The sequence below is a fragment of the Globicephala melas genome, chromosome 20 (assembly GCF_963455315.2).
Source record: "Globicephala melas chromosome 20, mGloMel1.2, whole genome shotgun sequence".
In the NCBI taxonomy this organism is placed as follows: domain Eukaryota; kingdom Metazoa; phylum Chordata; class Mammalia; order Artiodactyla; family Delphinidae; genus Globicephala; species Globicephala melas.
Genome location: NC_083333.1, coordinates 53,906,418 through 53,967,365, shown reverse-complemented (window position 1 = coordinate 53,967,365; position 60,948 = coordinate 53,906,418). Strand labels below are relative to the sequence as shown.

Here is a 60,948-nt window from a genome sequence, read left to right as displayed (position 1 = left end):
CCCATTCTGGGGCTTGTCTCTTTGTCTTGTTTATGGTTTCCTTTGCTGTGCAAAACCTTTTAAGTTTCATTAGGTCCCATTTGTTTATTTTTATTTCCACTTCTCTAGGAGGTGGGTCAAAAAGGATCTTGCTGTGATTTATGTCATAGAGTGTTCTGCCTATGTTTTCCTCTAAGAGTTTTATAGTGTCTGGCCTTACATTTAGGTCTTAAAAATATGGAACGCTTCACGAATTCGGGTGTCATCCTTGCGCAGGGGCCATGCTAATCTTCTCTGTATTGTTCCAATTTTAGTATATGTGCTGTCAAAGCAAGCACTGGGCTTTTCACTTTGCCATTTGTTCTTACTGCAAGGTGATGGGGCACTCCTATGAGTGCACCCTTCACAAAGGATTTAGAAACAGAAGACTGTAAGCCCTGATGATTGTTATCTTTCTCTGGTTTGCCCAGACCAAATCCCTTAACCTCTCTGAACCTTGGTGTCCCTTTCCGTAAAATGGGGATGTGATAACCTAATGAACTAAAGGTTGTAAAATGCTTGGTAGACTATGCTGAGTAAAGCACACCTATGGTTCTATTGTCATTTAACCTCAGAAGGTCACCAACACAGACAAGAAGAGAGGAAACACCTCCTTTAGGCAGGAGTCTACACAGCCTGGGGAGGCAGGTGAGGAGTGAAGTGTGTGTATGAAGCGTGGATGAAGACATGGGCTGCCTCGTCCTGTCTCTTCGTCACATTATGTTCCTAGAGGGAGAAGATGCCACTTTGCACTCTCATTGGTGTTGGGTGTTACCCAGCTGCTACATATGGCCTTTCCCCCTCCAAACCTTCTTTTACCGTCTTGAGATCTTTCTGTACACAGGCCGCTACATAAAAGGTCTCTGGAGTTCAAGGTGGGACTAAAAAGCAAGAACAACATTGTCAAATTATTGGGTGTTAAGATCACCGTCGTAATCCAGGTGTAAGCTGTAGTGATTTAGCTCAGGATACTTGCTGAGCTGGGTTCCCCCTGCCCATTTCCATCTCCCAAGGGGAAGAACGTTAGAAGGTTGGAAGGAAAACAAGAAAGCAGATGGTGAGTGTACCTGAGAAGGGACCACCCCCCCTCCCCAGAGTCAGCTTCAAGGGGGGTGAGATGAATGTCCCCAGGTGAGTGTGAGTATCCAGGAGTAGGGGAGCCCTGCCCTGGGCCTGGGACCCAGCATGCAGGTGTTCCTTATACCCCTGTGGCGTGAGAGCAGTAGGTAGAGATTATTATGCCAGAGGCTGAGAGTAGAGAGAGTCCAAAGCAGCCACACACAGTTTCCTAGGCTCACAGGAGCATGGGAGAATTCTAAATTGCCCTGTGTGTCCAAGAAGGATTGAGAGAGACAGCCACCTGGTAGACCCTGATGGTGTCTGTGTCACAATGAAGCAGATGGTCAGGAAACCACACCTGGGGATCAGGTGGAGGCCAGCACAATAGTGACAAGTGCCACCCAGGCGTCTGATGCCCCCCCACCTCTAATGCCCACTCAGCATATGATGCTTAGAACTCAGACACAGTCCTAGGAAGTGCTAGGAAGGAAAAGTAGAAAACACGGGATTGACTGGGACAGCCTGGAATTGGCTTGACTAGGAATTCAGTCAGAAGTGAGTGAGGCGGGGGATGGAGACTTTTATAGAGATGAAGTCAAATTACAGAAAATAACAAAGTAGGGATGTGTTTCTGGCATCTATGAGATATATCACATCCTCTGTGGACAGTTGTTTGTGTGCCTGGATTCCTGCTAGACTGTAAACTCCTTCATGGTATGTTTTGTGTCTCGTGCATCCCTGCTCTCCCCAAGCCCAGGGTCTGCACATAATAGGTCCAACTGATAAGTTTGCTCTGAAATGAGACGAGGTGGAGGTAAGTTTGCCTGGCACACCTGGGCTGTGTTGTGTCTTTTCCATTTGCTCACCTGTTGTCACAGCTCAGGAAGTGTGTGTGCATTCTTTCATTTGCTCACTCATTCATTCACTCAGAAAATATTTATCGAGTTCTTGAACTGTGAAGCTTTACAGAGTGAGTTAGGAGGGGAAAGGAGATTTAAAATGTATTTGCATGGTTTGTTTTTAATTTTCTAGAGTCCTTTCCTACGTACTGTCTCACTTTTGCTTCACAGCCATAGTAGAGGTAAAGGGGAGAGGAGTGTGTTAACTGCACTGTACAGGTGAAGAAAAAAGAGAGACAAGTTGAGATTTGACCAAAACAGCACAGAAACTTGTGGTAGAGATGGAGTGGGGATGGGGTGGGGGAAACATCTGTCCCCCCTTTGCTTCATTGTTCTTAGGTAAAAAGACATCAGAATGTATATTCGGCCAATGGAAAGAGTTCCGAACGGCCAAAGCCAGAACAATCCGAACAATTAAAATAAAGTAGTATTGGATTATATCCATGACTCTATAGTGATAGAAATAAAGGATTGAATAAATAAATGGGAAGAATAGCTAACTTTCCCTGCAGAATTCCAGATAATTGATGTAGATATTCTGTCCTCAAGGACAGGGAGCAGACTCCCTGCTCCTTAGTGTGGCTGTGCATGGTGACTTCCTTCCCAAGAGCACAGTGTGGAAAGATAGGAAAAAGGGTAACTTGACAGTGGAGAAAGCTGACAGGCACTGCCTCAGCCAGGTGACCCAGGCCAGCATAAGCAGTTGTAGGTCGTGTGGATAGTAGGCACCCCTGGTATGATGTGATGAGAACAGCACTTCACCTCCGTCGATCTCCCTCTCAAAACCCATAACCCCTGGGCTTCCCTGGTGGCGCAGTGGTTGAGAGTCCGCCTGCCAATGCAGGGGACACGGGCTCGTGCCCCGGTCCGGGAAGATCCCACATGCCGCGGAGCGGCTAGGCCCGTGAGCCATGGCCACTGAGCCTGCACGTCCGGAGCCTGTGCTCCGCAACGGGAGAGGCCACAACAGTGAGAGGCCCGCATACCGCAAAAAATTAAAAAATTAAAAAAGTTAAAAAAATTAAAAGTTTATGGGAAATGAAATGAATTTTTTGTTGTTGTTAAAAATAAATGACTTTAATCTCAATCTCCCAATTCATCACACCACCACCACCCTCGCCACTTTCCCCCCGTGGTGTCCATACATTTGTTCTCTACATCTGTGTCTCTATTGTTGCCCTGCAAACCGGTTCATCTGTACCATTTTTCTAGGTTCCACATATATGCGTTAATATACGATATTTGTTTTTCTCTTTCTGACTTACTTCACTCTGTATGACAGTCTCTAGATCCATCCACGTCTCTACAGAAAAAAAAGAAAGAAAAAAAAAGGAACGAAATTGGGTCATTTGTAGAAATGAATTTTTTTAAAAGATTAATTGGGACTTCCCTGGCAGTCCAGTGGTTAAGACCCCATGCTTCCACCACGGGGGGCATGGGTTCGATCCACATGTTGCACGGTATGGCCAAAAAAAAAAAAGATGAATTGCACAATGAAAAAAAGTGCTGTAAACTTATTGCTGGCATTGTTAGGGTGGTGGTGGGAGGCAGCTGCTGTATAAGCCTTTATCCTACTTTCCCATGAGTCAAGAGGGATTCAGTCAGCTTTGGTTGAAGTAACACAGAAAAGCGCTCTTGTGTTCCTATCACAAACATGTGGTCCCTTCCATGCCTGGCTGATTCTGGATAAACACATTTTCCACACCATCATCTCCAGAATCTTTGCTCTCCAAGGTCAATAAGGCTATGAACATCTCTTTGGTTGTTCCTGGAGCCTGAATATATACTTCATGAACCAGCTTATTTTCAGAATCCAGGAAAGAGTGGGAAACTGGGAGTCAGAGTACCTTTGAGTATCACCTGATTGCCATGCTCCTTGACTTGATCTTTCTCATTCCTTACTTCTTTATCCATAAACTGACGATAATGATGGCCCCTGGGGTAGTACAAGGTGAAAGGGTAGAAGGTATATGAAAGCTTTCTGTGACCTAGAAAGGGCTGCGACGTTTTATTTTGGAACGTCTTTGGCTTTGGGAGACTAGGGCTTCCTGTGTGTCATCCCTTTTTAAGCAGCGCTCCGGCTTATTCACTCCGTTCATCTCCACAGACATTTGTCAAGTATCATTACTATGTCAGGCACGTGAAGCAGTGCCTTACCTGGGTAATGGCATCCCTGGAAAAGTAAGAAGTGGAGAAACTCAGGTTTGTCAGAACCTTCATGGCTTTGAAGAGCTTCACATGGCTGGATGGATAAGCTGCTTGTATGGGGATTATAACCCACAAGAGGCATTCATTAGTCATGATGACTTTGGCTGTTGGGCATTGAAAACCCAAATCAAAATGTCCTGGACAAGCTGTTGGCTCACCTAACTAGGATGTCCAGAGTTAGGTGGGCTTCAGGGTTCAATGATACATTGGCTTAACCACAGCACCAAGGATACAATGTTTCCTTTTTCTGTTATCTATAGTGATGGTGTTATCCTATAACTAGCACCTTTTAGGGTATGGGATGGCTGCCAGCAGCTAGTGGAGCTCTTAGCTTCCTTGTTCATGATGAGGCAGGGTGGGGAGGGCACTTACAAAACTAAAGCCACAACTCATGACCTTGACCATCCTATATTAATTAGCTGCCCCTACCTCCAGTCTCTTGCTCCAGTCTCTCTGCATTCTCTCTTACACAATTTGAACTATTATTTATTTTTTACTTTGCTTATTATTTATTTGTATGTTTACTCATTTATAGTCAGCTCCCTTTCTGGAATATGAGCTTCATGAGGTCATGGATTTCATCTTGTTCACCATTGGTCCCTAAACCACCTTCTAAGCAGATTGGGGTCCGTCCTCAACACACAGGAGAGAGGCTGAGTGTGCAAAAGGGATCTTCTTTCCCTGCCATCCTTTCTAAGCCCACGATGCTTGCTGCCTGGGTCGTGACTACTGGAAGGAGGTACTGCCAATCAGAATATTACTGGAATATGAGGATCACAGGTGCCACTTGGAAGAGATCTTTCTAATTTTTTCTTTTTTTTTTTTGGCCGTGCCACACAGCATGTGGGATCTTAGTTCCCTGACCAGGGATCAAACCCATGCCCCCTGTAGTGGAAGCACGGAGTCTTAAATACTGGACCACCAGGGAAGTCCCAGAAGAGGTCTTTCTAAACAAAGGCAATCTGAGTTGGTCTAGTCTGGGTGGAAAAACAGAATTGCGGACAAGAGAAACCTAGGTAAAGTTGGGAAGACAAGACTGATGGACAAATTATCCTTGAAGTGAGAAGGAAAAGCAGTAGTGGGCAGCAAGACTGCTGGTCAAATGGGTGAAAAGCAAAATATCACAAGATGACCAGTTCAGGACCAAGTCCAAACAGAGGGCGGGCATGACAGACAGAGCTCCTGTCCCACAAACCTCTGTTTACGTTCCTGAGCACATTAACTACACTTTTGCATACACCTTGGCGATGTTCCAAGGGCCCTGTGAAAGATACATAATAGCTCTTTGCAGTTTAAGAGCATTTCGTAACTTGCAAAACATATTCCCGGACATTATCTCATTTCATTGTCATAGCCATTCTGTGGGGTTGGCTTTATTACTCCTATTTTGCAAGTGAAGAAACCAAGCCTCAGAGTGACTTTCCAAAAGCCATGCAGTTCAGAAGAGGAAAAGCTGGGTGCAGACATTTTCCTTCAGACCTTGAGTTCATGCTGCCTCAGTGTAGTTGAAGAAAAATGGGCTAATGATTTCCTGAGATGAAAATACATACTTAGGCCTAGGTTTTTTATTTTGCACTATTTGTCTTTCTGTTTAGAGTTGAGTTGCTGTGTACTTTTGTATACATATGTAATTTTCCATAATGAAAAATTTAAAACATTGAAAGGATAGGGCTGAGTGGCTTGGGCAGCCCTCAGCAGAGAGAATCAAGGGAAGGTCAGGCCCTAAGAAAGTCAGGTGCTGAAGGGTTTGGGCTTCAGTGATTTAAGATTTCACTTATTAAAAAAAAAAAAAAAAGAACATTTGGGAGTAAGAAATAAGAAAAAATCATATGTGTGCTCAAGCAGCTAAAAAAAAAGGCACAGAGGAATGAGTTGCTCCCTCCGGGTTTTATATTCTCTTGCCAGATCCTTTAATTATGCTTCTATTCTTTTTTCCCAAATTTAATTTTCCCCCAGACTTAAATAAAGAGCAGCTGATGCTTCATAGAAGACTTGGTGAAGCAGACTTTCAGAAGGTATTTTTGCCCAGGTGCAGGTCCTGGCTTGATGTCCGTTTCACCGTGTGATCTTGGGTTATTATTTCCCTCCTAAGAGGTTCACTTTCTTCAACTGTAGCATAGGAGTTACGTTATTTGCCACCAAATGGCCTCCCAGGAAAACTGAAAAAGAAAGCGGGGTGATAGCCATGAAGGCTCTTGGAAAATTTCCAAAGTAGAATGTCTTAAGCTGGGAGACGTTATTATTAGAACTTTCCTTGAACTCACCCGGGTTTGTGGGTTACTAGAGTCCAGGGCACTGGCAGCCTCTGCTGCCCTGGAATTAAATCTGAAAGGACCTTAGTGATTGACCTGCCTGGAATGGAACCTCAGAGCTTTGGAAGCTGGATGCCTCCTAGTTGATTTGGTTGGTTGGACACAGCTTTCACCCCATAAGGTGTTATGAATTTGCACTGATGCTTCAGGAAGCAGTGTCCTGAGAAAGAGATGTGGTCTGTCCTTGATTATCCATGCTAAGGGGCAGATCAAAATCTCAAAGGGCAGATCTTCTCGAGGAATGGGATCATTTTAGTTCAACATTGCAATACTACTATTTTTTTTTATTTTTGCGGTACGCGGGCCTCTCACTGTTGTGGCCTCTCCCGTTGCGGAGCACAGGCCCCGGACGCGCAGGCCCAGCCGCTTTGCGGCACGTGGGATCCTCCCGGACTAGGGCACGAACCCGCGTCCCCTGCCTTGGCAGGCAGACTCTCAACCACTGCGCCACCAGGGAAGCCCCACCCTTTTTTTTTTTTTTAACCTCCTTAAATTTGTTTGCTCAGGCTTAGCTTTGCAAAACAGAAGAGAGAGGTGATCCAGATAGATACTGGGTGGGGGGAGGAAGGTCATCTGGGATTAAGCCTGGCTCAAGACTTGTCTCTCTTTGCTTTCACTTTCAAAGACATCAGTACACGTGCTGATGGCTCATCTGACAGCCTGGTCTCCCAGCTTCTTGTCTTCTCAGTGTTATGGATGTTCTTTCAACAAATGCTCCCTTCAGTGCCACTGACCATCAAGTCTTCATTTAATCATTCATTCATTTGCTTATTCAATGTATGTTCCAAGTAGCTCCTATGAGTTGAGAACTTCTTAAGGATCAGGTGTACAAAGATTAGAAACCTTCCTTTACCTTGAGGTCTGTTGTGGGAGACAGGTGAGCACCATATGGTGGGATGAATAACTATCATAGGGGAATGCCTTTGGTGACTGTGAAGGAGGAGCACTTTCTAAGCCCAGTGGAATCAGAAAAGACTTTCAGGAGGAGGTAACACTTGAACTTGAAGCCTAAGTAGGAATTTATCATGTGGATGGATGAAGGTGAAGGTGGGGGGAGGGAGGGCATTCTAAGAAGAGGGCACAGCATGTGCAAAGCCATGAAGGCATGATATAGCAGTGGCATAGTTGAGGAGCAGTAAGTATTCTGAATGGCTGGAGGGTACCTGTGGAATGGCAGGAGGGATGAGTAAGTAGGTAACTAGGTGCCAGACCCAGCACTAACTAGGCTTATCCTGAAGGACATGGGGAACTCCTTTGGGGAATTGAGTCAGATTCTCATTTTAGAAAGAATGCTCTGGCAGAAATGTGGAGATTAGAATAGAGACGTGTGAGATTGAAGGAGTGGGGTGGGTGGCAGAGAGACCTGTTGGGAGCATTCACCATGAACCAGCTGAAAGTGGATAAGGGCCTCCACTCAGCCAGTGCTGGTGGGGGAGGGGAGGGTTGGAGAGAGAGATCTGAGCGGAGGGTATGAGACTCGGGAACTGACAGAATTTGGGGGACAGATGTGAGGGAGGGAAAGTCTAGAGTGGCTCCCAGATTCCTGGTGACACCGAGCAGGGCCCTGTGGGGCTCCTGGGCACAAAGCCTTCCTGTGTCCCCATTTCTTTGATTACCTTCATTCAGCCTCCATGACCTTCCCTGTGTTCCGATGGGCAGATTCAAGCAGTTGTTCATTAGGGAAGGGAGGGGATGTGAGACCAGGGAGACACAAACAGTCAAGAGAAGCAATAGTGCAGCCTTGGGGCAAGGTACTGGTTCCCCATCAACAGATACACACAACAATATCTTTGAGCTGTTTGGCAGATAGGGAAAGCCTTTACAGGTGGGAGAAGTTAACGATTAACGATGGTATGCTGCCCACAAACATGTAGACCCCAGGCCAGCTGGAACCTGAAGGTTGATGATGCGGACTGCTACTTAACTCACCACCAACCCATCAGAAGAATGTCCACGAGTTGATCACACCCTCTTTGAACCATTACTATAAACCTTCTCACTATCCTCTCCAAGTTGGGACACATAGGTTTTTGAGGCAGGAGCCTGCTGTGTCCCCCCTTTGCTTGGCAAAATAATAAAGCTATCCTTTCCTACTTCACCCAAAACTCTGTCTCCGAGATTTGATTCAGCACTGGTGTACAGAGAAGCTGAGCTTTCAGTGTCACTGGCTTAGGTGACTGTAGATGATCAGACTGCTGGCACATAGGACACACAGGAGGAGAATCAGCTTTGGGAGAAAGATGATTTATTTAGCTTTGAAAAGATTGAGGTGAGTATGGGACATCTATGTGGAAATAGCCAGTATGCAAATAGGTTTGAGGATTTGGAACACAAGAGTGTTTGAGGCTAGAGACCCTCACCGTGGGCATCAGTGAGATCACCGAGGCTGAGTAGGGGAAGAGAGGAAGCAAGAGGGCCAAGGAGGACCCCAGGAAGCCAACATTTTAGGTCAAGTAGAGCAGGACAATCCAGGAAAGAAGACTGAGAAAGAGAGTACAAAAATGCAGGGGGGGGAACCACGAGACAGCATGCCAGGGAGGACGGGGCAGATTTCAGAAGGGAGAGTGGACAGTGTTGTCACGTTCCTAGGGAGGGCAAGTCTGATGAAGGTGAAAAACGAGGGGCATGGTTGGTAGAGCATGGGCCCCGTAGCTGATGGGCTTGAGGAAGAGCCTTAGCTAGGAGGAGGGCCACCCTTCACTCACATGGGATGAGAGGAGCTGGGGAGCAGAGCCATCTGCCTCACCCTAGTTCCTAGCCAAGATCCTAGCCAAGAGCTGTTTCACATTCTCCAGAGCACCTCTGATGAGGAAGAGCAGTTGGAAATGGAATTCGGCACCTAGTGATCGTCAGGTCCTGTGTTGGACATTTCATGCAAATAATCTCACCATAGCCCGGTGAGGTGACAGCATAATCTTCCCTTTCAAACTGAGGACATCAAGGCTGAGTCAAGTCACTTATCCATCTTTCCTCTGCCCAGGTCAGAGCCCCCAAAACAGATCTCTGAAGAGCCAGCCTTTCATCTCTCACTGGCTCAAGTTCCTAAAGCTGATAAAGAATAAAGATAGGCTTGGGCCAGATACAGAGTAGATTTCTACCACTGAGGCCTCCACGTGGACAAGTTAAATCAATGGGCAGAAGAGCGGTGGAGACCCTGCACAAAGCAGCTTTCTTTTTCAGGAGCAAAGATAAGCCAGGGAAGGGTGGAGGTGGGGGTATTTGTAGGGGAGGAAGGTCAGCTCCCTCCATGACTTAGCTGCAAATCTCCCTCCCAAACAATTAGATAGTTCAAGGCTGCTTGGGAGGGAATACACAGGACCACTTTTTATCTCTAAGATTGGTGCTTGTTTTAAAATGAATAATGTTACGTGTTTCACTATCCTCTGAGGTTGGTCTTATTACTAAAATCTCCATTTAAAGATAAACCAAAACTCAGGGATTTGCCCATGTCCTTTCTGATATTTAGGAGCCAGAACTCAATTCATTATGCAGAGCCCAGCGTTGGGATCTCTCTAACCCTGAGATGTGGATGATCCCACAAGGAATCCCATCACTAATAACAACCCCACACATGCACCCGGGGACCTTACAGTGGCTTCCAAGGCCCTATGTATCGGTCATTCCGTTCCCCTATTAAAGAAAAAATTATCCATGACACTTGTTAAAGATGGGAAGTCAGACATCATTCAGGGGCTACTGCAGTGGGGTTTTGGAGTAAGGAAACTCAACTCAATACGACAAGTACGGAGTTATAGCCCAAACACCAGGGCCGGCGGGGGAGAGGGGGTGGCCAGAGGATGGAAAATTACTAAGATACCAATGGTTGGGGGATGAGGAATTTCATTAGCTATCAAGGGTGGGGGATTTTCTACTGAACTGACCCAGCAGGATTCTTGCTAAAACTGGACTAAATGAGCCAAGGACAGAGCCCAAGGTCAGGGACTATTCAGAAAGAGGACTCAGGAGGCTGACTCAAGTTTGGTCAAAGGAGATGGTCTTTATCAGCCTCTCTGACCTCATCTCCAGAGCTGCTCTTCCCTTGCTCAAAATGCTCCTCACAGGCCTCCTTCGGTGCCTGGCACACTCCATCCTCAGGCCTTCCCAGGAATGCCTTTCCCAGCAGGAATCATGGCCCCCGCAGGTCTTTACTCAATCTCCCCTTCCCAGAGAAGCCTTCTCGGGCCCGTCTGTGAGCGCAAGTCCACCCCTGCCCTTGCACTCCCCCTGCCTCTTTCCTATTGATTTTGCTCCATAGCACTTAACACCATCTAACACGCTAGTGTTTTACTTATACATTTTATTTATAGTCTGTTTCCCCCCCAGGAGAATGTCAGTCCCATGAGGCAGGAACTCATGTCTGTTTTGTTCACTGTTGTATCCCCAGCACCTGGAACAGCATCTGGCACGTAGGAGGGGCTCATTCTTTGCTGAATGAATTGGATGCCTGGATGATGGTCTCCATAATGGCTCAAATCTTGATTATCTATGTCAACAGCAAAGGATAACGGTCCCCAGTGTTGGAAGACCCATCCAACCAACTCATAATGTACTAAACCATGCGTTATTTCAAATTTTATACAGTAACCCAGGAGTTAGCTCAGATGAACCACGGAATATTCGCCTCCCATAAGAATTCTATGGTGTTATGTGCTTAGGAGAGGTTGAAAAAAGGAAAAGGGAGCCCAGAAATATTGGAAAAAAGAAACTCGTCTAGGATTCAGAGTTTGCAGCAGAAAAATCCACATGCGTATGGGATCATCTTCCTCGCTCTCCAAAAGAACAGATGAGTCAGTCTCCCTCTCTCTCTCTCTCTCCCCTCTCCAGAGAGATCATGTATAACAGGCCCTTAGTTGGCACTCAATCCATATAAGCTGTTACTACTATGTTATCATTATCTTCCCTCCAGACACCCTGTGTGGCGTTTCCCAAGTGCACCCCATGCTGTTCCTGAAACTTGCCCTGCTTTCAGCTGCCAGGAGCCCCTGCACTTGCTGTTCCTATGCCTGGAATGTTGTCTTCCCCCACCCTGTCTCTACCCACTGCCCCTTCACTTCTCGTCTCCCTAGTAATTCTTCACACACCCTTCAAGTCTCAGCTGAAATTGCCTCTATAGGGAGGACTTGGGACTCCCCTGGGTAGAGTTAATCACTCCTCCAGTAATAGCAGCCAATATAAACACTGTGATTAGGTTGCATTATAATTGCTAGTTTGTTCCCTTGACCTCCCTAGGAGAATGTGGGAGCCTGGAGGGCACAGACTTACCTTATTTGGTACTGTCTCCCCAGCCACTGACACATGTCCGATACACCCCAGGACTGGCGTGAACAATGGGGGGCTACAGGCAGCCCAGGCACTGTCAACACCAAGAGAAACATCTCCCTGGTCGGGTGTTTCTCATTCCTCACCCATTGCCTGGGAGGCTGGGGAAAGCCTGCTTCAAAGGCACCCTGACACACTTGAACTTACGAGCTTCTGGGGTGCAGGGTGGCTCGCTCCCTCTCAGGGATCACACATCTGAGGGCAGAGTTCACACAGGGTTCCTCTAAAGCATAAGCTGCTTTCAGTGCTCTTCCAAAGCAAGAACTGATTTTCAGACAGGGAATTCGAACCCGGCCCAGCAGATGCAAACCTATTGAACCAAGCAAGATACCCCTGTTGAAAAGCTAGTTAAACCAGCATCACTTTCTACTTGCCTGTTCACACTGTCGTGTTCACTGGCTACATTCATCTGGAAAGTGCCAGAAACAGGTCAGCAAAACCTCACCAAGGCCTCGGAACCAGATGAGGGAGTGGAGCCAGGGGATCATCTGGCCTGAGTGACAGGCAGGGGTTTTGTCTTTTTATAGCATCCCCAGTGGTGGATCAGTCCCTAGCATAGCCTTGACACCCATTAAACATTTGATGAATGAATGTGCAACTTCACTGGGAAAGAAACAAGATGGAGGAGATATTGTACCACTGTAGTTAGAAGTAATTCTTTAACAAGCCAACAAAGGTGCACCTGGTAGGTGAGCCTACCAAGTGGCACGCTCAGGTAACAACAGTGACCAAATTGCTGTCCAAGAGTGTGGGCCCAGTTAACTAGAGGCTTTTGTGTTGACTAAGTGGAGGAAGCATCCTCTCTGTGCACAGAAGTAGAACTACCCAGCCTTCCTTGCCCATCCTTTGTCCACATAGCGCTCAGCGTCTGTTTCAAGAAATATTGAATATTGAAAGAACATTTGTTACAGAGGGCACACAATCATTAGAAAGCCAGGGGTGACCACATGCCTCCGTTTAGCTTTGGCCACACTTCCATATATTTTTAAGAGCTAAAAACTGCGCAAGACTTTTTAAGAGTGCCACTAACTGTTCCTTCAGGTTGCTTCTGCATGTAAATCTCTGCAGGGGGGCTACAATCATTTTAAAAGCTCAGCCATATGGGAAGGAAGCTAACATTTGTCTAGTGCCAGTCACATGACAGAAGACATGAACTAGACACTTTGGGGGTATCATTTCATCCTAGGGCTGCACCACGAGGGACGTGCTGGACCCCTTCTGCAGGTAGGAATGGAGGCTCCAAGGTCACGAGGGACTTGCCTAAGTTCACCGGCCAATCTGTCCCAGGCTGGCTGATTCCACGCCGACTCAACACACAGCTCACAGATGAGATCAGAAAACACTCGTGATTTTAAGAGAACCAAATCTTTTTGATGGATAAAGTTTCCTGACCCTTTCGGTGGCTGACACATTCATTTGGGTGTACTAAGTTTGGCCTGGCACAGAACAGCAAGGGGACCTGTGACCTCTCCCAGGAGATAAGGTAAGGCTGAAAGCATGTTTCCCAAGCCCGCCTGAAGCCTAGCCAGTGTTTTGACTTAGTCTGAGGGACAGTGAACTGTGTAGGAGAATGAGAATGTGCTGTTGTGTTGAACAGGCCCCTGAAGGGAATAAACTCTCTTTGCAAATGGCTACACTGCACAGTGGTACTGTTTCTTGAAAAAAATCACCCATCACTGGGATGTAGGAAGATGCACAGAATGTACGAACAGGTTGGCACTGTCTGTTCCAACCAGCAAAAGCAGCAGAAAGACATGAATGCAGTAATTCTAACCTTGTTAAACTAAAGACATTCCTTGTGTCCTCTTGGGCCACTTTATTTTGCTTCCCAAGGAGGGAGGTGAATTGGCTTCCTCGAGGTCAGTTTCATTTGGATATTTTCTTCTTCCACTCTCCATTTAATTGGCACATGAGAGGAGCAGACATAACCTGAAGATGCCAAGTAAAAATCTGGAGGTTTGGAATGAGTTTTATGTTTAAAAGGTCTTCCTTTGGGTAAACCCATTAATAAAACTTTGACCCAGGGATTACACGCCTGAGAATGAAAACACTAAGACTCCAGGCTTTCTGGGTTTTATCAGGCGCTAACACTTACCCTGGACAAGGAAATTCATTCATCTGTGCTTGTCTCCTAATCTGTAAAATGGAGATAATAAAATTATCTACCCTTAAGGTTTTCTGTAAAGAGTGAGATAATCCATGTAACTAGCACAGTACCAGTCCCCCAAACATAGGAAGCACTCAATTGTTTCTTATTATTAACTTAAAAATTGTTTCTTATTATTACCTTAAAGACCCAGTCACAAACATGGACAAAGCTTTATGCAAAGTTGTTCATGCAGCACTGTTTACAATAATGAAACATCTGAATCTAAAAACCCCAAATTAGGTGAATGACTAAGCAAAACTGGCTGCATGTCTGGTCTGGAAAGACGATGGAGCCATTAAAAATTCTGGCTATGAAAACTATATAATAGGGACTTCCCTGGTGGTGCAGTGGTTAAGAATCCACCTGCCAATGCAGGGGACACGGGTTCAATCCCTGATCCAGGAAGACCCCACAGGCTGTGGAGCAACTAACCCTGTGCTCCACAACTCTGAGCCTGCATGCCACAACTACTGAAGCCCGTGAGCCTAGAGCCCATGCTCCGCAACAAAAGAAGCTACCCCAATGAGAAGCCTGTGCACCGCAACGAACAGTAGCCCCCGCTCGCCGCAACTAGAGAAAGCCTTGTGTGCAGCAATGAAGACCCAATGCAGCCAAAAATAAAAAAAATTTAGAAAACTAAATAATAATTTTTAAAGTGTTTATAATGTAATAAGTGGGAAAAAGCAGTGTAATAATTGCAAATGCGGCATACTTACAACTGTATAAAACAAAAACCAAATCCCATAAATAGGGGGGAAAGAAGAATGGCAGGAAATACATGAACATGCATTAGGATGAGTGAACTCTATGTAATTTTTAGTTTTCTGAGATTAAAAATATACAAAATAATATGTAGAATTATGCTAAAGTTGTTGCTTTCTCAGTGCAGTCTGCACCGAGGTTCAAAGGTTGCAGAACTGAGTGCTATTTCAGTTTATTATTATGTTCAGAGAAGAGGACCAGAGGGATGCAGGGTAGGCAAAATCGTTTTTCAGACTTTTAAATGATGGATAGTTGGTCCTCTGGACTCTTCAGTAAACAAGCTTGGATTTTTCCTTATTTAGGACACACTGTCTAATGTTTCCACGCCAATTTCTCATCAACTCTGCTGTGGTTGCTACAAATGTTCTAGCTGGCCCTTGGTCAGGGAAGCCAGTGAGGCCAAGGAACTGAAAGTCAGGCTTCAGCCAGTCAGTGAGAGCCACCTTGACTTGCATGGACCAGATCAACAGGATGAAAATCAAGTCCACCCTAAAAACACTTTATTTTCAGTCTCTCTCTTCCGTGACACCATCCTCCAGCCCACCTCTCCCTCTCTTCTTTCATTCCCAAGCCCTCTTTCCACTCCTACTGTGAGCCCAGAGCTCTGCTGGGGACAGAGGTGGACGAGACTCAGCTCCTGCCATGAGAGAGGGCAATCCCCAGCCACAGAGGGAGCAGACAAGCAAATGCATCCCAGTGCAACATGACAGGGGCCACGAAGGAGCGTCAGTGCTGCAGCGTCAAAGAGGCCTGGGCCTGGCTGGCATCGGTGGAGGTTTGGACCCAGCAAATGTTTCAGGGCAGGGAAAGGGCTGGGGTAAAGGCATTCCAGGCCGAGGAACAGCAGGTACGAAAGCACGGTTACAAAAACACCATGAGGGCAAGGTGTTGTCGTGGGACTGGTCTGTGGGGTTCAGCAGGGAAGAGGTTCAGGACAAGTTAGCATGTGAAGAGGCCACCAGAAAGAGACTGGCTTGAGTCATATAGACTCATAGTCAATGGCAGTTTTGAAGCAGGGGAGAGACATGCTCAGATTCTTTCAGGAAGATAATGCTGGTAAGTGTGGAAGATGAGCCTGTCTGATAGGTGTGACCAGGGCAGGGGTACAAATGAGGTGGCTACAGTAGTCTGAAGACAGCTAACTAGGGCTTTTTAGGGCCCTGCAGTGGGAAGGGGGTGAGAAACCAGATCAGGGAGCTGGGCCTAAAGTGGAGGTGACAGTTCTGGCTGACTGGTTGGATGTGGGGGGTGAGAGAAATCAAGGATATAGATGGCGATGGCCATGCCATTAACCAGGATAGGACGCTTCAGATAAATGGGTTTGGTGGGGGAATAAAGAAAGATAATGCACTCAGTTTGGGACAGGGTGAGTAAAATGTTCCGGAGGTGGGGAAGGGGGGCATCTGGGAAGTTGATTAGAGAGGTCTGGCCTTCAGAAAAGTTTTAGGCTGGAGATACTGATAAGGAAGATGATAGCACAGAAGTGAGGGCAGATGCTCTAGAGAGAGATGAGGTTACCCTGGTGGACTAGAGGACAGAATTCTTGGGAATAATAGCGCTTCAAGACACTCAATCTTCAAAATTATGCTCGATGGAGGTTTCCCCGAGGGTTTTTTTAGGCTCTAGACTGCGTGACTATTTGTTTTCTTTTCCATGCGCATGCCTGATGAATTTTCAGTTCAATTTTTTTGATTCATTTGTTTTTGCTGACTTTGACGAATTTTCAGTTCAAATTTTTCGATTCACTTGTTTTTGCTGTGGTGTAAAGTGAATAGGAGGCTTCAGAGCTGGAGAGACCTGGGTTCCTGTCTCAGCTACCTAAGCATGAAGCAGTCAGAGCAGCTCTGACTCTGTTTCCCACACTGTAGAAGAGGGAGAATGAAATCTAACAAACACAGAGTTGTTACGTTTGCAATATGTGTGTCTGCTTGGTAACAAAAAAGCGTGTAACCTCAGTCCTACGGCATATTATATAAACTAAACCAAAAGTCTTCTCTGGGATGAAAATACATCATTTATAAAATTTATAATCTTTAGGCCCAGACTAGTATATTTTAAACTGAAAATGTGGTTTGATTTTAACGTTTGCACTGGTTCTGGCAATTCAATTATTAAAAAGTGGACTAGAAAATTCTAGATGTCAGGGTACATTTGTTTTTCTTCCCATCCTGACTTTTCAAAAAAAAAGGCTACTATACGTATTACATATGTTAGATGAGCTCAGGCTTTCAAAAATGCATTATCATTTTCACAGTCATCTAATTTAGAGACAGTGGAACAAATCCAAGTAACAATTTTATTTTAGTCTACAGCACAATTTTTTAACATACATTTTAGTGGTTTTGACAGTGGTACTTTTGAGCAGACTTTAAATGGATCCACAAAAGTTAATACATTTAAAATAAAATATACACAATAAAACGAGAGGCATCCAGATGCTCAGAATCATGCAGAAGGGGTGGTCTGGTCGGTGTTATCACTGGATACCTTGCCTATTTAAGAATTCACCAGCAAGAGGCCATTCTTCTGTTCTTCATTTCCACATAATTTAACAAAGTCAAAGAGTTCTAAACATACACACACAATATAAACCCTCATTTAAAAGCTACGTCAGTACAAAATTTCAATGAATTGAATTCAATGTATTGTCAAACCAACAATTCAATGATCAAACCCATCACTAGAAAACAGGCAGTAACAGCACCTGATCTAAAGGCAAGGTTATCTCATTTATTAAAACACCAACAGGAGATTAACCAACAAAGCAACTAATATGTTAATATAAGACACTGAAGGAAAACCAAAAACAATATATTAAATACCACTCCACTGAGCCAGGATATAACCCATGGACGACAGACACATGAGTTTATCTGTCAATCAGTGCTTTAAATACTTTTCCATGAAAAAGAGGAAAGTGTATCAGAAGATGCAAAGAAAAGGTAGAAATGTGAATTTATGCATCTAGTTCCATAATTTAAAATGACTATCAAACTGATAATACAAAGCTAAGTGACAATGACTTAACCATTGGGCACCAAACAGGCATGACCACTATTCGCTGTAATCCATAACGCTCTTCAGGAGTTTTCAGTGGATGGCCAACCCAACAATACTCCCTTAGTACAGACTAGATACTCATCCGCTGTTGAAAAAGACCCTGAAGAAGACATGGCAAAGGCATAGAGAAAAAGTTGAACCTTTTGAAAAAGTTAATGATATCAAAATACTTTTCCATTGCTGGGAAACCAAACTAGGTCAAGTATACAGCCCAAAGCAACATGGAATTCAGAGTCAGAGGCTGGCAGAAGAGTTTTGGAAAACTTGTAGTTTTTAAAAATTGGCAATTTCTCCATGCTTAATAAAACTATCAGAAGAGGTATAATGTTTGTTCATTTGTGGAATGTTGACAGCTTGCTGCAAAAATTCACATGAATGAGGAACTGCAGAAATGCGCTTCAATGAAGTATTTTTTAAAAATTTACAAAAAACTGAAGTTTCTATTTAAAAAATAACCATGTTATGCCAAGATGAAACATGGTAAAAAGTAGTGTAAATTCTGTCCACGATTCTTCACACAGCTAATGGGAAAGTGATAGAAACCATTTTCTCTTAAAAAGGAAGTTTTGTTATTGCACTGACTTTTACAGCCTGACCTAGTAATTTAGAAAAATTATGTAGTAAAATCTGTAAAATTAAAATACAAAATTCTGGTTTGTAAACATCAGTTGGCCAAGTCTATCCAGAGTACTTAGTGATAGCGGAATGGAATGAATAATTAATTCACTACCTTATTTATCTGCTGTGAGGGGGAAAATTCCAGAACACAGCTTTTATACTTTCACAGTAATTATATTCAAAAGTTATAAAGTCAGTACAGCTGTCTCCTTCTTCTTTTTTTTTTTTTCCCTCTGTGCAGTTTTCAGCTCTTACCCCGCTCCTAAGTGCCATAATTGAAATAATACTGGTTTGGAGACCTAGTAAAGATTGGTCATAAATGTCGCATAAAGTCTGTAGGACTTCGGTAAAGATATTTCCAAATGGCATAGTAATGCACTGCAGCTGCCGTGGCCACGAACAGGTGCCAGATGGCATGGGCAAATGGAATGATGCCATCGCTCTTGAAGAACACAACGCCCAGGCAATAAATTAAGCCCCCACAGGCAAGTTCCTGAAGTCCATCGGTGTTACTCTGTCAACAGAGGAAAAAAATTAAAGGGTTTGGATGTTATTCTGATATGACAAGCTAAAGAGATCACTGCAATTTCCCCTAAGTCTCCTGATTTTCTAGACAATGAAGTAGCTCTGAACAGATAGAATCCTCATCTGTAAACACGAATTACACTTAAATTGACCTGGGTTACCCTCTGAATCGGCCGTCTTGATTTGACCAAGCAGTCAGGTTACAGGTCCCATGGGAAAAAGAAGCACCTTCTGCTCGTTTATACCATGTTTAAGCAGACTGCAATCGCATCTAAAATGAACAACAGCTCATTTTAATAAAGCACAATCCTTGGCTTTCATCTTCCTCTTTAGGAGCTTTCTTCCCTACACCCATGCCACTCCATTTATAATCCACATCTCAGCCTGGTTTTCACTCCCTTTGTCCTCCTCAAACACTGTTCTACACTAATCGCTTTTCCCAGACTCTTCACCTGCTTCTGTGAGCTTATGGCTTCCTTATGGCTGACACGAGAAAATCATAGCAAGGAGTGACCTCTGAGATCTGAGACCATATAGCACAATATATTTCCTAACATTCTAGATGTTGCCAGGCCTTTTTGTCTTTGTGCCTGGGAGTTTCTTAGCTTAGGAGGAAATTAACAGTCAGGTGTGCTTTAGCACAAAAAGGAATATTTACAGGCTACTCTTGGTTTCAAAGACCTTGACCCATCTACAAGATTAGACTGGGCTGTATGAATGAGAGGGGAAGAGAACAGAGGCAGAGCTTAAGAAGCTGACAGAGAAACAAGTCAGGATTTCTGGGGACCAGGAATAGAAAGGTCTCAGTTCTGCAAGGTGAGTGGAAACCTAAGCCAAATCGTGGCAAGGCCTGGGAAGGGGACAGGTGTGTGGGTGTCCCAGAGGCCTGGGCACTGATGGCTGTAACCCTGTTAGCCTTGGAGCAGGTCCTGGTGGCCAAGTCCAACAAGGAACATGGGGAAGCTCCAGTGCATCCACCTACTTGAATGGCCCCATTGGCCTCGGCCAGAGCAGTGGCAGCAACAGACACGAGCTAAGAACCAAGCGTGAGGATCCAGGGCCAGGGGTGAGGATTAGCCCTATTTTCAAAGTTCACATAAGCACCGTGGTTTTCGTAAGATCAAAAGATGAGGAAGGAGCCAATCCAAACTGACTGATACTGGACTTCTTAACCTTGGTAAGATGGCACATCAGTCAGATTTTGTTTTATTTAAAAAGTAAAACATAGCAAAACAAAACACCAGCTACATTTATTAGTTCCTAGAGGTTATAAAGCAATTAGTATCCATTAATTATACAAAATTCTCTGTGTATGTGTTATTAGAGGCATTTTCCTAGAGAGGATTGAGGTTTTCATGGGATTCTCACAGGGGCATCTGACTCCCTAGTGAAGACTCACTCATCCAACACAACCTCCTTAATTTAGAGATGAAGAGGCTAAGGCCAGAGAAAGAAGTAGCCTGAACAAAGTAACACAGCTGGTTGCTGCCCCGAAAGACACCACTCCTTCTTCTTCCACTAAAACAATAAACAAGAGACCAAACCAAGCACACAGGTTGGTTTTGACATACATTCTGTTAATAGGTAGTTCCTCAAGATACCACATCTGCTTATCAACTTTCAAAGAACCAGAACATAGTTAATCCTAAAACAAACAAAACCAGGTATGTTCTCTTCATTATCAATGTCATTACTATGTTTCTATGTACCAGGACTTGTTTGAAGCACTCATTTAATCTTCACAACCCTAACTTAGGTACTATTTTTATCCAAACTTTACAGACGAGAAAGCTAGAATACATAGAGATTAAATAATCTACCAAGGTCACGTAACTTTTAAGTGTCAGAATCAGGATTTGAACCAAGAACTAAAGTGTTTTATTTCCTGAACTTATATTCCTTTTTTGGGGGGAGGGGGAGTTTTAAAAATTGATGATTAATTTACATAGTGTAATGCATAGATATTAAGTGAACAATAAGGTTTGCCCTTCCACTAAGGCAACCACTGTTCTTATTGCTATTACCACAGACTAAGCCTCTCTTCTAGAACCTCACATAAATGGAATTAAACTGTATGTACATTTTTGTGTCTGGCTTCCTTTTTGCTCAATATAATGTTTTTGAGATTCATGCATGTGCTACTGTATATCAGTTATTCATTCCTTTCTATTACTTAGCATTCCATTGAATTATTTAACATAATTTGTTTATCCTTTCCATTTTGGGGCTATAATGAATAAAATTAACATTTATATTGTTTTACAAGTCCTTTTGTAGATACATGTTTTCACTTTTGTTGTCATAAATTTATGCTTAATTTTATAATAAACTGCTAAACAAATTTCCAAAGTGGTTATACCATTTTATACTCTCTCCAACAATGAATTAGGGTTCTAGTTATTTCACATCCTTGTTGGATTTTGGTGGCATCAGTCTTTTTAATTTAACTTTAACTATTCTATAGGGTGTGTAGTGGTGGCATGTTGAGGTTTTAATTTTCATTTCCCTGATTTCTCTGATGACTAGTTACACTGAGCAGTTTTTCAAGGGCTTACTGGATACTTGTATCTCTTTCTCTTTGTAAAGTGTCTGTTCAAGTGTTTTACCCATTTTTATAGGATTGGCTTTTTATTATTGACTTAGAGTGCTACAATATTTGATATACACCCTTTGTCAGATACTTATAGAGAAAGCAAATATTTTCTCCCAGTCTGAGGCCTGGCTATTTATTTTCAAGTTCATTGATCTTTTCTTCTGCAGTCTCCCATCTGTTGTTAAACCCCTCCAAATAAAATTTTTTCTTAACGTATAGTTTTCAGATCTAGAATTTCCATTTGGCCCTTCTTGCTTTTCTAGTAGTATCTGTTTGTATAATGGATGCTGAGTTGTTAAAGAGTATAGATTTTGTTGCCTTCCTCGAAGGAATGTGGAGTTTGTTCCAATAGGCAGTTTATTTACCAAAGGATCAATTTTATCCTTTCGAGGTTTCTGGGCTTTGTTATGGCAGTGCCAGAGCTGCCCTCACTCCAGGGCCAGAGTTGCTCTTATCCTGAGGTGTGGTCTTGCTAGGGTCAATGGAATAGCTAAGTTGTTCAGCATGGTATCCCCGCTCTGGCTGGCTGGAACTCTCGTATCTCCCAGTACTAGGCTCCTTCTGGAATCTCCATTGATCTCACAGCCTTCCAACAGCTATCCTCAGCCAGGGCACAAATGCAGCTTAGTATTCAGGCAAGGACTCAAGGAAACCCCTTGTAGATTTCTGGAGACTCTTCTCTGTGAAGTTCCCTCCTCTCCAGTACCCTGCCCCAAAACTGCAGCTGGCTCGGGAGGTGAAATGCTGATTTGTTTCCTCCACCCAGACTGCTGCTCTTGGACTCCATTTTCTTTCGCAGTTTGGAAAGCATTCCAGGGAGAAAACTGCAGTGCGTATGAAGTTCATCTTTTGGTTTCTCTCCCCGCAAGGATCATAGTGCTATATGTCTGTGTCCAACGCCAAAAAATAGTTGTTTCACATACTTTTCCCACTTTTATAAGTTCTTTATGGTAGAAGGGTAATTCCGATACCCATTATTCTGACCAGAACACCAAAGGTTTGAGTCTTCATCACTTGTACCGTTCCTTTGTTCCTTCAGATGGCCTGTGTGGTTCTTTTTGATCTGGTCTCTGTCTAGCTCACCAGTTTTATCACGAGACTTGTGCTACCTGCATAATTACACCCCCTCATGCATACATGCATATTCAGATGCTCGTGCTCTCCGCATCTCTGGGGCTTCCTTCATGCTGTATCCTTTTCCTGTACCACCTGCATCACTCCTTCCATCTCTTGGCTCCTATTTGTCTTTCTGAATCAGCTTAAATAGCATTTCCTCTGGTAAATCTATCATGTGCTCCCATAGCAGGCTGTACTTTCCCCAATCAAAGACACTGTAAAACTTTACGGTAATTTCTTATTTTATATGAATTGTATTTTTCTGCTTGATTCTAAGTTCTATCTGGGCAAGTGTGGGGATTTTCCTGTTTGATTAACATAAACATTAGTCACTTGCTATTGTTCTTGAAAATGTCAATGAAAGATATAGGCTAGTAAAAATACTGGATAAACTTGCTCTTATGGATACTCAGAGGGAATTTACTTGAATTTACACTCTATTGATTAGTGACCCATCAACACAGACCTTGCTCTGGGTGTCTTCAATCGCCCTCTACCTATATGGCCTTCAAGGAAGATCTCATTTCTGACTTTCACCTCCCTCCCCTCACTATTCCCTGTTGCCTTTACCAGCTAAAGTGTATGTATTTTTGCTACGAGGTAATTATCAAAGCTATTATAAATCTCATATCTCAAAGAACATATCTTGATACATTCTCATAAGACATACCCTCTAAAAAAACATAAGCAAACCTATAAATCCTAAACCTTTTACAGGTGTTTTTGTGACCAGGGCAAGAACTATACATGGCAAAATTACATTCTTATAACTTGCCTATGAGCTCAGGAGGAAATTATAGGTACAATTCTGACCCTTGTAGCCTGAGAAGAGAGTTCAAACTAAACACACAGTGGCTGGTGCCCCAAAATGCAGAGTGTAGGACTGGGAAAACATAAGCTAAAGGCACAAGTGACCAGTAGATGGGATCGTGAGGTTGTTATGTTATTGTTTTAAATTGACGGATAAACTGATGTCTCAACAGTAATCAGTCTGAATGGGAGTACAAAACACATAAGTGCAAATGCCTACTACAGGTAATGAATGCTACACTTTCACCCATCAAAGTCCCCAAAAGAAAATTTCAAGCAAAGTTTAAAAAAAAAGCACTTTCCTGAGAAAGAAATAATAGGACTTAAAACCAAGTGAAAGGAAAAGTAAGAGTGAAGAAATTTGACAAATATCCAATAAAATGTTGAGCCAAATGACCTTTTGAGGTCCTTCCAATTCTTAAGTTTTAAGAAGTCATGGGACTTCCCTGATGGCACAGTGGTTAAGAATCTGCCTGCCAATGCAGGGGACATGGGTTCGAGCCATGGTCTGGGAAGATCCCACATGCTGTGGAGCAACTAAGCCTGTGCGCCACAACTACTGAGCCTGCGTGCCACAACTACTGAAGCCCGCACGCCTAGAGCCAGTGCTCTGCAACAAGAGAAGCCACCACAATGAGGAGCCCACACACTGCAATGAAGAGTAGCCCCCGCTCGCCGCAACTAGAGAAAGCCCGCTTGCAGCAACGAAGACCAACGCAGCCAGAAATAAATTAATTAAGAAAAAAAAATTTCTGCTCTAAAAAAAAGAAGTCACTAATTTATATTTTCTTCATTGTAAGAAACCTCAAAATTTACCCTCACCATGGATTTAGGGTTAAGACACTAAGTAATCCAAGTAGAAATTTCCACCTTCAAATAATCTCACAATTCTTTGGGAAAAGGGTGGGAGTGGAGGTGGGGTGAACAGAAGGGTTATCCCAAAGAACAAATGCAGCAGATTATCATATGGAAGGAGTCACACTTAGATGTATAGCTTTTCCAAACTACAGACAGTAGGTAGTACAAGTTGTGGCACTTTGTAATTTATATATTTTTTCTTTTGAATCTCTAGTTATTGGACATGTCATAACTTCAGAAAGAAAAGCTTCAGATCGTATCTATAGACATATTAAGAGTCACAGTGATTTAAAAGAAAATACGGTGAAATAACTTAAATTATGAAGTAACTTCTTACCATTGATGTCACCACCAAGGCTGGAGAAAACCCCATTGTGAGATAGAAAAAGAGCTCAACCACCTTATACCTGCAGAATAGAAATGTGTTAATTTAATTTAAGTTAATTTAATATATCTATTCCTACAACACTCAGACTATTTCCTTACCAGTTTTTCCCTTTTCCTTTTGAAAAACAAATGTAAACTCTTGACTATTCAAATGAAATGTATTTTCCCTGTAGGAGACCATTAGGGCTCTAACTGAAATACTGTAGTTGAGTAACAATGAAATAGCATTTCTTTCAGGACTGATAAGGCATCAAATTCCACATACTACATGCAAAACGTTCTCTGCCAAAAGCTGTCATTGAATCCAATTCACATGCATTTTCCACTTCTAATCCCAGAGTGTTTGCCTTCATCACCATTCCAATCCATGGTTATAAGACACTGAAATTATGAAGCTGCACAGGGAATAGCTTGGAGCAGTTTATCAGTGGCAAAGAGATGGGAGCCCTAAGGAACTAAGGGCATGTGTTTTTTGTTGTTATTGTTTTTTTTTTTTTAACTTTTTTTTTGGTATTTTTTTATTTTTTGAGGGCATGTGTTTTTGATTGTCTCTTAATTTTGTATCTGTACAAACTCCAGTTTGTAAGGCTCATCACCTTAGGTGCAGAAGTCTGAAAATGCTAAAAAACATACTGTACTGAAATTCAACTTATATTTATGCCTAATCAAACTAGACTCTAAGTTCCTCGAAGGCAGGGACCAAGTTCTGTTTATGTTTGGGTCTGCAGGGCCTAGAACAGTATAGTGGCACCATTTAGGTTCTCTGTAACACCTGCCAAACCAAATGGCCAAGTGTGACTCGCATCTCATTCTTAGTGTTTTATACTCAAAGTCCACCATGAAGTAATCATATCAGGGAACTGGGGATGAATGTGGGTTTGGTTTATATTAGAAAGCCTTGAATAGGAGAAAAGATAGTTGTCTTACTTTACTTCCTAATTTATCCAAGGATATAAATTAGGGGTTTGAGCCTGAGAAGCAAACTGTTCCTTTGGATATATATATAACGCATAATACCACTCAGAATTGCTAATTATGGTCAAAAATGCATTTAAGTGAATTTCAAAGTCAGAGAGAAGTTAGTTAAAACTACCACTTTCTTCTGAAAAGAGAAAACAATTTATTACTTTGTGACAAACACAAGTTATGTTTAATTCTGAGGGCCATTCTGCCAAAAACAATAGATAAATAATTTAATAAACTGTATCCAATGACAATTATTTCATGGTTGTGAGTTTCTCAAGTTCAGGCATGTGAAATAATGAAAAGAGCCATGGAACAGGAACTAGGACACATGGGTCCTAATTCCAGACGAGTCACTATTTGATGCATGTACTAAACATTCTCATTTTTTTTTTTTTTTTTTTGTGGTACGTGGGCCTCTCACTATTGTGGACTGTCCCGTTGCGTAGCGCAGGCTCAGCGGCCATGGCTCATGGGGCCAGCCGCTCCGCGGCATGTGGGATCTTCCCGGACCGGGGCACGAACCCGTGTCCCCTGCATCGGCAGGCGGACTCTCAACCACTGCGCCACCAGGGAAGCCCAACATTCTCATTTTTTAAACATGAAGCACAAATAGGTGACCTTGAAGGTGTCCTCTAGAACTAAGCTGCTAAATTTCAATACGTTTTCTTTTTATATTGCTTCACACTTAAGACTAGGAGATATGAATAACGGGTTAAAAAAGGTGTGTCCCATGGTGAGGATACTAAGGGTTTAGATGCCCTTCCAAATGTCCCCTTTCTCAGGGAGTCCTAGGTTGGAACATCCTCTGGGTTTCTAACTAGGTGCTCTGTGGGGGCTTAATAGCTATTATCTTCAACCATCAAAGAAACTTAGAAAAGCAGTTATTTTTCTCATGTGGTAACTGTAAGTCATAGAGGATAAGGCTAGTTTGCTAAGACTAGCCTGCCTGAGGATGTGAAATGAGGTCTGACTGACTCCAAAACTGTCGTTTTAGATGAGGGACAAGTGCACCTTGTCCTTCAACTATATCACATATCACACAGGCACCATTCATTTCTGTCTGCAGTAATCTGTAGACCAATGATGAATATCAAATGGTTCTAAAGATTTGTTAAAACAATATGTATTCTATTTATGTATTTCTACTATTTTGAACTGCAAATATAAATTATACTGTAATGTAGATAAAATTTAGGAAGTTAATTTTAAAGCTATCAAATGTAAATTATTTTCTCTTACTTTTCATGGTAGAGAAATACATAAATGGTTCCTCCAGCTGCCATGAGCCAGATAAACCAACGCATATGAGATGCCAGGGGTCCAAGTTCACGGAGATTTAACCTAAAAATGTAAACAAGACAAAAAAGAACAGAAGTGATAAATGAAGGGAATTCATACAACCTGTGTTTTCCTCTGCTCTTGAAAACTGGGAGAGAAGGTACCAGGACAAGACCAGAAAGAAAAAGCAGTCAACATGCGGTTGGAAGTATTTGGGCAACTGGGATAAAATTAATAACTCAAGGATAAAATTGTCATTCAAGCTTTAAGACTAAGAATTAGTTCCAATGTGGTTTAAAAATAGAACCAGCTAAAAGGAGACACGTAGAAGTAAGTCCCAGCACATCTGTGATGCCCGACTTTCCTTATTAGGCAGACTGCTGTAAAGGCTACTTGCCTTATTGTTCCTGACTACGTATTTGGGAGCAGATTGTTTACAAAGCTTACTGAGAATGCAACAAAACCCTGAACCAGGTCACATACACACAGTGGATACCTAATACACAGACCAAGTGTCTCCATTATCAATTTCTCCACCAAGAGAGAACATGAGAAGGTCTAGCCTAATACATGTTATGGAAGATACTCTGTGGGCTAGAATTTAACCATGGACTCTTGTGAGGCCTGAATTTAAAATGCTGCAAATTCATCTGTACTAAATTCAGATTAAGAATAGATATGAAAATAAAATGTTCTGAATGGCTATTACTACAAGATTAATATTTCCAAACGGAAAAGGTTCCACCTGCATATCGAAGACTACATGCGAACAAACTGCCTACTGTAATATTTGATTCCTCAGTCTACATTTAAAATTTTTATTTACTTATTTTAAATTGAGGTATACTTCACAAAAGCCTTTAAGTATTCTCATTCCAGTATGATTCAGACCTATAATTTAGTAACAGTTACTGGGGAGAGACAGCACTTACTTTTTACTCCAACAGATAATTAGGTTTCTTTTGAATGATGGATGCTGCATTAGTCAGAATCTAGAGGCCTGCTGTTTCTAATGATATATAGTCGATGGCATAATATGAATTTCTGAGCGGTTAAAACTGGACCATATCTTGATAGAGGAAAATCAATGTTTCTTTAATTATGGGTTACAGAGCAGCAAAAGACTCTATCTGATCTATACCAAAAAGGCAGGAAGAACAAGGACACTGAACTGAATAGTAGGTATTTTAAATAGCTAACTAATTAGGCTACTTCTCTTATTCATATAGCTAAAGAAATGAGAAATGCACTCCATACATAGTAGCTACTGTGCTGTGAAGACCAACAGTATAAATTTCAAAAGTGACCTTGTTTTCTTTGTACGTATTTACAGTATTTCTACTTAAACAATTAGGTGTCCAGGTATTCTGAGCAGCAGCAGAAGCATATAGAAAGAATATGGAAGGCAAAGGTAATATATTTCAAAGGTGAGCGTGCTGCCTACATACAACTTAGCAGCACTTCTCTCAAACAATCCAGTGCCACATATGTATTCTGAATGGCAGTAACATTCTCCCCTTAAAATCTGCAATCTGACCCAAGTAAATCAAAATGGGAAAGAAAAAAAAGCATGTATGTGTGTTGGGATGGGGGAACCGGGGAGCAGGGATAGGAAGAAGGAAGGGAAGGAGGACCGAGAATTCTCTCATAAAAACACTATCTTCAAAAATATAAAGACTGTATCTTACCATGGGGCGTAAGATGCAGCAATGAAGAAATAGATAACCATCCTATCACACATGTGAAAGCAATGCTCCACTGTCCTGTGGGGGGGGGGGAACAAGTTAGAGTTTTCAGAAAATTTTACAACTGAAAGTAGGGGTTATCACTCCACTATGTCACAACTGCCACTCTTGTTCTTGGTTCTCATGGCATTTGTAACTTGGCCTTCAAAGTTGCACAGCTATTTTTAATATGGAGCCACAAGTAAAAGCTCTGTATTATTTTTAAGATTGCATATACCATAGCTCCTCTCCATGTAAGAACCCCACAATAATCAGGAACTCAAAATCTGTCTTTTCTGATATTTTCTATTTTTTTTAGATCCTATCTAATAGGAAAATGAAATTCCTTGAGGGTAGACCACCTCTCAACCCCTATCATAGTGCAGGGCACAAAATCATGAAGGCTCAGTAAATACTCCCCAAAGCCACATTCTTTTTAGAATGTCTTAGAAGCAGCTTTTACTCCAAATCTTAGTGTAGACAGTAAGCTGCAATAAAGCAAATTTAGAAACTAATTTAGGAACAGCAATAACACAAACCAGAAAAAAAAAAAAATCGCTCATTTGCTGTCAAGAGGGTAGCCACCTGGGCTGCTGCTCCTTTTTTTGTTTTAACAAACTTATTTATTTTTGGCTGCATTGGGCTTTTGTTGCTGCATGCAGACTTTCTCTAGTTGCAGTGAGCGGGGGCTACTCTTCGTTGCGGTGCACAGGTTTCTCACTGCAGTGGCTTTTCGTTGTGGAGCACGGGCTCTAGGTGCACAAGCCTTAGTAGCTGTGGCTCACGGGCTCTAGAGCCCAGGCTCAGTAGTTGTGGCACACGGGCTTAGTTGCTCCGTGGCATGTGGGATCTTCCCGGACCAGGGATCGAACCCATGTCCCCTGCATTGGCAGGCGGATTCTTATCCACTGTGCCAATGGGGAAGCCCCGCGACCTGGGCTTCTAACCAAGTTTTTCCTTCTAAAACTGAAGAGTCAGGAAATGTACAAAGATTTGGCTCATTGAGGTCTATTCACAAAACGGATTAGACAGAATCCACCCTTTATTGAGGTTATTTATTTATTTATAAATTTTTGGCCACACCGTACAGCGTGCGGGATCTTAGCTCCCTGACCAGGGATCAAACCTGCGCCCCCTGCAGTGGAAGCGCAGACTGCTAGGGAAGTTCCTGAGGTAATTTAAAAGTACAAATGCATTGCATTGTCTTGAATCCATTTTCAGTCCAAGGGGTAGTAGCTGTGGTTTGGTGGCGCACAAGTATTAGATTTTGCCTCATCACACACTCTGTGTCGACCAAAGCAGGCTGAGGATGTTTTAGTCACTGTTAGTGCTAGTCACATGTTAGTGAAGAAGTGAAAATAATTTAGGTGTAAAAAAGCAAACACTAGATTAATGTTTCTCAAACTTGACTGCCTTGCAGAATCGCCTGGGGAGCTTATAAAATACAGGCGCAAACTCCAGTCCAGAAGATCCTGATTTAAAAGGGCTAGAAGATGTGGTAGAAGATGCAGGGAAGAGAAGAATAACTCCTTGGATGACTGTGATTCCAAGCCAGGTCTGGGGTCTTTCTAATTCTGCTTTCTAGACTGTTATGCACTGTTGCAGCAGGTAAAGTCAAACGTGCAGTTTCATTCAAGACCCACCACCCATCTCTGACCCTCACTCTCCCCAAGGGTGAAGCAGTAGTAATATCATCTGTATCACAGAGTGCGTGTGAACATTAAATGAGACGATGTAGCCATGCATTTAGCACAGCACCTAGCACACAGTAGGTACTCAATAAATGCTTGTTCCCTTCCCTCTTTTACTTAAATTAAGGCTATACTTAGGATATTTTAAAGAATTAATGCAGAGCAAAAATCCACATGTGGCTTATGATTCTAGCAGTGCTATTTCAAGGTTCAAGAGAGACTGATTTCTATTACATCGTCTCAGGCCCTGGCAGGGAGGCCCTGAATAACGAAGCAGGCACCTACAACTCTTTGATTCAGATATCTAGACAGCAAAGCCAAGTCAGCCAAGGGAACCACAAGCACTGGATCGTGCCAAGAAGATAATGAAGTGCTCCTGCCTCTGGGCTCTGCAACAGTGCACCCTGAAGAGCCAGGACAAGTACTTCTGAGGCTTGCTTTTGAGTGTGTACCAGAGCTCCCTCGTGATTCAATGCTGTGGTTTTATGTTAAACCCTGGGAACTGTCAGCTTATAGGCAAAGGTAGCAAACTGCCAACTAGAAGCAATATTGTAAAGGGTGCAGTGGAAATAAACCTCGGGACTGGGAGTCAGATATCCTGGGATGATGATCAGATTCTGCTGGAATCACTGAGTCTCAGTTTCCCCAGGAGAAAATTATGGGGTTTGGATCAGAGGTTCCCTAAGGATCCTTCTAGCTCTAAAAGTCTGATTTTACATATGAGGAAACCAGTAATCATCATATGAATCCCAAATCCTGCTCTTAAATAAAGCATATCTTTTTAATATTAGATTGTTTGAATAACGAGATTTTTTTGAACATTCTATCTATAAAACCAAAAGTTACCTTGTTTTTTAATTTTATTTATTTATTTTTTGTCTGTGTTGGGTCTTCATTGCTGCGCACAGGCTTTTCTCTAGTTGCAGTGAGCGGGGGCTACTCTTCGTTGTGGTGCGTGGGCTTCTCATTGCGGTGGCTTCTCTTGTTGCGCAGCACGGGCTCTAGGCGCGTGGGCTTCAGTAGTTGTGGCTCACGGGCTCTAGAGCACAGGCTTAGTAGTTGTGGTGCACGGGCTTAGTTGCTCTGCGGCATGTGGGATCTTCCTGGACCAGGGCTCGAACCTGTGTCCCCTGCATTGGCAGGCAGGATTCTTAACCACTGCACCACCAGGGCAGCCCCCAAAAGTTATCTTCTAATATTACATTAAATCACTCTAAGTCTGTTCTGAGTCCTCCTTTTTGAGAAGAAACTTTGTCCTTTTGGGTTGTGCAGAATCCGTTTCATAAGCAACTAGATGGTGCGCTGCTACCTTTGTATCACCCAAATTAACCCTTCACTCAAAGGATGAATGCTTTTAAGTCCTCACTGGGAGACTAGGGATCACAATATTGTTTGGAAAGTGCTTGACAGCTAACTGTAGCAACATATGTGAATTTTGTTTGAGTAGATGCACGGGACCTAATTCTGAAAGCTGAACTTTGCAAAACAGTAAACCCGAGCTGTGATATACCTGTAGTACAGCTGTACTGATTTGTAATTTTCCAATCATTCTCACATGCATCATCTCATTCACCTATCACAACAGCCCGCCAGTCGGGCATTACCATTCTCATTTTAGTGATGAAGAAACTGAGGCTACACAAGACTAAGTGGCAGGGCTTGGACTCAAGGCCCAACTGGTGACTGCAAGTCCAGAGTACTGGTCATCACCCTGCAGCTTAGGATGAGCCATGCTCATCCTTAGTGTGCTGACACACTGGAAAACAGGTGTCAGGACTGTACATTGTAAGTCCTGGGGAAGCAATGTGGTTTTGTTCGGTTTCCGAGTAAAGACCTGCTTTCTTAAGACACAGATAGGGGTGCTCAAATTCTGTCCAATCCATAGGAAATTTCCTGAGTGTTGGGACAGCATTAGACTCTACCAGGCAGGAAAATGTGCACTCTTTGCCTCACCTGACCAAAGCATGCCAGCGTGAGAGGCTAACCCGAGCCAACTATTGTGAGTGACCTGTTGAAACAGCGTACCATCCACTGTACCTTAAGTGGCTCTTTTTCCATGATACGATGTGAAATACTGTGGAAACAATGAAGAGGGCACAGAGGCCCATTCCATAAATCCATGCTGTTATCTTTTCCCAGCAGTCATCAGACAGCCGGTGGAGGAGGGCACTGCCCACAATGGCTGGAACAATGAGGAACTGAGAGAAAGGGAAAGAAAAGTAAATATTCAGCAAAACACTGAATTGAGAACTTTATTAAATATACATAGGTTTACCAGGGGCAATTTTAGGAAGATCATTTTAAAACAAACATTTGCCTTTCCTGGATAATCATAACGAGAGCCAGATGAAGTTGTCCGTTTATGGCACTGAAAACAAGTACTGCTGTTTAGAGCCCAGGACTTGTGTCCACCAATGGGTACACAGTCAAGCAGTAAGAATGAAACATTACTCAATTGTTGCAAAACAAATGTCCTCTATCCTAATTTCGTTAGTTAAGAACATGTTTCATCCTATTCTCTAATGTGATTTAAGGTAGGCACTTAAAATATTCAAATGGCAAGCATGTACCCAGATTTCCCTGGGAGGTCTTGATCTTTAAATATTCTTTCCTGTTTCCGCCATGTGCTACTGAAATCCCAATATTTCAGCAAAGGGTAACTAAATGAATCAAGTCAGTAACTATTATGTACATACCACACTCAAATAAATCATTTGTTCAAATCATATGTCCTGATTTCTAGTTTGGATGTCTACATTCCACCAATTTCCGAGCTACTGCAGAGTGAAAGGGTTATTTCATTTTTAATAGCACCTTTCATGTAGGCAAGAGTAATACACTCCTACTTATTCAAATAATTTGAAGAGACTAGAATCTTAGAGAACTTTGCTTTCTGCACCACATTTTACACTACATATTGACACAAATTTCAATGTCTAGTCATATCAGTGTGACTAGTAAACATTTAATAATAACAGAAATCATCTGAAGAAATAAATTACTTTATTAGATAGTGGAATAAACATACCTGGCAAAGAACGCAAACTTTAGCAATCTTATCTTTTTTTATCTCCAACACCTTCTATTTCCCTCTTGAAACAGAATATTAAATCTCCCAGATGAGATCAGCACTGAATTTCAAATGCTGAAGTATTCAATGGCCCAGAACAGAAAGAAAATTAAGGACAACAAAGTTTTTCATAAAACAATTTAATTTTGAGATTATGTCCTTTCTACTCTTTTCATGTTGAAGTATCTTCTCTTTAATGAAATGATGACATTAGATGGAAGTTTCTTGTTTTGTCAGTTTTAGAAATTTTACTGCTCTCTGAAATCCAAAAATCAGGGATACAGTTTAGTAAGTTTAATAAGATGACATTTTCTGTTCTGAAAAATTAATGTGGATGTTTTGTCGGTTTTTCCTTAACTTTGGTTTCTACAAGTGTTCCTTGTGACAATCCAGAAGAGAGAAACTAAGGGATTATTCAGGTCTATCTCAAGCAAATATTCTTCTTAAAGGTGAGCTGTGCATCTCAACAGCCAAACCATTATATTTAAATGCTCAACATTATGCTAAGTAATAAGCATTTCATTGGTTGCTTTATTTATTTATTTTTATTTTAAATTTATTATTTATTTATTTATTTTGGCTGCGCTGGGTCTTCACTGCAGCGCGAAGACTTTAGTTGTGGTATATGGGATCTTAGTTCCCCGACCAGGGATTGAACCTGGGCTCCCTGCATTGGGAGTGTGGAGTCTTAACCAATGGACCACCAGGGAAGTCCCTCATTGGTTGCTTTTATTGGTCAGTATTATAAAAACTATCAGAGCACTATTTTTATAACTTTTATCAGTGTTTTGCAGTTGGTAAAGGCATATCCATAAAATGGTGGATGTACATTGGAACAATAAGTGAAGGAACAGGACATATAAACTGTTATTCAAACTTTTATATTCTTTATATCCTAATGCTGACCTAGATTTAAATACACACACCCCTACATTTTCTTAGGGGCCTGTGGACAATTAACTTCAGAAGTAACTTTATTCTCTGTTAAATTCATCAGACATTTAGTTAAGAATAAAAGATGGAAACAAACCAAATGCCCATCAACAGATGAATGGATATATATATTATACACACACACACACACACACACACACACACACAATGGACTATTACTCAGCCTAAAAAAGCATGAAATATTGACAATTTGCAGCAACGTGGATAGACCTAGAGATTATCATACTAAGTGAAGTAAGTCAGAGAAAGACAAATACATGATATCACTTATACGTGAAATCTAAAAAATAATATAAATGAATCTATATACAAAACAGAAACAGACACAGATATAGAAACTTATGGTTCCCAAAGGGGAAAGGGAGTGGGGGATAAATGAGCAGTATGGGATTAACAAATACACACTACTATATATAAAATAGATAAGCAGCAAGCACTCACTGTATAGCACAGGGAACTATATTCAATATTTTGTAATAACCTATAATGGAAAACAAGCTGAAAAATATGTGTGTGTGTGTGTGTGTAAATATATATATAAAAAACTGAATCACTTTGCTGTACACCTAAAACTGACATAATATTGTAAATATTATATTTATACTTCAATTAAAAAGAAAGAATAAGAGATGGATATCCAGGCAAGTATAGTTGACAATCAAATTAGGCTGTTTTTTCTTTAAAACCAAGTTTGGACTCTAAACATTTTGACCCTCTGGTGTTGTGAAGCTCACTTCACAAAGCGTTCACTAATGCAAAGACAGGGGTCAGCTCAAGGCTAGAGAATTCCACTAAATCCTTCCTGCCCTGAGAATCCAAACCATGGGTCCAGGGAGACTGTCCACTAGTGAGGTTACTCCAAATTTCATTATTGAAGCCCTTTTATGGAATCCAGGGCAGGCATGTCAGGTACAAACTTTCTTCTAAAGAAAAAACATTTAGTAAGATTTCAGCATATTAATTATTTAAATAAAAATCTTTTGAGCACCTAAAGAAAAAGGACAGTGATGAGAATAACGTTTCAGTATTACCAAGTAGTATTTGAATTCCACTATTACAATACATAAAACTGATACTTTATAAAGTTTGATTTCTGCTAAGTAATGACTAAACAGCATTGTTCTATTAGATTACAAAGAAATCCACCAAAAACTAGCTTATTTCAGGTTTATTTGGTATCATGACCTCTTTATAGAAATACTGACTATTCTTTGAAGAAGGGTTCAAGAAATGAAAAGGCACAACTTGAATTCAAGCAAGTTTTATTCTAATAACATATGTATATAACCTACACATTGTACTAACACTGTCTAAAATAATTAATTAGCCTGTTCTAACACTTCACTAAAGGAATAAATTGGTCTCCTTCTCTATTTCTTGTCTTCAGACTATATACCAGCCACCACTTTCCCCTCAAAAGTCTCACTAAATACAACTTTCAAAGGGAATAATGAAATCATAGATAAAAGGAAATTTATATGACACAAGAAAATGCCAATAAAATGAACTTAATAGGAAAACTATGAAAATACACACATATTTACAAACACCACAGACAAAAAGAAGAAATGCATCCAAGTGTTAGCAATTTATTTCTAGGTAGTTCTGTTTTTCTCATATATTCTTCAGTATTTTCTATGTTTCTTATAATGAATATGTTTTGTTTTTATAAGGAAGAAAAAAATTAGGAATTTAGGGATTAAATCAGCTTTTTCTTCTACTATCAAAAAAATTAAGAATTTAGGGATTAAATCGAACTTTTCTTCTACAATATGGACTAACATCTGCTCTGAAAAGCAAGGACCACAGTGGAGATGGAGAGGATGTGGCTACCTGTTTTAGGGGATCACTCAGGGAAAAAAACCACCTTTTTCAACAAATGGTGAATTCTTCTTGCCAATAAACACTCTGATTGTCTTGAAAAGGTGATTCATTTCATTCCAGGGGCGACAGTCTTCATAGTTTTCTTTGTCTTTTTTTTTTATAACTAAGGTACTTACTATTATTATTCTTTCAAAGACAATCTTGTCTGAGAAAGCAAGTCCAGGATAGACAGAGCTGACTGTAGTCGGAGCACTCAAAGTGTCTGACATGCTCACAGTTTCTGGTGACATGACCTAGCACTGACACTTTGGCAGGTAAGGTCACAGAGGTGGGTACACCCGACTAACGGGGCTGAGGTTAACAGAGATGATTGCCCCTTCCTCCCACCAAAGCCCTTTGGGAAGGATGGAAAAGGCAGAAAACTCATACTCACTGCATGTGTGTAACAGTTAGCAGCATGTTCATAACAAGTTGGTTTGTAGCGGCCATTGGCTGGGGCCCGGTGGTTCATGAACCTGTAGAGACAAAGACATCACGTGAGAAAAGCTCAGAGCGTGTAAAGAACAATGGTGAAGCTTGTCAGTGGTTGTTTGGTCTATTCTAACTGAAGAGGTGACTGCTGGAAATACCTAGTTACGGGATCAAAACCAAAGCCACTAAACAGGTGTAAACTGAGCCAACAGCCATAATCCTAAAGCGAATGCCCTAGTTTACTGGATTAAGTATTCTTTCAGTTCATTTAGAAGAAAAACTTTCTACCTACCAAAAACAAACAAAAACCATATCCACAACTGGTACCCCCACAGTAAAAAAAATTAAAAATAAAAAAATGGTACAACCAAATCTTAAATCTTAACAGAAAAAAAAAAAAAAAACAAGGTCATTTTTCTAAAGTTAACAAATACCAGAAACCACCATTTAATGCAAATTCAGTGTATTTGAAAGGTTTCTATTTCTTCTCTCAAAATGTATAAAGCTTATATATGTAGATCTTTAAAGCCTCCATCCCATGATTGGCAGGCCTGTTGAACTAGTTTCCGTCTATTGCATTACTTGTTCTGGCACCAGACAGCTTAAATAAATGATACCTGGCTGCCTCCTGGCACCTGAAACAAGAGGTACGTTTTCACCTGCATTCTTCCTGAATTAAAAGTTTCCTTCAAAATCTAAATATGTGACTAGCACCAGATACACTGGCTATAAAATTCATAAACACATGTGTATGTATCTAAATATCAAAATCTGTTACACATATAGACATACACCCATATTCCATATCCCCTCTGGGCTAATTTTGTGGCAACCAGCAAAGCAGTGAAAAGCACAAATACCATCGGACATGAAGAGATAAACAGCCTTCTTCTATTTCAGTGTGTGGGTGAGGATCCCCCCAGCCCCAATTCATACCCATGCCATGTTTCATGAGGGATTCTGGTTTAGTCTGTGTGTTCTTTAGAAGGAGGGAGATGTAAACTCAGGAAGATAAAAAGGCAGCTGCCTGAAAGAAGCAGATGCAGAGAAATAATGGAGGTAAGACAGCCATGATGGCATTCAGGTCTCAGCATTCAAGCAGCATTCCTGTGCTTGGGGCATGCAAGATGTCAACAGGCTTTGCACAATAAAGTAGCTTTTTGCTTGAGCTAGGTTAAGGGGGTAGGGGGAGGAGATTCTGTCACTAGTCAGTAGTCACACCTTATTAATTAACATGATGAAAAAATGGTACCAGGCTAAACCAAATGGCACAACCAGGTTGCCAAAAACTGACTAAAACACATGGTCAAGCGATTCCAAACAGTGCTCACTTTAAGAAAAGACTAGCCAACACTTTCTCCCTGAATTAAGAAGGGCCGGTTATCCCTAGAGCAAATAAAGTGGCAGTCCCTGCTAACCCAACATAGAGAGTTCAAGTGGCAGATCCACTAGGAAATGGATTTGGGACCTTTAAGATACCTTACTTGGACCACCAATGGGTAGCTATCTAACTAGCATGCAAAATATACACATATGGAATGGAATTCACCAGATGGCTTGGAAACTGTTTAAGAGAAATGTGCAGTTAACAGCTTCAGAATTATTCCAAGCTATTCTCACACATAGATAAATAAATCTTTTCTCCCCTGACAATCCTTTAAATAATTTTACTAAATTTCCTAAGGAACGAGAGTGTTGCTATACGGCAGTTATTAGTAAAAAGGAAAATAATTACACTCTTGGGAAGGATGATTTAAAAGTGTCCCTAGCATTCAAGGATCTACCAAATCATTAGCCTGAGACATAACGACAGGGCTATAAGTAGCATATCCTATTAGGAATTGTAAAGGGTAAAGAGCAAGGCTCCGGGATGGTTGAAGGTAGATTAAACTGTGAGCACTCTGTGCAGGGTACAGTAGGTAGGGTTTGACTACCCACCACAGGCTGCAAACTAAAATAGCAATTTATATCTCTGGCAGCCCAATCTAAAAATAGTCAGGCTATTACACAGTGACAGGGATAGACTTTCAAATTTTCTCCTAAAAGCAGAGAAACTCGGTGGCCATGTTTGTGACAGCTTAGTTCCTGCCCACCTGGAATCACTCAGGTTAAAAATAAACTCAGAAGTTGCAGAGAAAAATATCCCACCCATGTGACTTAAGGTAGTTTCTCCTTAAGGGCAGGGCCAAGATTCCTGCAATACAGAAAGGGAAGAGCAAGTATTCCAGGCACAGATCACTGCCTGGGGCCCCATGGGACAGCACATGGTTCTGCTGGGAAATTTACAATGCATTTTTCCATTTCTCTCTGATCTGCCAGGGTACAATCAAGCCTCCAACAAGGCCTCCTGCAGAAATCACTATGAAGAAATTAGTCGCCCAAGACCTAAATGGAAAAGCAGATGTAAAATGCAAATAAACTCCCACACACTGAGCCTATTCTCTTCCCCCCAAAAAGAATGAGGAAGGTTATCAAGAGTTATGGGAAATAGCACCCACTTATGGAAGACACCTCTACTTAAAGCAAAGCCACCCTAATGGTTATCCAGTGCTAGAAGACAGCATCCAGCCAGCTTCAGAGGGTTTGAGGGAAGGCGATTAAAGTTTTTAGTTGACGAGCTTTTGTTCATTCATCCCCTCACTTTCTCTTTCAACACTCTCTCCACTTCCCCTGGCCCAGTGTCCTCATGCTCTCCCGGTGATAGAATTTCAAAACTATGGAGAGAGGGACCTGGGGACACTCCTTAGCACACTTTTAATTTAGCCCAAAGCAGTGGCCTTCGGAAGGTAAATCTGCAACCCACCAGCAGATCTCAGAGGCCTAAGAGCAAATCTCAGAAGTTGTCCTTGATTCCTCTGTGTTCCCCATACTCCACATGCAAGCGCCATCAATGTTACCTTCAAAATATATTCCAAATCAGTTCCGCTCTCTACAGTTCCAAAGACCCTACCTTAAATCAAGACACCGACACCTCTGGTCTGTAAACATACAAAGTCTCTGGTCTCCCTGCCTGCCCACACGTGGGCTCTCTTCTTTACTCAGCAGCCACAAGTCTATCAGCACCAGATCACATCAAACACTAAGCAGAGCTTAAAATCTGTCTGGCTTCCCAAAGTGCTTGGGATAACACTGCATCCTCCGCAGGCCACAAGCCCTCACCCACTTCTCCAGCCTGGTGCTACCTTCCTCTCACTCTCTGCCTCCAACCAACCGCATCCTTTCTGCTCCTCAAACCACCCAGGTCTTATCTGCCTCAGGGTGTCTGTGTTTGCTGTTTACTTCTAACTAGAACATTCTTCTCCAGAATGCCCAGCTCTCCTCTCACCGGTCAAACTCATCTCAAATGTAACCTCCTTAGAGAGGTTTCCCTGACCATCCTACCTAAAGTATCACTTCAGCCCTCCTCACTCCACCAGAGCCCTTATCATAATTAGTAAGAATTGGACTTTTTGAACTTGTTTATTTTTTATTTCATTTTCTCCCACTGTAATGTGAATTCCATGAAGGCCATCTTGTCCACCATTTCATTTCCAGTTCCAAACACAAGGCCCAGCTTATTGCTGGAGCTTAATAAATAAGTGCTGAATGAATGAATAGAAAGACAGACATTCTGCCTGCTGCTGAAGTATTTTATCCTACCCGAGAAAGATCCACTCGTCAATTAGTTTCACTGGGGATTCTGTATGCAACAAAGAAAAACAGGCAGTCTTAGGGCAAAGAGAATCCTCAATCTCGTGAAAATAAAATTCTCAAAGGCCAATACCATGGACATTCCAAGGGCTCCTTCAACATCACTTGATGGGGCAACATAAGCTGACCCCTGTGCACAACCTTACTAATTAGCTTCCCTATATGAATAAGCATGATGTTTAGGAAAAGTGTCTGCTGCCAGAGGTAGTGATAGTGGTGGGATACATTTAACTTAAATAAGGGAAATGGCACATATAAGGAGACTACCCCATGCCTATGATTCAATGCTCTGAGAACACGCCAAAAAACAAACAAACAAACAAAAAAAGGCAATAGGCAGTCCTGGAAGACTTCTAATGCTTTAGAATTATATGCTTTGCCACATATTCAATTTGAAGCTAACCAGTGGTCATGAGGCTGGGGTTAAGGAAAGGAGCATCCTTTTCCTTGGATTTTTGGTTGCCAGGCTGAAGAAATGAGCATGCACCAGTAAGATACCAATAAGATACATTAGAAGCTCTGGGTCCTAGGCCTCTGCGCTGTCACACAGATGTTGTGATGTGGGCGGGGAGACAGAGGTGAATGGCTGCATGGGTGGTGGAGAGGGACATGATATTGAACCCTTCAGTGTGCCCCTTCCTTGCTGTGTGATGATGGCAAGCTCACTTTTATTCTCTAACCCTATTTGTTCTTCTATTAAATGGGTATAAAATTTGCCTCCTAGGGTTACAGTTGAGGATGAGATGAGTAATCTACAAATACCCAGCTACTGCCTGGCACCAGTAGGTACTTAATAAATGCCAGCAGGTATTCTAATCAGTCAGAGATGCTGTGAAAGGGAGAGAATGACTCTGTGTGGAGGGGTGGTGGAATCAAGTGTGGAAGGGTTAAAGCACAAAAGATAAAAGGTGTCCCACTGGGGTTTTTCACATCCTAAGCTTTTTGAGAAGCCATGCCTGCATAAAGCCCTCCACTTATTACACTGGGCTAGGCATCCCTACAGCCCTCCTCCACAGATACGTCAGAACTCTGGAAGTTGATCCAAAGCCACAGTGACCGCCAAGTTTCCATTATGAACAAACCAGCAAGGTGTTCAGGTTTTCTTATAATTTAGACATAGCCACAAACTATGGCCTAATGAAATGTTTTTATTGCAGTCAAATGCTCGTCAATGGAGTCCTGGTAAATCTACCAGAAGGAACACATGGGTTCAAAGATAGTGTATTCCTCTTTCTAGTTCCTCTGTCATTTACCTACTTGTATCTCTTCTGAATGCTCAAAAGATGTATAATAAACACAGTTTTTAAGAGATGCAGAACAGTACTCTCAACATGTCAATGTATGAACCACAAAAACCATGATTTTTTTTGTTATATTACTTTTTATTGGCAGGCTTTATTTCTAAGTTCAAATTGACTCTTAGAAATATCTTTCCATTTTAGCCTATAATACAGAAAAACAAGAAATTATGGGATCATTCATTGTTCAAAGAAAATCGGGGTAGTTCTAGATGTCATCAAGAAAATAACTGTTAAATATCCATTGATATTGTGCAGCCGCTGAGAAAATTACAATGTCTATGCTGCACTAAAAGAAAACGCCTGTAGTTTTTCATTTTTAAATGAATGAAGTAGAGTGCAAAATCACCTTACAACTGTGATAATAAGGACTGGATAGATTAGCGTCCAGCAAAAAGAAAAGTTCAGGGCTTCCCTGGTGGCACAGTGGTTAAGAATCCACTTGCCAATGCAGGGGACACGGGCTGTAGCCCTGGTCCAGGAAGATCCCACATGCCACAGAGCAACAAAGCCCATGTGCCACAACTACTGAGCCTGTGCTCTAGAGCCCGTGAGCCACAACTACTGAGCTCACGTGCCACAACTACTGAAGCCCGCATGCCAAGAGCCCATGCTCTCCAACAAGAGAAGCCACCACAACGAGAAGCCCGTGCACCACAATGAAGAGTAGCCCCCGCTCGCTGCAACTAGAGAAAGCCCACGCGCATCAACGAAGACCCTACGCAGCCAAAAATAAATAAACAAATAAATTTATTATAAAAAAAAGTTCCATCAGCTGAAATGGTAGTGTCCTAAATAAGGTTTGTTTGTTTTTCATTTCTCTTAACACTTTTAATGTTTGTGCGACAACCAATAAAACGGGTTCCTTTTCTTTTTCTTCTTTCTAGAGAAGAACTGAAAGGATAGAAAAGAAATACAACTCTTAATCTAACAAAAACCAGTAATTTCACAGAATATTGCCACTGTTCTCTGAAAACAGGAAGAGCAGAGATGTGCAGAGAAGTAAGACCAAATCAAACAAACCACATGCACAGAGCTTTGCCAACCATTACTGAACCTGTGTTACATCCTCCCTTAAAGCCCCTCCAGTCCTCATGGCTGACTTCATGTTCTCAAGCCAGAACACCAGGGTTTCGTTTTGCCTTTAGAAGTACTGATATGATATCCCACTAGGGGAATACTGCCAGGCATTCAACACCCTGAGTGATGAGCAATATTCGGAAGTTAATCCAAGTCTTCAAACTGATCACCCTTCTGATGGCACAATCCACCACAACCCTCCCTGTGAATATTTCACTCCTTACCCTGTGGGACTGGAGGAGGAATAAGATCAGAATGGGAGAGGGGGCGTCAAGGGATTAGGAAGTTGGAAAGAAAAAAAAAAGTGCACTTTAAAATCTTGAAATAAAAAGCAGTGCCTAAAAACTCAACAATAACCTCCTTGGAAGACTTCATGCATTCTTTGTCTTTTTTCAAATTCCCCCTGTCACTGCACACTAAGCTAGCCTGCTCAGGGTGAAGGTCTGGGAATGGGGACGGCTGCCTGATTCAGACAAAGGGATGGAGAGTTACCACAACACAGGAGAGGTGAACTTTCACCCGCTTAAACGAAGGCGATTAGGAAAAAAAGCCCAGAGCTTCCTCTCGGAACTATGGCCAGCCTCCATCCATTGCTAGATGGCAGACACCCGGGGTCGGGATTAAGGCCACGGTACCTCCCCAGGCCGGCGTTACCATCGGCTCTCCAGCGAAAGGGCAGCCGGCCAGCCTTCCGGTGGTGCCTCCTCGGTTCCTCCTCCTCGTTTCCTAACACCGGCTCCTCAACAGCAGGTCTCACCACCCGGACGCTAACTTGCCCCTTCGCGGCGCCCCCAAATAGCACGCCCAGGGACTCTAAGCCTGAGTACCCTCAGGGCCCGGACTTGGCCAGGCAAGACTAAACCAGCAGAGCCTGCCTCAGTTTCCCCGTTGCCACGGCCGTTCAAAGACAAAGCACCTAAAACGGCCAGCACCCCCGCTTTACCACAACTCTCGCTGCAGGGCGCAGCAACGAATGGGCCCCGGTTCCGCCCGCACCGGGAGCCCTCCAAGCTCCCGGTAAGGGATGGAGGGCAAAGCTGGGGTCGGAAGACTCGGGGGCAGCGCCTGCGGCTGGGGTTCGGGTCCTCAGATCAAGCAAGAGCCCCGCCTGGATGGGGTGAAGCCGGGTGAGCAATGGGATACCGCGGGAGAAGGGCAGGCTCGTGGTCCGAGGTCTGGGAATCCGAGGTTCGCAGATCGCGAGGGGGACCCGGGACAGGCACGAGATCTGGTCTTTGGAGGAAGGGGATCACCCAGGGACAGCAGGGAGGGGAATCCCCCGGGAGCCGGTCCCCGGCCGAGGCGCGGGATCCACAGGGGATGGACCCAAGTGAGGAGCCGGGACCCACGCGGGAGGAGGCGGGATCCAGGACCCGGTCCCGGCACGGGCGGCGGGGCGGGGGCGCCATCCCTCTCACCGCTGGAATCGGTTCTGGAACCGCATTGATCCTCTGCTCCTCCTCGTGGGCCAGGAGCTCGGTATCGTCAGCGCCGGCGGCCGGGCGCGCGGCCCTCATGGGCTTGGGCTGCTCCGGAGGCCGCCGCGTGCCCGGCGGACCACTCGGCCAGGCAGGGTCGGAGTGGGCCAGGCCGGGGGTCGGGACAGGGCCGGAGCCAGACCTGGCGGCTGGGGGCGGGAGGGAAGCCGCTTAAACGGCCCCGGTGCCTCCCGCCTCCAGCCTCCCGGCTCCTCCACCCACTGTCGCCCGCGCCCCGCCCCGCAGCGGAGCCCGGCTCCGCCCCCGTCCGCCCCTCCCGCCTGCGTGCTCCCGCGGCCGTCGGCGCGTCACCGCGCCGGGCGGCCAATCAGCGCCCAGAGCGGAGCAGCGGCAACTCTGCCATTCATCCCGCAGCGCCCGGGCGGAGGGGAGGGGCCTCGCGGCGGAGGGGCGGAGCGCGGGGAGGGGCGGAGAGCTAGAAGGGCGGCTCACTTGTAGAAGGGGTGGAGTTGGAGCGAGAAAATAGAAGAGCCAGAGGACAGAGGAAGAAAAATTGTAAAGGAGGAGGTGAGACACGAATCTTGAAAGAAATTGTAATGAAAATAGCAGCAAACAAGGACCTCTGTCTGCGTTCTAGTCCTGGCTCTGTGTCATTTATTCCTTCCTCATCATTTCTCCATCCCTCCGTTCATTTATTCCTTCGTCATTTTCAAGGACAGCTACACCTGGGCTGTTGTGCGAGGTTCTGGGGAAGATTTTTTAAAAACCTTTCCTTGTCTGTCATATGACATGCATTGTCTAACTCAGATTCTATGAGAAACTCAAAGGAGGGAGTCCTCCGCAGGGATGCTTGTGTTATACTTTTATTTATTTATTTAATCCAAATCTACTTTACTTAAAGTAGATTTGAATCAGGGTCCTGTGGGAAAAACCTAAACCCAGAGGGCTTGCTGTAAGAGAGGTTCAAAGGATAGTGAATGAATCGCTGATTTTTTTTGGGGGGTGGGGGGTTAGGGTTCTTGGGATGAACTAAGCTATGTACAACTTTTAATCATCTTCAAAGTCGTAAATGATAATGTTTGTTTTTATTTTTGTTTTTTTTAATTTTTTATGGTGGTGTCACATCACGTGGCATGTGGGATCCTAGTTCCCTGACCAGGGATCGAACCTGTGCCCCCTGCAGTGTAAGCATGGAGTCCTAACCCCTAGATGGCCAGGGAAGTCCCAAATGGCTGATTTCTTTTTTAAAATAATTAATTAATTAATTTTTTGTTCTGTTGGGTCTTCGTTACTGTGCACAGGCTTCCTCTAGTTGCGGTGAGCGGGGGCTGCTATTCGTTGTGGTGCATGGGCTTCTCATTGTCGTGGCTTCTCGTTGCAAAGCGCAGGCTCTAGGCGCGCAGGCTTCAGTAGTTGTGGCACGTAGGCTCAGCAGTTGTGGCGCACGGGCTTAGTTGGTCTGCGGCATGTGGGATCTTCCCGGGCCAGTGCTCGAACCCGTGTCCCTTGCATTGGCAGGTAGATTCTTAACCACTGTGCCACCAGGGAAGCCCTATGGCTGATTTCTTGATCCTTTCCCTTATGACCCCTAGAATGTAGATGTGGCCCCCTCCAGGTAGCCTGTCCACACCATCCCCCACACCCTAAACTTCAGACTCTCAAGGGGACATTAGGCCAGCCTGTTAGGAGTGTTTACTTTTCATGCAGTGAGAGCTTTGGAAAGCTGGGAATTCTTTCCCCCATAATTCTAGTTTCCTTTCCTTTAACACCTGCCAAGTTGGTGAGCTCTAGAAGGGTGCTTTCCGAGGTTATTTCATTAATTTCCCCAAGAACTCCAGGAGATAAATATTATCTTACTCACTTCACAGATAAGGAGGCTAAGAGGTTTAGAAACTTGCCAAAAGCAAAACTAGGATTTGTACCTAGCTTTGTCTAACATTAAAGACTCAGATGCTTTCAGTGGGCCAGACTGCCTCTCGCTAAGTTTTTATTTATTTTCCTAAGTTTTAAAGTAGTATATTTCTTTAAATTTTTTTTTTCTAAAAGTCAGAAAAATGAGCATGGATTGAAGGTTTACTGAACTGCTCTGTCCAGCCCCTGGGCTCAGTGAATTGGTGGGAGAGGGAAAGGTCACAAAGGAAATAACTAATAAAAATAGGTAAAAAATAATGATATGAAATAACATAGGAAGGATTAAGAAAACAATGAACCAGCAGATGTCAGGTCACATCCTAGCAATGACTTAGGAACATGCAGAAGACTGCAAGGAGCTAGCAAATTGTGGTGAGGCTAATTAGGTAATGGGAAGCAGGAGAGAAGGAAGTCTGGATATGGATTTTGAAAGAGATGATGGGCATGACGACACACAGCCTTTCATACAGTACAACAGCTTGGACAAAGAGGGGATGTGGTCAGTATGGGGAAAATTTGTGAATGGCCACCTAGGTTTAGAAACATCAATGTGAATGGCATTTACCCAAGGGGAAAAAAATGAGTGAGAGAAAAATTAGATCAAATCAGAATAAAATACCTTGACCTACAGTGGTGTCTTCCATAGAAATGTTGAAGGAATATAATATGCAGGAGTATTAACTGAAAGTGGCTTGTTTAAACAATATGATCACAAATTTAAATCAACCTCATTTTTGGTGACTCTCCCCCAGAAGTGAAAGCAATTCTCAAAAGATAAAAATAAAAACTATGAAGCAGCTTAAGATTATTTACATAAACACCTGCCACATTTTTTTTTTTTTTTGGTGAGGTGTCCATTTGAATCTTTTTTAGGAGAAATCCTGAGTATGTTTGCAGAAAAAAGGTACTAGATTCGACTTAGAGATTAGCGTTTTGGAGTGGAAGAAAATGGAAAGTTTTTCACATTAGTAGGATGTGACATTTTTGTTTAGCTCAAAAATATACAAGTTCTTCTTTCTGCAGAACTGCAGAAAATTATTTGCGTAGCCTCTGCCTAGAATAAAGGATTTGTGAAGGAGCAGATACCAGCTGCAGAGGAATCTCTTGGGAGAACACCTGCCCTGCTTGTTGAGGGACACAGAGTTCTGGACTGGATGCTGACCATACTAGGAAGCACCTGGAACCTAGTCCTTCGGCTGCCATCATCCAATCAGAAAGTAGCAGCTCTGCCCCAGACTGTGACTCCAGATGCCCAGGAAGGTTGCCTGAACCTCTGATTGCAAGTCTTGCTCTGTGACTGGCTTTCAATATGTCTCTTTACGAATATGACAAAGTAAAGCTCTGTGACTGGCTTTCAATATGTCTCTTTACGAATATGACAAAGTAAATACTCCCATCCTTTCCCCTTTTCTGAAGAGAGGAACGCTATCTTAGTCTTAGTGTTTTGCCTACATTCCCTGATTGTCTATGCCCTCATCCCAAAATGCATATGTTGAAATACTAATGCTCAATGGGATGGTATTGGTGGGGGGGATGTTGAGAGGTGATTAGGTCAACCACCACCCTCATGAATGAGTTTAATGCTCTCATAAAAGAGGCATGAGAGAGCTCGCTGGCCTCTTTCACCATGTGAGGACACAAGAAGTCAGTCTGCAACCCAGAAGAGGGCCTTCATCAGAACCTGATCATGCTGGCACTCTGAACTTGGACTTCCAGCCTCCAGAACTGTGAAAAATAAATTTCTGTGTTTGATAAGCCACCCAGCCTTTTTTTTTTTGTTTTTCAATAGTGGCTCAAGTAGATTAAGACACCTGACCTTCGAGGAGTACCTGTCTCTTTCATGCCCAGTTCCTAGACTTTCATGATGAAAACAATTGGGGAAACCAATGGGAAGAGAGATCCAGGGAGAAAAACAGAGGCCTTGGCAGATAGGCTGTTTTGGTTTACAAGGTGAAGATGAGTGAGAAAAAAACATTCCATAATCTGGGGCATATTGACCTTTTTTGACCCTCCTGCCTTCAGTCAACTAAAGCTTGGACTCTGTTGACCTAAGCTCCAATTCTATTCTGGATTCCCCTCTGCTTAAGCCATGAATATGAATGTATATGCATGTACCCTTAGCTTAAAACTTCCCCAATTTTGCTGTTTGGGGAGACATTGCTTTGGGAGAGATCCCTGGTGTTTTCCTTACTTGCTGCAAGTAATAAATCCTTCCTTCTCCTGCTCTTTGTCTTGGTTGTGTCTTTTGGCTTGACACCCACCAAGAGGTGAACCCAGTTTTCCAGTAACAAATTTTGGCCCAGATGGGATATTTCGCCTAACCCCTTTGGATTCCTCCAGCTCCCAATAGGCTATGCAGTGGGCTGTGGCAGCTCACCCAGGTGAATTTATCTATGTTGCTGGGGGACCTGTGGGGAAGGGCATAGGAGAATCCCTCTTGGCACCTGACTTGTTAGTCTGTGCACCTCAACTCACTGAACAGGCTCAATGGCCACTCTGGACATCTTGATTTAAGGAGTCCCTTTGGAGAGGTGAGTGACATTTATCCCACAAATGGGATTCAGGGCTCTGTCCCCATCTCAAGGGGGGAGAAGGATGCCTGATTTTGAAAGCCTTCAGTGAGACAATCTGTGTCTCTCCTGGTACTGGCCCTTGCTAGGGGGTCCTGGTAACTTGAATCATTTCTAGAGGGCTGCCAGTTTGGTATACCTGAACAACCTGCATATATACTTTTAAACTATTGATTAGAAGAAATTATTACTAACTCTCTAGAGAAGAAAATTTTCAGTGGGCTAAGAATGGCTGAATCTGTGTCTCCATCAGCCCTCATTATAGACCTCTTGGTAGTTGAACACAAATCCTCAACCAAGATCTGAGGATATGGGGAAACAGATATTTGTTCCCTCAGACAGCCAATTAGCGTGCATTCTGAGTCATCAGAAACTCTGTAGATATACCCCAATGACAAAAAACAACTTATTTTCTTTTGTAATACTGTTTGGCCACAATATCAACTAGGCAACTAGGAGAAATGGCCAGAGAGTGGTTCATTAAATTATAACACCATCTTTCAACTTGAACTGTTTTATAAAAGGAAAGGATAAAAACCCCTCCACCTTTTTGGAGAAGATTAGAGAATGACTTAGGCAACACCCCACCCTGGACTCTGAGGATCCAAGAAGTGCAGTAGGAATAAACACCTAGTTCATATCTTAGAGTGTTCCAGATATTTGCTGCAAAGTTCAAAATATTGCAGTGGGACCTAACACCCCCACCTCCCAACTAGTTGAAGTGGCCTTTAGAGTTTTCAGTAACTGGAACATGGTGAAAGAAGAAAATGAAGACAAAAGGTGGACCACCCCAGTATGGATGAATGGCCCCTGCCCCCAACGTGAGACATGCAGGCAGGCCTCCAGCAAAACTGGGACCCAGTCAATGCACTTACTGCAAGATAGAGGGACGTTGGAAGAGGGAATGCTCTGACTCTCCCCAGAGAGGGAAGGCCTGAGCTCACCACCCTTCCTTTCAACTCCCAGTAGCCAAAGAAAAGGACTGATGGGGCCTGGGGGCTCCCCAACTGGATCTTCAAAACACCATCCCAATCTCCCCTGAGGAGCCCTGGATTACCTTAGAAGTAAGGGAAGAGCCAGTTTAATTTTTGTTTGATACCAGAGCCACACTTTCGGTGTTGACAACCTGAGGGTGTTCCCCTCTCCAAGAGGGAATACATCATCAAAGCGTCATCAAGAAAGAAAGATACTAGGAAATCTCACCCTGGAAATGGCCAAAATGGGGCTCCTCTGACATTCTAAAACTGGTTTTGCTATGCAGTTAATAACAGCTGGCTTTCTAAAAGTAACCTGAATTTCTCTCCCTGTGCCTTTGAGATGTAAATGTTCTACCCAGGCTCTCAGGAGCTTTTATCTAGACCATTCTTAATTCCTGAGACTGAAAGAAGAAAAAAAAAAGAGGACTTTTTAAACTCAAGCAGGAAAACTATGAGATCTCTGTGTCTGTGTGGATGTAAGTATGTCTTTGTTCATTACAGATATGAAATGTATTTACCTCTGGATGGTATTATCAAAATTAATTTGTTTTTTTATTTTTTGGCCTCACCGCACGGCATGTGGGATCCTAGTTCGCCTTCCAGGGATCAAACCCATGCCCCCTGCAGTGGAAGCATGGAGTCTTAACCACTAGACCACCAGAGAAGCCCAAAATTTGTGAATGAGCTCTATTTAGTTGTCTTAAAGCAAATTAAGTGCTTATATAAATTCTCAGAGACATAAAAAGAAACTGACTAGAATGAATTCTGGGTTCATGAGATCTGGAAAATATTTAATATTAAACTGATATCTGGTTTTGAGGCTAGCTTAAACTTGTTGGTTTAATTAATATAGACATGTCTTTAGAGTCATCAACATTAAGTATAATACTTTTATTGTACCTAGGTTTTCTAGAAGTTAAATAAGATTGTATTATATCTGTTGCAAATTTGTCAGCAAGGAAAATAACCTTATACAATTATACTTTTAAGTAAATTAGATGTGAGATAAGAGTTTTGTTTTGTTTTTTTTTAAGGTGAGCTTGTTAGGAGCAATTATGTTTTATGAATTTCTACTTTAAAAATACTCTTTACAGATTTTGGTAGCTTGAAACTAAATTAAGTTAAATGAATTCATTGACTAGGTCATTTCAAATGAAAATAAATACTGGAACATTAATTGCTAAATAGGTCTAAGCTTACCTACTTTTGTCTTCTTATGAGAGGGAAACTAAAGATGTTTGGGTTTATTAAATGCATGTCTTATACCGCATTAAAGAAAGATATTCTGCTATGAGAAAATGTATTTTTCTAGAGGTTATAGAATATGTTCATAAGTTTGCCAATTGGGAAGTGCTGGTGTGACAAACAGTTTACAATTTCTTGTTTCTTGGTTTTTGTTAGAGATTAAGGTTTTTAAGGGTTAAAATTATATGTAATTAAAGTTACTAAAATCATAGGGGAAATATTTCAGTATGTGAGGAAAATAGGAAGCATGTTTTGAGTAAAAGAAGGTATGAGGAATAGAAATTCATTTGCTAAAGGAACAAAAAGGTATTTTGTTCTAGAACTAGTTGTTTCTGAATGGAAAAGAAAATAAGGGGCAAAATATATGGATACAAAAAGTTATAGAAGGTTTGTGGAAAAGGAACACCGAGAAAAGAGTTTCGTAAATGGTTAGGATTGGCTAAGATTAGATTGAATTTAGTTAAGTAAATGAACTTCGTTATTAAGAGTAGGCTGATGCAAGACTGGAGTTTGGTTTTCTCTCTCTGCTGGGAAAACAGTTTTCTTAGAGTGTTGAGCTGCTTTTGATAATAGATTATAAGTTTCTTTGCCTTTTGAGAGATCTGATTGGAACTTTCTGTATTTGCCTATGAGATCTTTTATTATCACTTTGGTTAAGTGAATGGGTATTTCACAGTGACCTCTGATCCTATTTGACCAGGTGTTTTGAAACTTTTTGATATTTTTTACAATCTTCCCAAATATCAAATATTAATTGAAGTTCTTTTGACCAGCTAATTTTGGGATGCTTTGGAGGAACCCTGAGGCATCTCACAGAGAGACTAAATTAACTAGGATTATTTGGTATGTTAAATTATGTGGGAAGTATTGTAAAATGACTGGTGTTAAGCCTTCTTAGGTTATCCTGTATGGGTAAATTTTATTAATATAGGTATTCTAAAAATCATATAAATTTCTAAAAATCTGTATGCGTGTATGGGTAAATTTTATTAATACAGATATTCTAAAAATCATATAAATTCCTAAAACTCTGGTATGTCCTGATAAATTATTATCAGTCATAATTCTAGTTACTATAACCAAGTTTCTTTGTCAACTGCATTGTGATCAGGTGTTTCATCATGCATTTAGAGTCTTCTGTCATTCGTAGGCAGCTTTTGCTTTACTCCAATGTTTTTGCAAAAAACATTGCTTTATCTTCAAGAAAATTCACAGGAAGGAATTTTTGACAATTACAGGTTTCTGATAAATTTCAGATCATACTGCTGAACTGGGTAAGAAATTAAAGAATCTTAATGAAAACCCTGATGGCTTCATAAAACTGTTAACAGGAAGGATTAATTACATTATGAAAAGTTTCAGCACAGCCAATTTAAAAGAACCTATGTGGTGCATTAGCCAGACTTATTTTGCAAGCAAATTAGTCTTAATCTGGCTATATTTGGTGGAAATGAGGGGAATTTTAGAAAGAAAAAAATTATGTTTCTGTGGATATTAAATTCTAGTTTGTTAACTGAGGTCTGTGTTTACTGCCTAAGACTCAATTCCCAGATAGCTCCTTGCCGCTATGTTATATTATTGTAAAGTTTAGTTGAATTATTAAAATGACTTTTGTCTGAAGGGACTTTGAATTGGACTGGTCTATACAAAGGACTGCTGACCCCAGAGGACACCCACACCAGAAAGGGAAAAAGACAACAGCAGTGGTAGGCAGCTGACCCGAAAATCTGGACCAGGCCTGTAAGACCCATCCTACTAATTTAATTGAGTTGTTTACAAAACATTTGTCTCCTTATCAACATTGAAAGTTCCCCCAATGTTTAGGATGGGAAGGAAATTCTGTAGTGAAATTGTCACAACTACTCATGGCATGTATCATGGCTTGCTTTAAGTCTACTGCTAAAAGCACGTGTACAATGTTAGTGTGACAATTCAGTATAATAACATGTATAGCCTATAAAATGTTTCCCCATTAACATAACTCTGAGCTTTTTCACTATATCTGATTAGTTTTCCCAAAATGTGGATAACTAGGCAAATATATGAACAAGAAGAAGGCTTAGCATTGATGGACATGATGGACCCATGGCAGGCAGCAACCACCCTGTCATGTAGGGACAGATATTTTGATCTATCAAAAGATTTGCAATCAAAAGGGGAAATGATAAAAGAAATTTTCCAATTGAGGAAGTCATTCTGATGAATACATAATTTAACTCAAACTTTATACTGACCAGAGTGGCCTGTTTTGTGGCCTATAAACATGTATTGTACATCTGCTTTGGCTGTTGAGGAGGGGAATGCATTTAAAAATAAAAAAATAGAGGATATTATCACTCACATAGAGGCCTTAATGAATTTTACCCAGCAAGCCTTAAAATGACAGTAATCAGGTTGTCAATCTGCTGAACTCAAATGTTTCTATGATAAAAAAAAAAAAAAAAGTGGTCCTACAAAAACGCATGGCCCTTGATATTTTAACAGTCTCTCTAGGAGGAACTTATGCTATAATGTATACCAGATACTGTTTTTTATACCTGATTAGTCTTCTAATGTGATTCAACTTATGATGCATATGAAAAATCAAATCTCCTCTCTGAATGATCCCCTTCCTAGTTTAGGGAAAACATTAGAAAAACGGTTTGATTTAGGGGGCTCTTGGCTCATATCTCTGCTAATAATGATTGCAAAGTTGCTGTTCATTGTCCCTCTTGCTGTGCCTCTCCTACAACTGCTAGAATAATGCTCTTTAAGCGAGGTTCAGACTCTGCTTCAGTGGACTCCAAAATTTATCTAGCTCTAGCAGCAAGAGAGTTTCACTCCTCTAACTAGGGAGACTACATCACCCATTCTCAGCAGGAAGCAATTACAGAAGACTGACCTTTGGCCCTGTAGCACTCGAGATTGAGGAGTGAAGTATCTCAAGGGGAGATTTTGTAAGCAGTTAAGGTAGGGTGTCTTTTGGCTTGACACCCACCAAGAGGTGAACTCAGTTTTGGGGTAACAGAGCACAGCATATGCAAAAGCATGATGTGATTCAAGACCTGCAATTCCACATGCCATAAGTAAAAGGCATTTGTGGAGAATTGTAGTAGATGAAGATGGAGTCATAAGAAGGGTTCAGATTAAACAAAGGACTGATGTGGTAAACTAAGGAGATTTGGAGTTTATACTGAAAGCAGTAGAGACCTGTTGAAAAACTTTAAACACACAAATGAGGTGATCAGTTATATATGCTGAAATTTATATGAAGAATTGGAGGGGTGTGGACAAGATTGTTAGTTGTCTATATCAGCTCTATCCAGTGGAACTTTCAATGATGACAGAAATGTTCTATATCTGTGCTGGCCAGTATCATGGTATGTAGCCACTTACACTACTGAGCACTTGAAACATGGCTAGTGCATCTGAAAAACTGAATTTATACTGTTACTTAATTTTAATAAATTTAAATGTAAATAGTCACCTGTGGCTAGTGGCTACCATATTGGACATCACTATTATATATCCTTCTCCTTTTTATCTGTCCTAATAGAGGCCCAATTTTTTAGCTGGGCACATGGCTGTCCAAAATAAAGACTGCATTTTCTAGCTTGCCTTATAGCTAAGTGTGGGCCATATGACTAAGTTCTGGGCAATGGGATATGTGAACTGAAGTGCAATTCCTGGGTTATGCCTTTAAAGGTAATGCCCCCTCATCCATGTCCCTTCCTCCATAGACTGAACTGCAACATGGGAAGTATGTGGTAGAGCAGAGCAGAGCAGCAAGATAGGAGTCAGGTCCCCATGGTCCAGAGCTGCCACGCCAGCCAGACTTTTGAGCCCCAGAGAAGTTCTATCTCATTTATACCACTCTTAGTCTGTGCTTCGCTCACATGCAAGTTATTCTAACAGATACTGTGACTGAAACTGGAAGTAGAGTGACCAGGTGAAACATGATTAGAATAATCCAGCCAAGAAGTGATGAAGGTCAGAACTAGGGTAATGCCATTGGAGTGGAGAGAAAGGAGCTCATCTGAGAAGGATAAAAGGGCTATTTATACAAAGCCTGAATCTGTGAAAACTCAGGGAGGAATACAGTTCCATCCATGACTGCTTCTGTGAGCATTAAGTGAAACTCACAATTCAGTACCATTTAAAAATAGAAATCTAATGAGTAAAGGGAAACAAAAATAGGACATATGCTCTTCCCCAGACCCAGCTCAGATTGCCAGCAATATAGATATGATTAAATCAATGTAGTACCCTGACCTATTCAGAAACTGAGAAATCTTTGTATTTGGACTAAGGGAGGGCAAGCTGAGAACTAACGTACAGTACAAATTCTAGAATAATTTAAGTATCTGTATTTTGTGCCTGTAAATCACCAGTTCCATGTCAACAAAAACATTGATGGCAAGTCTTAAGAGATGTCTTAATGGAAAATAAGATTCACTTTAAACTGCAGCATGTCCATTACTTGCCAACAATTTCTTAAGACAATGATATTTTAAGCAAGTTAAGCAAATTTTCTATTCCCCTTTTTACACTAAAACTTTGCACCAAGCTCTTTCTTCACACTGTAAAAAATTCTGGTTGGATACAGTTTGATTATGAAAGATCTCACAGTGTTTTGAATGAATAAAGGAATTGTCACCCTTGCTATGCAGGCCAAGCCCCAGGCCCCAAAACTGTTTTTAACCGTACAGGCTAGTTGTTGTTTATTTTTTATTTTTTATTTTTTTGCAGTACGCGGACCTCTCACTGTTGTGGCCTCTCCCGTTGTGGAGCACAGGCTCCGGACGGGCAGACTCAGTGGCCATGGCTCACGAGCACAGCCGCTCCGCGGCATGTGGGATCCTCCTAGACCAGGGCAAGAACCCGCGTCCCCTGCATCGGCAGGCGGACTCTGCGCCACCAGGGAAGCCCTAGTTGTGTTTTATCAACAGGATGCCACAAAGACCCCCCCACAAAACCAGACTTAACCAGCTAGATCCAAGATAGTGGGCAAAATAGGCTAAAAGTCACCACTTTCATTGCCTCGATTTATCTCTGTGTTTGTTTCAAAAGCTCCTGGTGTTTGGCAGAGATGCTTTGCAGCTGTACTTTGAGAGATATATGCTTTGAGATATTTACAGTGGTCAACTACCTCAAACTGGCTCTGATTTGACCACAGGAATGTACCTGTGCAGGTGAAATCTGGAGGTGTTTGAAAGTTACCTTAGCTTCATTACCATACTAAGATCTCCACCCAAAGGGGAGATCTGTACTCTGCTAGGCACAATTTGTGCCAGGTGCAAGGGAGCCTGAGGGACTGCATGTGCCATCTGTTTCTGGAAGTCTCTGTCCTTCTCCCCAGTTTCTGATGATGCACCTTCCTCTTACCCCTTGAAAGTTCCCCACTTTCCTCCCTTCGGGAACATGAGCTCCTCTTCTACATTCTCTGGCCATTGAATAAAAGCCTGTCTTGCTTGTACCAAACTCAGTTTTCTTATTGACAGCGTGAATGTGAGCAGGAAAAGTATTCCCTGACCAAGGCAGGGGGACTTCGGTTCAGATAGGGCCCCAGGAGGGAGGCCTCACATCTAATGTGATAACAGGAGTGTTATTTGTTAAGCACAAGTTCCTGTGCCAGGCACTTTTGAAGCTGAGAAGTGCAAAGAGATCTGGGCACAAGAGGACTCCATTCAAACCCCTGTATTAGAGACCAATGGTCTGTGGCTTCCAGCGCCTAAGGCCATGTTCCTGGGATGACCCAGCCCCCTTTTGAGCTCCTGCTAGAAAAGCTCAGGGCTGTCAAAATAACTTACTCCCAGCTCTAGCCAATCCTTGACAATAGGCCCCTGATCTCCCTTTCTTAGAGCATTTACTAAAAAAAACCCTTACAAGTGTAAATTCTTCCTCTGTCACTTTGAGATGTATATTGTATCTCCTACAACTCAGGGAACTTGGGCCCTCCTCAGTGAGAGCACAGAGTCCTAACCACTGGAACACCAGGGAATTCCCCTAAAATTTATTCCTTTGAAATGGAATCCAGAGCCTCAGTCTCCCAGTCTTGGTGGGAGGATAGATTCCTTGTTTCAGTAATTGCCAACTAGCTGACACAGCTGGCTAGTCAATTTACACTAACCGTTTGTAATTTTTCACTTCCTCTATTTGAGCCCCCAATTGCCCCCTCAACCTCCCCTAGCTCATCCTCCCTTTAAATGCCCGGTCAGCTCTGCACAGATCAGAGTGGAGTTCAGCTCTTTCCCTTACTGTCAGTACTTATTGAATAAAATGTTTTCACCACGTTAATGTCTGGCTTTGTCTCTCTTTGACAAAGGTCCACTCATCTAACAATTCTGTGATGTTGGCTTTATCATCCTTACTTTGAACACTGATCCTTTCATAGATTAAATCACTCACCCAATATCACATTTGTTGTTCACTAGTATTTGAGTCACAGAATTATGTAATTATGGAGCTGTAGGAAACTTTAGGGTTCATCTTGTTCAGACTTCTCATTTTATAGAGGATTCTGAGGAATGCAGAATTTAAATGTTATCTGTTAATAGGAGTCAGAATGGGATAGTGTTGCCACATTTAGCAAATAAAAATATAGGACGCCCAGTTAAATTAGAATTTCAGTTAACAACAAATGATTTCTTAGTATAAGTTCATCCCATGGAGAATTGGTTGTGTCGGCTGAAAAAAAAATGCACAGCCTAAAAGTTGAGAATTATGTTTTTAAAAAAATTAATTTATTTTATTTTTGGCTGCATTGGGTCTTTGTTGCTGCGTGCGGGCTTTTCTAGTTGTGGTGAGCAGGGGCTACTCTTCGTTGAGGTGTGCAGGCTTCTCATTGCGGGGGCTTTTCTTGTTGCAGAGCACGGGCTCTAGGCGCACGGGCTTCAGTAGTTGTGGCTCACGGGCTCAGTAGCTGTGGCTCGCGGGCTCGAGAGCACGGGCTCTAGAGCACAGGCTCAGTAGTTGTGGCACATGGGCTTAGTTGCTCTGTGGCATGTGGGATCTTCCCAGACCAGGGCTCGAACCCGTGTCCCCTGCATTGGCCACCAGGGAAGCCCGAGAATTATATTTTATTTGGTGCACATATTGAGGGCTTAAGCCCGGGAGACAGCCTCTCAGGTATTTCTTAGGCACTTTTCTGAAAAGGTAAGGGGAAAAAAAAGAAAAAACGTAAGGGAGGAGCCGGGATATATAGGAGTTTTTGCAAAACAAACAAGCAAACAAAACCAAAACCAAAAACACAAACAAAGGGGGGTTTCCCTGGTGGTGCAGTGGTTGAGAGTCCGCCTGCCGATGCAGGGGACGCGGGTTTGTGCCCCGGTCCGGGAGGATCCCACATGCCACGGAGTGGCTGGGCCCGTGAGCCATGGCCGCTGGGCCTGCGCGTCCAGAGTCTGTGCTCCGCAACGGGAGAGGCCACAACAGTGAGAGGCCCGTGTACCACAAAAAGAACCCCCCAAAAACAAAGAAAAACACAAACAAAGAAAAGATAGTTAAAACAAAAGATTACTGCTAATTAAAGAAAAAACAGACACCTCAAATTAATGAATTTAGCGCTTTTCTATGTATGGGAAGATGCAAGAGTCTGGGCTCGTTGAAATCATTTCTTTGATATTCACCTTAACGATCTAGGGCCAGTATCCTGTTTTTCTCTGTCCTGAATCCTCTCAGGGTGCACAGTGTACCTCTCAGGTGGGTGGCTGCAATGACTGATGGCTTAATGGCTGCCACATCCTTTGTCTACTGATATGGCAGGAGACATTTTCCATCTGCAGTTGTTTATTCATTATTTATCTGAAATTCAAATTTAACTTGAGGGTCCTGTGTTTTATCTGCCAGCCTACCTCAGGGCTCCTATGTCTCAGGATCCTCCTTACTCCCTAACTTAATAAAGCAAGCATAAACTATCTCATCATTTATTTATAGGAAATTTGGGTTATGTCTGCATGAGTTACAAAATAGGAAGACTATGATTTAGTGACTTTTGTAGTTTTGCTGAGATGATAAACATTTCTGAAGTTGGGAAAAACCCACAAAATAATATTTATAAGGAAGGTTCATTTACTAACAAACCCACCAAAGAAATTAAACTAGATTTAAAACCCCTCTGTCTTGTATCACAAGATACAATTGATCTTAATTATATCAGAGAATCACACAATTGGCCTGACTCTCAAGCTAATATCTGTCTCCGCCATCTCTTTGTTGTCAAGTAACTTTCTTCCCAGTCAGTTAAGGGTTCCCTGGACAGCAATCACAACTCTTTTTGGGGGTGAGGAGGGGGCCATATAGGCCCAATTTGGCAGAGTAGGTAAGGTCTGCTGAAGCAGAGAAATGGGAACACTCAGAACCAAGACTAGGGAGAACCAGCCCAGGAGTGTGTTTCCACTCATGAGTACACAGAGCAGAGGAAAAATAGATGTCTTACTGATAGAGACTGGTGCTTCCAGAGTTGACTCATTAGTGAGAAGAAAGGAATGTGAGTATTTTCTGGCAATACCTGTGACCTTGTAAACAGAGACAGGAGTAAGGGAATGCGGTGGTGATAACATTACCTTTTTCTTTACTGACTGTCCCAGCACCACTGATAAAAGCCGCAGTTTACAAACAATCCCTAAGGAATGCTATGCTTAAAAGAGTGCTCCATATTTTGCACAGCCTCTTCACCTACTCTGTTAACTTAGTTAAACTGCAACCACAACCTTTGGCTGGAGGCAGGAGGCAGGACAAATGTTTTGTTATTGGCCATCCCCTCCCCGACACCCACTTTATAAATGAAGCCATTAAGGTTTAGACACATCGAGGACCAGTTCAAGGTCACACAGTTAATAAGATGGCTGAGCTAGAACTACAAGGTCCTGTGACTCTGAGTAAGGAATTTTTCCCTGAGCTAGAGGGTCTGCAGAGTTGGAGCAGGGCTGAGTTGGGGACCATGCAATGAGTGGGGCCTCTGAGTCCACAGGCTGAACATGCAATATGGAAACACAGGCTTTGAAAAAGTGCACACGGGTTCTTTTCATTGCAAAGAAGCCCCACTCAATTTAACTCATACAAAAGTCAGTTTCTCATAAGCAGTTGGGTTACAAAATTCTATGGCAGGAAACACAATACTGCCAAGCCCCTGGGAATTTTACAGCTGACAGGAAATGAGGTCTTTCTGCCACTGTGTAATCTTTCATTTACTTTTCTCTCTCTGACCCTCCTTTTGTTGTTGTTTTGTTTTCCTACAAAGACTGGCTTCCTCCACTTACTCCTTGGCTTGTCCGTGACCTTCAAAAGGTCGTCTCATCTCTCAGTCTTCAGACATTTCACCCTGCCCTGCCCTGTCCTGGGGAAACAAACATTTCCGCCCAGAGGTTAAGGGCATAGACTCTAGAGACAGATTGCTTGAGTTTGACTCCTGATTTATCACTTAACTTCTCTGTGTTCCAGTTTCCTCATCTGTAAAATGGAGCTAAAGCAGCCTCAATCTCACAGAATATTGTGAGGAGTAATTAAGATAATGTCCTTAAATACTCAACATAGTCATGACACATAGTACATGCTCAATAAATACAGCTGTGTTGTTCTTATTATTACAGAAGCTCTGGTGTTTATAGCTCTTGGTTGAATACTCCAAGTCCCAATTTGACATTCTCAGTGGGAGAGCCATTGGCTGAGCTCATCTTGTCTTGCGACGCTGTGGGTAACCAGGCTTTCTGTGAATTGGCTGCCCTGATCCAATCATCGCAGGCTGGAGGGTGAACTATGGTAGAACAACAAAGTTGACTCATCCACCACTTCATCAGGATCTCTGAGTAGGGGGGACAGTCCTTTTAGAAGGGGGTGTGAGTGTGGCTAGCACCTAAAAATTGCCTAATACTACATGTGTGCAAGAATTTGTTCTCAGATGTTGAGTATCAAATTTTAATAAGTGGTTAAGCCCCTGGGTTATAGTCATATGGTTTCTCTTTTCTTACTTGGGCTACACAGGAAATTCTCCCCCATCTCCACACTTATGTTCTCCTATATCCCAGAGATTCACAGACCCAGCCTATATTTGTCAAATGCCTACAGTGTATAAGGCACCATGGCCTGCA

General features: G+C 42.5%; 1 protein-coding gene and 1 non-coding gene across 3 annotated transcripts; both read right to left on the bottom strand.

Moving 5' to 3' along the window:
* Positions 1–210: 210 nt before the first annotated feature.
* LOC115866409 (U6 spliceosomal RNA) lies at positions 211–317 on the bottom strand. The gene has a single exon (XR_004044646.1). It is a non-coding gene; the product is annotated as a U6 spliceosomal RNA (small nuclear RNA).
* Positions 318–17,003: 16,686 nt separating this feature from the next.
* On the bottom strand, positions 17,004–44,474 carry MMD (monocyte to macrophage differentiation associated). 2 transcript variants are annotated; one of them, XM_030881624.2, is made up of 7 exons: positions 44,158–44,472; positions 36,634–36,715; positions 32,390–32,550; positions 28,626–28,700; positions 26,899–27,000; positions 24,644–24,713; positions 17,004–18,918 (listed from the first exon to the last, which is right to left on the bottom strand). In XM_030881624.2, exons 1-7 carry the CDS (start codon positions 44,181–44,183, stop codon positions 18,718–18,720), a joined length of 717 nt encoding a protein of 238 aa, XP_030737484.1. In that variant the 5' UTR covers positions 44,184–44,472; the 3' UTR covers positions 17,004–18,717. The 2 variants fall into 2 exon arrangements, with proteins under 2 accessions (XP_030737484.1, XP_030737485.1); XM_030881625.2 differs by lacking the exon at positions 28,626–28,700 and having other exon boundaries at positions 44,158–44,474.
* Positions 44,475–60,948: the final 16,474 nt, after the last annotated feature.

Excerpts from the sequence above, each read along its gene's own strand:
- MMD (XM_030881624.2), bottom strand. The coding sequence starts at position 44,183 with ATGCGGTTCCAGAACCGATTCCAGCG. Across the intron at positions 36,716-44,157 it reads TTCCAGAACCGATTCCAGCG|GTTCATGAACCACCGGGCCC; the intron begins GTGAGAGGGATG and ends TTGTCTCTACAG. Across the intron at positions 24,714-26,898 it reads GTATTTCTCTACCATGAAAA|GTATAAGGTGGTTGAGCTCT; the intron begins GTAAGAGAAAAT and ends TCTATTCTGCAG.